General features: G+C 37.9%; 2 pseudogenes across 2 annotated transcripts; both read left to right on the forward strand.

The window, feature by feature from the left end:
- The first annotated feature begins 15,564 nt into the window (after nt 1–15,564).
- Nucleotides 15,565–42,653, forward strand: LOC308438718 (E2F-associated phosphoprotein-like; annotated as a pseudogene). The gene is made up of 2 exons: nt 15,565–15,694; nt 41,813–42,653. The product of its transcript is annotated as an E2F-associated phosphoprotein-like (transcript).
- A 19,929-nt stretch (nt 42,654–62,582) lies between these two features.
- LOC308438719 (large ribosomal subunit protein uL30-like) lies at nt 62,583–63,318 on the forward strand (annotated as a pseudogene). Its single transcript has one exon. The product of its transcript is annotated as a large ribosomal subunit protein uL30-like (transcript).
- Nucleotides 63,319–72,089: the final 8,771 nt, after the last annotated feature.

Genomic DNA, 72,089 nt, shown 5'->3' on the forward strand with positions numbered 1-72,089 from the left:
ATTGTTATGGTAATTCTGGAAGTGCTGAGTGAGTAGAGATCAACATGGGATGAAGACCAAGGCTCACAGGTAAAGTTGCCATGGTGGAGAAACCTACAGCACTATTACTTTGCAGCCTTGCCTTCTAGATCCTCATCAGCATCACCCAGGAGCATGCTTTTAGCACCTCATCCCACCACAGAGTTGGAATCAGCCTTTTAATAAGATCCTCAGAAAGTCTGAAGGATCATTAAAGTTTAATATCTGACCTAGGGTGGATCTGAAAAAAGCAGATTAAAAATCTCTAGAATTTTACATTCACAATTCTTTTTAAGTACAAAGTTAACACAAAGGTAGTGTTTTAGAATGTGGGTGTAATGCAGGGGAGGGAAAGCCAGATCATTTTGACTATAAATAAATGAATACAGTCATTTGATCTCACAAAGGACAGTGGCAAAAGGTCGGAGGCTGTGGACAGTGAGGAGCTAAGCAAAGTCTTTATGTGGTTATAAATTTCTGGAGCACTAATTCTAGTTATGGAGTGTGGGACCAGAAGCGGCTCTCCTCTCACAACCGTCCTGCTCCCCCTTGGGCTGAGCTGGAAGGAAGTGCACAACATTTCTAATTGAGTTGCTAAGTCCCAGGAATAAAAGTGATAACTCAAAATAAACATTAAATGCTAATTCAAATATTTGTAGGTAACGGGGATTGAAATTGAAAGCACACTTAGTTAATTAGCTAAGGTCTTAAATCCCAAGTTTTATCACACTTAGTAAATGAGACTTGAATGTCTTGTAAGCCTGACATAACAGCTCTGAAATCTTGCCTTGAGAACAAGCCCATGCTGAATATTGGGAATGTGATTCCAGGAGTGAAGACTCATCTTATGGAAGCTTTGCATAGCCTGACAGCTTCCTTTCAGTCAAATGGCCATGATCAAAATTCATTTGCTCATAATTATGGCTTGCTGATTTCCGTTTGTTTTTTCATGAAACATTTATTAAATACTTTGTGTGTGTGTGTGTGTGTCAGAAAATAAGCTGGGTTCTGGGCATACAAAACAAAATATGGCAAGTTTCTAACCTTTGAGGAAGCAAGAAAGTCATGAGTGGGAAACAGGGCTCAGGGGAAATTTATACAGAGAGGTATGGAGAAATAGAGCCGGATGGTTGGAGAGAGGATTTCATTACTACACAGAAAGTGTTAGAATACATCAGTTGTTTGGTTACATTTCAGCAACCAAGTGGATTTTATTCCTCCTCTGAAGAAAAAAAAAGATCTGACCCTAAAAGGAGATTATAGACTTATGCATGCTTTACCAGGCAAATCATGGGATATGGTAGAAAGCCAGATTCTCTGAGCATATCACTGGACACACCAAGCACATATACCATCATACATGTTACAAGGAGCAGCCAATAGGAGAAACAGTTTGGAATGTGTTAGAATCCTCATGCACCTCCTGTGAGTGTGTCGCAGAGATCTGTCACCCGAGTGTGGCTGTTCTGCAGTTGTAATCATTCTGACATACTCACTTCTCAGAGTTTGGTTTTTTGTTCCATCCTTTTGATATACATGTGACCAACTGTAAATCAAAAGTAAGTGACCACCTTCCAGTATCCAGTTAAACACTGCTAAGTGTTTAGATGTCATTGCTAGATTTTGAAACACACCTATTTTGTTGTAAATAAGTGTCTGGGGCATGCATCAACTATGTGCACAGTATGCTGGACTATATGGAAGAAGAAAAATTGTGCTAAACTAATACAGTTGCTAAGAGCTGAAGCTTTAAACTTGGTGGCTTAGTTCACATATATAGAGCCTGACCTAGGCTCCACCCCTAGCACCACAAAAAATAATTTTAAATCAAAAACTAGTTGACGAGAACTATGATCAACTAAATTATAATCCACAGTAGTTATGGTTAAGTATTAGTAATTGTTCAGCCTTCCCAGATGATTTCAATGCATGCCCAGAATGGACATTTTCAGTATAAAATTAGAAGGCCACAGAAGTCGCTAGACTATACTGCTTTCCCTTCAAAAGAACTGAAGGCCCAGTGTATAATCTCCATATGGTTTGCTTTTTGATATTTCTAATATTATTTCATTAAGTGAAACATTTAGCAAGATTAGCAAGAATAAAATTCTATTAACATCACTTCAAAGTTTTCTCTGAAAAAAATTAGAGAATAGAAAATGTATGTGATGATAGATGCTGTAGACATAACATGGCACCTTAAGAGGGTGGTGTTCGGTGACTAGTGGTGCAGCTGCCGCAGTGATAGGGCTGTGTCACAACTGAGAAAATCACTTTATGTACCGAGCTTTGCTTTTTGTTATTTAAATAACAAATAATACTAATACCAAAAATGTAGGGCTCTTAGAGCAGCATTTGGTGTACAGTCAAAATGTTTTTGTATAAAAGAAGTTTAGAGACATGAATAAGCTTGTTTCAAGGGAAGATTTCATTGATTCTTGAAGAGTTGAGGTAACTTTTCACTGTAGAAGGGAGCCTGTACATTATTGCTTATAGCAAACCCCATATACTCCAGTGTACAGTTTGTCAGGGAAGGTGTTTCTGAATGGTTCTCATTTCATTTTCCAGATGTAAGCCTGAGTGGCCTCAAAGTTACTGGAAATAAGAGGAGTCTTTATGATAAAAGTTCAGAATTTTACAACTAATATGGAACAATTAAAAATAGTTACAAACTATTTACTGTCATTATCAAGAGAAGAATGCTTACCCTTCCATTAATCATTACCTATGTACTGATGCCCTCCTAGGATAAAAATATATGACATTCTTGCATGTTAAGGTATGTGGAGCAAAGACAGATTGATTACAAAGACTCAACTATGGATCCTTGTTCTGCGCTTCGGAACCCAATGTAGACGAGTGACACTAAATTACAAAGAACCAAAGCCTCCCTTAGGTGGCACCGTTCCCTACTTTTGATTGCTTCTTTTAACAATAGGGTGAGAAGAAGATAGGTGATCAGCTAAAGGTGTAAGCCACCTGAATTCAGAGAACACTCTTTATACATTCATATGTTCCCATTACTAATTTTAACAAGTTGTATATAGTCCATGGTTTGAAAGGATGAACATTCATTTGTGTTCAGCATTAGAAACATGGGGTTGAGGATATGGGTCTGGGTTCAGCTCTTAGGTAGCAACTGAATAAGCTAGGCTTTAACTTGTGCTCAACTAGAATCAGTCAAGGGAGACTTCTACATAAACAGCAAACCAAGAGTTTTGTACTGAAGTGTAATTTGCCTTATATTGGTAAGTTGTCTGAGGTCACAGAGATGCTGACTCAGGAAGCAGGGTTATTCTCCTCACTTCAAAGACAAGCATCTTAATATCAAATAATCATCAAAAGCCCCTGTCCTGGGTAAGGCTTCTTATCTGGCTCTGTAAGGGAAAGAAACAAAGAGATAACAGTTAAGGGTGTTATAAACTGTGTATTCTTAAGACTAGCTGGGCCCCAGTGGAACAGGGTATGTCTGGTCCTGCTGGGTCTACATGTCTCAGGGTGGAGTGGTACTTAAGGGAGCTCACCCTTCTCTGAGAAAAAAGAGGAAGGGGTAATGGGGGAGAGATTTCTAAGGCTGGGACTGAGAAGAAAGGGGAGAAGTGGGTGCTATGATCAGGATATAAAGTAAATAAAAAGTTATTGGGAAAAAAGAATAACTGGATGATAAAATACTTCTAATTGAGGTTAGAGTTCTTCATCCCATGGTACAAAAATGCCTATGGTGGCAAGAGGGAGCTGACCTTCCAGACATGGGAAGTCACCCATAAAAGGAAAGCTCAATGGAGAATTTCATCTGGGCACCTCTGCTTCTACAGTAGATACTGCTGGATGTTGTGAACCTTTGCGCCTTCAAGCAAGTGGCTTCAGTCATGTCTGATAGGTGTTTCAAACCTCTTTTTATGATGTTTTGTTGTCTGCTGCTTGTATCTGTCCACTATATACCATTTATTATTTGGCTTTTGCTTACTCTGTGTATAATAATCTCACTCACAGGACAGCGTTGCTACTGGGGATAATTTTCTATATCACTAACAACTCAGAGCAAAGCTAATTTGACCTAAAAAATAAGAAGATTTTATTATGGAGTTAAAAATAAGAAAATCATTAAGATAAAGCTATCAAGGTTATTTACAAAGAAAAGTCAAAATCCAAATGTTAATATAAGTCTATATATAAGCAATTAGATTTAACTTTATAGAACTGCTTGCACAATGAAGCCTTTAGCTAGTTCTTGTATTTATGTGTAATTCAATATTCCAGATGTGCAGAAAAATCTTTTGTTGCACTAATTATTGATGAAAATACAAGAGATCTCTAAGCCAATAATGAAAAGAAATATATCACACATAATTTTATCTTTCAAAAACCCATTTCATGTCTGGGTAGCATCTTCATTTATATTACTCCTGCGGTTACAATACGCATATGCTCCCAATTCTTTAACTTCTTGCCTTGTTCAGAAAGAAGTTCTCAGTTGGGAATTTACATTGAAGTTCACACAGTCACAGATACAATTTCACCCATATTTTTTATAACTAAAGTATGTCAAGGTAATAAAAAAAAAACTTCAACCCTCCTGATTTTGATTTTCATGGGGCTTCTAGTGTAGCAGAGACCAATTAGGATGGCAGATAATCCCTGTGGGCCTTTCTTAAAATTCCTCTTGACAGTGTCCCAAAAGCCTCTGAAATGGAAGAGTGTGGGAATTAGTGATGATCAACCTATGGGGACGGCAGGCATAAGGATAATTATCCTTGTTTCCATTTCTTTTTCTCCTACGTATTCATTCACCAGACAAATTAATAAAGATGTGGCAGGTAACAGCAGAGACCAAAAAAAAAAAAAAAAAAAAAATAAGGCCAACAGTCTAATTGCTCCCATTTAGCATGATGCTCTGAGGTTTTAAAAAAATATTAATCCTGTATATTATTGTAGACAACATTTATTTTTAACTGCTAAAAATGTAGCAGAAACAAAATATCACCACGCTTTTTGTAGATGCATTAAAACCCCAGATCACATCTGGCAGCAGCTCCAGACTTGTCATTCTTATATCACTGAGTCCCCAGAACTCACATTAGCATCCTAGTCAAGTTTAGGCTTCTTCTGCATCAACAGTGCCCTGGCCCAATCCCTTCGAACCAGCAGAGCCTCTCCAGCCCAGCCGAGGGGTGACTTACAACTAGAATTCTTAGGCTCAGTGGAATAGTGATCGCCTTCAGTCCCTCTGAGTTCCAGACTGGGTCTACATAGTGAGTCCCTGTCTCAGGATAACTAAAGTAAAATGTCAAACATCCACCAATAGCAACAGGATTCTTCTTTATGTTTTCTTAAAGTTATAAAAGAATTCTGAGATCATCACAGGTCCCACCCATAATTGTCATGCAAAATACCCAGAGAAGAAATGACATCAAAGCCCCTAATACCTTAACAGGGTGTGATGTTTTAGAAAAGCATTTTCCAGGAAAAACAAATCAAGAGCTACTAAATGACCAAGCCGTGTGCTATTATAATGGTGCAGTTGGTGTGTGTAGACACACAAAGGAAACACTGTCCTTTTATGTAGGTTTTTCAGGATGTCTGCCAGAGTCCTAAGTTGGTGTCTTGTGAATTTCATCTCCACAGGATCCAAATCCTTTCCCCTGAGGTGACACAGCTATTTATATTCCAAGGGTTTGTAAAGCACCCTGCCTATATAAAGTAAGCAAATGTACTACACTAGCTTACAGAAGGTAACTTTCAAACTTCCCTCACTGCTGCCAGCTTTTCCTTGCCATTATATTGAGTTGTTCTTAATCCAGAATTTAGACTAGACTTATTAGGTTCAGAGGGTTTTATTTCCTTTTTTTAAGGGTGTGTGTGTGTTTGTGTGTGTGTGTATGTGTAAACAGGTTTGCTTATGTGAAAATCAGAGAACAACATTAGGTGTCAACTGGTCTTCACCTTCTACAGTATTAGGATGAGCCTCTTGTTCACCAGTGTGTACCTTTGGGGGATAGGCCCCTTGTTCCCAGCTGAATCTGGCTGGCTAGCAGAACTGAAATCCTAGTAACTTTCCTGTCTTCTCCTCCCATTGCCTAAAGGGAGAGGATCACAGGGACATCACATCACACATACCTCCTCTCTCTCTCTCTCTCTCTCTCTCTCTCTCTCTCTCTCTCTCTCATTATGTCATCCAAATCCTTTGTTTCCTGCCTGTTCTTATGAGAGTTGGGTCTAATCTATCTCTGACTTTTTCTGTCAAGTCTTCTTCTGATTGGTCACTTTGTCTGCCCCTCAATTAGACATCACTTCAAACATGGATTGATCCTTTGACAAAATAACTTAACTTCATTGTTTGGGATTAAAGATGTGTACTAATTGTTTTTGCATATTCCAGCCAGAGGGACTAAAGGTGTGTGGTCTATCTATATTCTAGCTGAATCACATTGACTTAGGTCTTTGGATGTGATGTCTTGCCAGAGCAGCCATGTTGCTGAATTAAAATTCCTCTCTAGCTGTACTACTGTGTATGACTTTACGTGGATTCTGAGGACCTAATGTAAGGTCCCCAGGCATTTTACCACTGAACCATCTCTCAAACATCCTGATCAAGTTTTTTTTTATGCATAGTCTCAATTTCTCTCTTCCAGGAACTCAGAATCCCACTTATGGGAACCAATTAAACTTGCAGCCTCACATTTCCTCTTCTTCCAAATTATTTCATTCTTTCAAGCTTGTCATTCTCAGGAGAACTACCACAATCCTTAGCCATTTGCAGAAGCTATATCACAATGACTACATCGCTAGCCACTCAGCCCCTCAGTTTTGCAGAGTTTGTATTCTCTCTCTGAGAGGTGTACTATTTTGCAAAGTTCTTGGAGATTAACTTTCTTTTTTTTTTTTTTTTAACCTACGCCCTTGGGTCAAAAGTTAGACTTTGAACATATTCTTTCTTCAAACATCACTGTCCTGGAATTCCTTAACTTTCAAAATTTTTTCTCACTCCAATTGCAAGAGAAATACTCTTTGCATTTGTAAGTTGTTACCTATATGAGAGAAATCTGGTTGCTCCAACTCTGGTATTCTACCTTGTTGTTCCCTTGGGTGTCTCTTAATGCCGTTTTGAAAAGGCCAGGTAGGATTTGAACATTTGAACCTGCTTCTTGGTTTGATCTATCTCTCCTTAACTGAGCATAAAATTAATAATGGCTGAGTTTGAGTCTCTTCCCATATTTCTTTTATTATTTCCCATCGCTCAATATTTCACCTACCATATCAAAATGTTGTATAAGAGAAGTTCTGTATTCCTTACATTTCTGACAGTTTTCTTATAAAGAATAAACAACGATTTCTCAACTGCTGACTGTGGTTACTCTCTTTCTGAAATTCTGAGAATTAAAGTCACTGTTGACAGTGACCACATTTTTTTTTTAATGAGTGCACGCCATTCTTCATCGCCCTGCAAAAGGAGAGAACAACTTCCATATGGAACTGATTCTTTTTCCTCTGAATTTTTGAACTTCAGAAAAGAGCTCTACTGGAGTGCACATTCTAAGATCCGAGGTCCCTCAAGACTATGTTGTTATCAAGACTTAGCAACAAATTGGTCCCTCTGAACTTGGCTGCAGACAGAGAGAAAGAAGACAAAAAGTTTCTGGTAAAAAATGCATTAATCTGAAAGTAAGAAACCTTTGTACAGGGACTTTAACAATTCTGAAGCGAATCTCCCATGATCTTGGGAATGAATATGAATACTGAAGCTCACTAAGAAGAGTGGCAGAGAATATATGTTTATAAAAGCATATTTTCTCCCCTCCTGGTATCACAATTAGATTAACATTCCTTTCCAGAACCTGAGGTATGCCAGCTGCAATATGAATGCGTTAATGTGTATCATCTCCCAGGCTGGCTCACTGAAAACTCGCAGAGTGATTATTTTTGTAGTCTTGGTTCTATCTCTCTACCTGCCAGTCAAAGACAGAAGACACAGGTAACAGTTGCATGGCCCTGTGAGCCAGTGAGGTCACATGACAGGAAGCTTGTGAGTTCCCAAGAGACTTGATAAAACCGAATTCCCACATTCCCTCCATTCAGTTTGACTTTGCATGAATAAAAATTCGATTTTTTTTGCTAAGACACTGAGATAGATATAGAAGCTATTTGTTTGAGCAAATAGCCTTTCCTGAATAATATAATAGAATAAACATTGACGTGAGAACTCTTTTCTCTGTGTTGAAAATAGACTTTTTGAGCACTGTGAATTATATATTCTGGCTCAAAACTCAAGTACTGGTTTCCTGAAACCAAAGCCATTTCAAGACAAAAGAATATATATATTCTTACCAAATGCTAAAATGGAAATATTAAAAAATCTACCCAGTGTTAGCCCCAAATTATTTTTACTTGGAACATTTTGTTTTGTCTTTTCTCTAGTTACTGCATGTAGTTTAACACCTTTTTGTTGCGGTACTAATACCACACACATGGAAGTGATCCACTTAACATACAGATATGAAATTGAATATTATAACATTGAGAGAGCACAAGTAGAAACACAAAGAAAATTTTCCAAGAAGATATCTTTAATTAGCTAGTGGCTAAATGAAAATTCACGCTGTCTCATCTTTCATCTTGTAATTATGTTCAAAGCTTACATTGTCAAGTAACTGGCTATACTGTAATGATAACGAATAAACTGAATTGAAAGATTATTATGAAATGCTACTGCAGAAGGAAGTTATTTGTTCATTTTTCTCTTGTGTGTGTATTTCATGTAAAAGAACAGCAAAAGATAATAATAGCTTAGCATTCTTGGTTTAAGGTTGGACAAAAATCAATGAAAAAAAATGTCACTTTTTGAATCTCAGCGTGTTGTTCCTTGTTGAATATTCTCATGTCTGTCACCTAAGAGTGTCAGATATACACACTTAAAGGGTGTTTAGAGACACAGACATCACCTGAAACTTAGAACTTGCTTATTAATGAAATGTGCAAAAAAACAAATAAGAACAGGTAAGACTATGGGAGCCACTCTTCTTTCCTGTGGAGTGTCCTCAGGCTCCAGTGAGGAACATTGGTCACATTGGCTTTGGTTTTTATTAAACATGAAGTGTGCAGAGTAAAGAATCATCTATTACTTAATTTCAAAAACACAGAAGCAGCGCTGAACTCCTACAATCAAACACCCATAGTAAAGACCAAAATTTATCCTAGATGGCCTTTCTGGTTAGAGATCACCCTTTATCTTTACATTTTATCATAAAAAGAGTTGTGGTCTGTAGACAGTTATACGTTTATCTGTTCCATTAAATGATTCTAAGTGTGTGGTAACTAAAGGTAGAGAATGGTCTAAATTAATTTTAAAATCAAGGGTTTTGTATACTTTTACAGAGTTAAATTAAAGAAAAGCAGAACTTAGATATATTGATTTTTTTTTCCTGTTTCTTCTTCATCATTTAAACTCTATGAGGTTAATTATGTCTTTAACTGTCATCTAACTCTTAAATGTCTTCCATGGCTATTCTGGCTTTTTATTTGTTTCTTGTCATCTTAATCCTACAATCTCAGCTCAATAATATCAAAGCCATTCATAAAATTCAGATAACTAAAATGTTGAATTTCTGTATTATTAACTCCTAGTAACTCACCCTCATCCTCCCGATATATTATTATATGGTAGTAGGGATTATTGCAGGCTAGGCAAGCTGCAAACCCAGACTACTTACACTTAGAATTTAAATTCAAGAGACCTAAGGAGTAGAAAAACAAGTGTGACTAGACAGCCAAGTAAGATAGATTCACACGCCTATTATGTAATCTATAATTATTACTTAGTTTAGACATCCAGCTAAAGAGTGAGCTTCCTAGGATTCCTTCCCTCTAGGCAGTGTAATATGAATGCATTGACATAGACCGTGCACAACATATAAGTATCTCACTGCCAAGATGGACCATGAAGATAGGATTTATGAATTCTTTCTTCTGTCTTTCTCTATCCACTGGCTGAATTCTAACCTTCAAGTCAGTGTTGGAAATCTCATACTGAACTCATGTGGTGGGTATCTGGATATCCATTGTAATATTGTAAAAACTTTATTTCATTGAAAGCATAGACTTTGGTGCCATGTCCTCTGCCAAGGCTGATGTTATGGGTTGATATTTTTAGTAAAAAAAAAAATGTAGTTATACTCACCTGTTCCTCTATTTCTATAGTTTATATGCAAAATCATGCTATAAATAATCACGTTTCTCAATATGTCTAAGTTCATATGCAGAGGAAGAAGGAACATTTAGGGAGATGTAATAAGCATCACATGCTTTTCTTGGGTGACTATTGTTGATAGTTGGCAAATTCTTTATAATGACAGAAGAGACAGAACCAATATTTCTTTTTGGAAACATTGTGTGCTCTATAGATATCTCAGTAGTAGTACAACCTAGGGTCTACTTAGATAACTTTCTTTCACAGGGAGTCCCGTCTCTCCTGCAGATGGATGCTTGGGGCTACTTTGAAGACACATTTATGGTCTTGCACTCACTAACAATCTGTATGTGCACCACTGAATACTGCTCCTTAGACCTTAATGTCAGCAGGGGGAAAATGAGCTTTCTAACCGAGTCCCCCTACGCTGATGTCATGGACCAAATTTGACAGCCTCTTCTTTTTCAGACTTCTCAAATGGGAGTCAGGCACATGTTCCTGGGGTCATACATAAATCTCAGTAATTGCTTAAGCTGCTATCAACAGGCTTCAGGTGTAGTGAGAACCTGTCACTCCTCCTCTCTAGGAACAAAACCTCACAGTTTATAAAAGAAATTATCTCTACTGGAACTCGTCCTGTCTATACAACTTTGCTTTGCTTCTTGAACCCATTCCTCCTTTTGAATGCTCTAGCATAGATATAAATTAGACACATCCAAACTATCTATATGGGCAAAATTTCCCTTGGTAAAACTGTAAACAATGCTATAAACTTTAGGAATAAAAATAACCATGTTTGTCTAGAGTTCTGAGATTCCAATAAAGTAAGATTCCAAACAATGCTATAGACCAATTTCAGATACTTTCTAAACCTATAGAATCCACAACTTTAAGGGTAGAAGCAAGCACTGTAACAGAAATAAAAATGAGCCTATAAATGCACATTAGAAACACAAGATTATGCAGCTAACCATCAGACTGAACATGAGGACACCAATGAAGAAGCTAGAGAAAGGACTGAAGGAGCTGAAAGGGTCTGCAACCCCATGGGAAGAACAAAACTATCAACTAACCAAACCCACCACAGCTCCCATTAACTAAAACACCAACCAATGAGTTTGTGTGGAGATCCATGGCCCAAGGTAGGCATTCAGCAGAGGATAGCATTTTCTGACATCAGTGGAGCAGAGGCCTTTTGTCTAACAAAGGCTCATTTTGCCCAGTATAGGGTAGCACCAAGGCACTGAGGTAAGAGGGGGTGGTTGGGAGAGGGAGCACCTTCATGGAGGCAATGGTTGTAGGTGCCCCATAGAATTTCAAAAAAGTCCTTGAACTTCCTGGAACTTGAGTTATAGGTAACTCAGTGTGTGTGCTGGGAACCAAACAGTACTCCTCCAAAAGCATCTAGAACTTGTGACAGCTGAACCATCACTTCAGCTCCATCTGATAATATTTTAAAACATATTCATGTGAAGAATAATGTCATTTATTGAGAAAGCACACATGCTTTTTTAAAAAATAACAATCTTCTGCTCTATTATTTTCTAATATTTTCCACTGTAGCCCTCATTATAACTGAGCCTTTGTCAATTTTGGTTTTATTTTTAAAATGTCTGTAAGTCCTCACATACAGAAGTATGTATTCATCCATGTACTAATGAAATTCATGAAATCCTTCTATTATTCAGCTCAAGAGCTATTTTGTAACCTGAATAAATGACTCCCAAATTTCAGTGACGTATAGTGATATAAAGTTATTTATTGGTCGTGATACCTATTAGCAGGCAGATAGTTTCTCTATCCAAAATTTAATAATATGTTAGTTATAATAGTTCAGTGCAATTGACAACTCCAACTTTTGTGGCCATTTTATGGGCTAAAGGAAGTAACAGAAAAATGGTCAGTGAAGATAAATTTTAATTTTCCTGCAGGGAAGAAGCATAAAGAATTTATTTCATAAATAAAGATTTTTTTTAGCCCATTATGTTTTAGGTTGATTATTATCAGCTTCTCAGGTAAAAGTATCTCTTACCATTTGTATAATTTGCTATTTACTAACATCATATTTACCCAAGATTCTAAAGTTTTGATAATGTGATAGAATTCCTTGTCTGTTTTTCCTCTTAATCACCAGGGTAGTTTAAATGAGAAATGTCCCTCCATAATTTCAGATATTGAATACTTGTTCAATTTTGGTAGCATTGTTTGGAAGGCTTAAGAGGTATGGTTTTGCTGAAGGAAGTATGTTTGTCCCTAGAGTCAGATTTCAGATTAAAAGCCTTGTGTTATTCCAGTTTACTTTCTCAGTTTTGTGCTTGCAGATATAAGTTCTCGACATCCTGATCTAGTTACCATGTCTAACTGCTGCCATGACTCCTTGTCATAAAGGACTCTTATCCCTGTGGAACCATAAAGCAAAATAAACTGTTCTGAGTTTGAAGGATCTCTGAGAGCTAGCAGAACTGCCAACCACTGGTAAAATCCACCATGTTCCTTAAACAAATGAAGGATGTGTGTTGAGGGCTGGATCAATTCAAAGCTTTCTCAGGAACCCTGATAAAAGTGCTATATGAACATAGCTACTTCAGTGTTCCTGTTTAGACTGAATTTGACCTGGACTGGCAGGTCATTCTTGAGTGGCAGGATACTGAGAGAGAAGACCAGGAGATCAGAAAATAAAGAACATAAAAAAAAGAACAAATTTTGAGGGCTGTAAGTCTTGTACAAGCTATGTCTTATACCAAGCAAATATATTAAGAAGTACCGCACCTTACATACTAATTTCAAGAGGGAAATTAGACAGAGTATGCAGATTGTCATACAATGAGACAAGGTCAACAGCAAGCCCATCAAGCAATACTTCATAAAGAGAACAGAGAACTCTCAAGAGCATTAGAGAAAGACCACCTAGTGGCCTTGGGACTGATTAACTGCAGTATCTTTTGGGGAAAAAGCCAAGTTCTCTGGAACCAAATCCTTAACTTCTCTTAAGCTCTGGCCTCAACCCTAACCTTACCTTGTTAATTCAGCCAGCTCCTGAGCAAGGACAGGGAACTAGGTTCCTTTCTCAATTCATGGGGCCTCTGATAAAGTATTGAAAAAATCCAACCCTCAACAGATGTGCAAAAATCTGAAATTATGATTTGAAAGAAATTTTTGTAAGAATATAATCGAAGCATCTTAATCACAGCCATACATTAGCGTCATCCTGACAGATCTTTAAATTATAAATGATGTAGTCAAAGCTATAGAAGTGCTGATATTTTGATGTGGAGTAGAGCACAGAGGACTTAGTCATTGAATCCAAGGCTGTTTGTACTTCACTTGTGAGCTCCTCATAGCCCCCAGTTCAAGAAGCCATAGAGAGCAGGTACATAAAAATCATGATCAAATGACATGTACTATAAATTCACAATCCATTTTTTACTGACAGCATATACCATGACTGTCTTGTAAAAGCACAGAAAAATAGAAATTTCTTTCAGCATGTAATATTTAGGTTGACTTCTTTAATATTTTTGGGTATGTATAACACCAATGTTTTGTTTCCCACATGAACACCAATTCCTAAGGTCCCTCCCAAAAGAAACCCGAAACAATAACACAACAATAACAAAAACATCAATGAAACAAAATAAAGTGAATAAATAAATGAATAAATAAATAAATAAATATCCCCAAGAATTGTTTACATTTAATTTAGTTTCATGAGAAAGGATGCTCACAGTCATCCCAATGTGTTTCTCAACTTCCTAGTCTAATAAAAAAATCAATTTTCTAATTAGATGTAATACATAATTTTGAGCGTTGTTATAATGAGATCTTCAACTAAGGTGATGTACTTTTGACCTTAATTACACAGATAAAAAGCATGTAAGAATACAGCAAAAGTCTGCATTAATTATCATCCTCTTGCCTTTCTCACCCTCACAAGTTAATTTCATACTATTATCATGACCAGGGATGCAATTTCAATGTCTGCCTACACTCTATTTCTAGGTCTGTTTCTGAATTTCTCTGAAGGCAGAATGATGTTTTTTTCATTCTTCTGATTAACTTGCCTCCACCTTCACTAATGTCCAGATACATTCCTCCTCCCTCTATAAGTATGTGTGCAATTTAAAACACTTCATCTTGTGTCTGGATTTTTGCTTTTTGTAGGTAAACAGATTTAATTTTTACTTGGTTTATTTTTAGAAGAAAATGCCACCATTCTTTTATTGAGAACTTCATACATACATACAATGTGTTTTGACCAGATTCACTCTCAGTATTTCCCCTCTCTTGTTCAACATCATATTTCTCTAAACGCATGCTTTGTCCCCATCCCCCCCCAAGTCTACTTATTGCTCTCTGTGTGTGCATGGAAATTAAGGCCATCTACTGAAGCATGAATCTCATATTCCAAAACTAAACTAGCTCTTGCAGCACCAAGAACTGTGGTTGGCCTTCAAGAGTCCTCCTCATCTATGGGTTATTTAGGCTAATTTAATCTAATGTATTTGTTTAGGTCTTGTGCATTTAGTCACAGCTGATGTAAGTTCTCGTGTTCAATGGCCCTGACATGACCAGCTAATATGTTGCAGATGACTTTTTTTTTTTTTTGGCATGAGATTTTTTAATGTTTTCAAAGTAATTCTTCTGCTACAGTATTGTTTTAAAATATATTCATGTTTAAAAAGAGAAAATTTCTAAGGCATCAACATACACCCTCCAAATTTGGGGTCTTAATTTTTTGATAGTCTGTACATAATTAGTTAATTACTATATAAAGTAGAAGTCAAAGTTACCATTTTAATGAGAAATAACTCGGGATTCTCTAGAGCGCTTGAGAATTTCTTATAAACCAGGGTCCAGCAAACCATTTCTGAAGATTACAGGAGACAGACACGTGAGGTGCTATGGGTCAGAGTCTGTGCCATGGCCACTCCAAGCAGCCACAGAGAACACACTGCTACATGGCAGGAAGGTTCCATAAAACACTGGTGTTTGAACTCCAGCTACCATATCATGAAAAGTTATAAACACTGGTGCTTAAACTTTGGGCAACCACTGTCTTTTCATTTCTTTCCCAATCATTTAAAAATGAGAAAACCATGTCCAACTTGCAGGCTGCACAAAGATGGGCAAGATGCCAGGCCCGGTCTTTGTGCTGTGGTGTGCTGACTCTACTCCACAGTGAACCTCAGAATTTCAAATCCCTGCTTCCCAGAGATTTAAAATACCTATTCAAATCTTCATCAGTAACATCTCTTAGATCAGCTGATTTCCATTTTGGTGTCCGGTCTTTGTCAATAAGAACAGCTCTAACACCTTCATGAAAGTCATGGCCCTCCATACATGCTTGAGTTAACCGATATTCCATGGTCAGTACCTCTTGCAAAGTCTTTGAAGCACCCTCCATAAGCTGCCTTAGTGTGATCTTTAGTGATGTTGGAGACATTTTATTGATTACCTTCATCTGTTCTATGGCAAAAGGTGAACCATCTTGCCGTAAGTTTTCAATAATCTGTTCCACAGTATTGGCTGAAAAACAACTGGGTCCAGCTGGTCCTTGGGAAGCTCCATGTTGCCTTGACCTCTAACCTCTGTCCTCTCGCAGATGACTTTTTTTAATGATTCTGTGGTATGTGTGCAGAAAGGAGTCTGCAATAGCTGTCCTCTGACAGGTTTCACCCAGCAGCTGACTCACAGGGATGCAGAGACCCACAGTCAAACAATGGATGGAGCTTGGGGACTCATATGGAGGAGTTGGGGTCTGGGGAAGAATTGAGGGCATGACATAGATAAGAACTCCACAGAAAGACCAAGAGTATCAACTAACCTGGAACCTAGGGGCTTTCAGAGACTGAACCACCCAGAAAAAAGCATACACAGGCTGGATATATTTCAACCCCCATTTGTAGTAGACATACAGCTTGGTCTTCATGTAGATTCTGAAGAACTGGTGTCCGAGACCAGCTCAGGCAAACAACAGTTCCCCCAGGGCTGGAGGGAGGATTGAAAGAAAAGGACGTGGTTAGTTGAAGTTGCAACATGACTTCAGTTGAGACCTTGAGACTGAACCAAAGCCTTGTTTATTTTTCTTGTTTTAAGTTACTTTAATTACACGCAGAAAGATTACAACAGTTCTAAAACAGGGAACAAGCAAGTTAACAATCAAAGATCCTGTAAACATCTTTTTGGAGGCCAGGTGTGAAAATCAGGGACAAAAAGGGGGTCTTCAAAAAACAGACTGCTGAGCCTACATCCACTGAATCTGCCCTGTCTGGAGCTACATTCCTAAGCATACTGCCTGGAGCTTCAAATGCAAATGTACTTCCCTGGGCTGCAGTCCTAAGTGTTCTGCCCTGAACTTCAGATGCAATTGTTCTTAATTCTAGCCCTTAGGTGAAGCACAGAAACCAGATTCCTGCCTATGGTCAGCTTCAAGATGTCCTGGAAAATTAATATTACCCGGCCACAACTGTCCAGAGGTGCCAAAAATACTCTCCACAAACAGAAGCAGGAGTTATTTCAAAACAGTTGCCTGTCTGTAGAATATGCTCTTCTAACTGAGCTGCTTTGTCTGGCCTGGGAGAGGATTAGTGTAGCCTTGCAGGAGGACCACCACCCTCTCAGAGGAGAAGAGGGTAGGGATAGGACTGTGGGAGGGAGTGACTAGGAAGAGGGGCCATGAGTGGGATGTAAAGAGAATAAATTTTTAAAAAGAAAGAAAAACTACTGAAAACTAGTGGTTTATATCTCTATTATGCTGAGCCTAGATCCATCTGCCTGTCTGTGTGCTTGTCCCTAATTTATATTTTTGTAGGTGCAACCTTTTCGGCTGGCCTAGATATGTCACTCCTCAAGTATACACTCATTCCTCAATTTAAAACCTTAAATTGAAAGACCCCCGCTTAGCAACAATAAATGCCATTTCTATAAGGCTGCGCACACACAGGGCGGGCCAGGTCAGGGACCCAGGTGGCCAAACAAGTCGGTGGTCAGCTAACTTGCAACAGACAGAAAACAGAAAGCTCCTAAACAAGCCCTATAAGGCAGCTGCTCTCAGAAGAGCCCAAAGCAGCTATCCTTGAAAGCTGCAGCCCCGGCTGCTACCAGGAGTCCTTGGAGCCATATTTCTGCCACAGTTCCCACACTTAGATAAGCCCAAGGCAACAATTCTCGGGAGCCACAGCCCCGGCTGGTACCAGGAGCTGTTTCCTTGGAGCCATGTCCTTGGGCTCACTCCCTGGCCACATTTAAACTAACCGATTAGAACCCTGTTGCTATGCTTCTGCATCTGTACCTTGCTTCTGCCCCCCAAGCCCTATAAAAAGGGGACTGCCCCTTTGTCCGACTCGCAAGTCCTCTGAGAGACTGTGTGCCCGCAGGTACCTGTGTACTTTGATCAAATAAACCCTCATGCTGATTGCAGCCAGTGGTCTCGGCTGATTTCTACCCAGATAAAGGTCCTCTGGACGAGGGTCTTTCAAAATGAACTTGAATAAAAACAGCAAAATCATTGACTTGATGTGAAATAATCGGAAAATCCCTGTTCTCAAAATATTCAAATTTTGGAAATGAAATCATTTTCACCATGTTGGTTAGGAACTGCATAGTCAGACATTAATGAAATGATCCCCATAACTGATTACAAGTCAGGTTTGGCAAGGGATATAGTTAATGTCTCTGGTGTTTTGAGTGTCACAAATAGAAGTTTATTTCTGCTCTGAGTTCTATATTAGCTCATTAGTCAAAGTGTTTTTTTTTTATTTAATTGTAAATTAGTGGACCCTATAGAGACAAACATAAAACAAACAGAATGTTAACGACTTACTTCATGCATATATATACTAATAACTAATCCTTTATTATCTCAATTTTCAAATCAATGATTGCTGTAGGATTTTCAGCCCTCCCCCAAAGCACAGTTTGTGGGTGCTCACATATTACTACAACACAGAATTTACTTCTACCTAAAACCATTCTTTTTTTAAAAATTGTATTACAACCCTACACTTGTGGTCACCCTCTGCTCAAGTGCAGGTCCCCTTAGTCAGAATAGGTAAGCTCCCCTCCTGCCATCTAAACCTTTCCACTTCTCTATTTAGAACCCAAAGAAAGTCTCAGGCTACTGACTCCAGCCCCTTTTGCCTACTGCCTACCACTACTGCCATGTCCACAACCCTATAGCTGCAAACATCCTCTGCCCAGGTGCAGGCCACCACAGCCAGAACAGGCAAGAGCCCCACCTCCCATGTGATCCCTCTCAATCCTCCTAATTCAAGCCAAGGACCCAAGATGATGACATCCCCTACCACCCAGTCCTGCTGTCACGCCCAATCCCTACATGAATGGATACCTACTGATGGTGTACAGGCCATACCAGTCCAAAGAACAGAGATTTCCCGCTGCACCAAAAGCCACACTAACTACAAGAGGTGTCGCTTTCAATTCTGATGAACACTCAAGTGATCATACATGCTAGTGAGGATCTGCAGCAAGGACACTTCTCTACTGCTGGTAAAAGCAAAAACTTGTAAACCACTTTGGAAATATGTTTGACAGTTTCTCAAAAAACGGAGAATTCAAGACCCAGTGGTACCAAAAGATGTTCCACTATACCACAAGAAATTAGCATTATTTCCCCTCTAAGGGCAGAAAATGTAATAGAATACTGCATCTTAAGCATGAGAACATTTCCTAGTAACAGAAGAAACAACATATAAGAAAGTTTCCTTATAGTATTAGCAATAGCACCAAATGCCAAGCTAGCCAGGTAACACTTACCTAGGCCTTAACACTAGCAACATGTTACTATAGTGGCACATTGAACATTATTTAGGTGATGTTTTCACATTTTATTTTAGTTTTTCCAGTGAACTTATTTTATTTATTTATTTTGGGTTATGTTGTTGTTGAGTCAGTAGATACCATAGTTAATAGAGGAACTTAATGGAGATATCTGGGAGTTTTGATTTATAAGCTCTGACAGTTCTCAAAGCAGAGACAATGTTTTCAGTACGTTTTACTTTTTTTTTTTTCAGCATTTAAATACACAGTGCACAAAAACATCCCCTAACGGTACACACACAGGAACTACAGACACAAGCATAATCAACAAATTATAAGAGATGGAAGACAGACTTTTAAGCATAGAAGATACAATAGAATAAAATGATACATTAGTTTAAAAAATGTTAAATGTAAAGAGAACCTGACAAAATATCAAGAAAATTTGGGACACTGTCCAAACCCAAGGATAATAGAAATAGAAAAATAAGATTCCCAACTCAAAGTCTCAGTAAATTTTTCAATAAAATCATGAAAGAAAAATTTTCTAACCTAAAGGAGATGCCTATAAAGGTAAAGAAACTTATAGAACATCTAACAGATTGGGCCAAGAAAGAATGTCTCCTCACCACATAACAATCAAAACACCAAACATACCAAACAAAGAAAGAATACTAAAAGATGCAAGGAAAAAAAAGAACAAATAACATATAAAGGCAGACCTATTAAAATTATACCTAACTTCTCAGTGGAGACTGTAAAAGCCAGAAGGGCCTGGCAGATGTCCTATAGCCTCTAATAAACCACAATAGCAGCCTAGACTATAATACGAAGCAAAACTTTTGATCACAACAGAAGGAGTAAACAAGATATGCCTTGACAAAGTCAAATTTAAACAATATCTATCCACAAATCTAGCCTTATATAAGGTGTTAGAAAGAAAATTCCAACACAAGTAGGTATACTATACTCATGAAAAAAAAAAACATAAAATAAGTAATCTCATACCAGCAAAACCAAAAGAAAAGAAATAAAGAAAAATTCTTTCTTTGTCTCTCTGTCTGTCTGTCTGTCTCCATCGCTGTCTCTGTCTCCCTCTCTCTCCTCCCATTACCATCACCACCAAAATAACAGGAATTAACAATCATTGGTCAATATTCTTCAATATTAATTTATTTAATTCCTTATTAAAATGATTCAGACTAATAGAGTTGATGTGAAAACAGGATCCACCGTTCCACTGCATATAAGAAACATACCTAAACATCTTAGGTATTACCTAAGAGTAAATAAAGGGTTAGAAAAATACTTTCTAAGCAAACAGACACAAAAATCAAGTGGGTGTAACCATTCTAGTATCTAACAAAATAGACTTTGGGCCAAGATTAATCAAAAGCAATGGAGAAGAATATTTTATAATCATCAATAGAAGATCCATCAAATGACTTTGATATTCTTAAAATCTATGCCCCAAATGCAAGGACACCCACATTCATAAATGAAACATAATTATAGTTTAAATCAGACACTAAACCTCATACAATATGTATTAGATAGGATTCTCTAGAGTGACAGAATTTTAGAATGTCTCTATAGTAAGGGAACGTATTGTAATGACTTGGAGTCTGTAATCCAACTAACCCAACAATGAGAAGCTGTAAATGGGACGTCGAAAAATCTAGTAGTTGCTCAGTCCCACAAGGGTAGTTGTGGTCTTCTGTATTAGCTGGAATCCTGAAGTAGGTTCCAACACATGTGGTGGCAAGTGTAAGCAGGTGAAGAAGAGTGGGTCTTCCTTCTTCTAATGTCTTCATGTACACATCCAGCAGTATGTATATCCCAGGTTAAAGGTGTGTACCACCATACCTGGATCTGGAACCTGCTTTGTTTCAGATGGGCCTTAAACTCAGATCTACTTGCCTCAGTCTCCTGGAATAAAAACCATGTATTACTTTGCCTGGGTTTAAGCTTTTCATGACCACTGTGCCTCAAAATCTCCATGTCAAAATCTGGGATAGAAGAAACCTGTGACTTCCAGCTACAAGATCTGGATTACAGGTGTACCCTCTATTTCTGGATTGTAGTTCATTCCAGATGTAGTCAAGTTGAAAACCACGAATAGCTAGCACATAATAATACTGAAAGACTTCAATTCCAAACTCTCCTGAAAGGTCAGGTCATCCAGACAAAAATTAAACACAGAAAAGATTTCATGAATCAAACTAATTTAACAGATAGCTATAGACCATATCACCCAAACATAAAAGAATATACCTTCTTCTCAGAACTTCATAGAACATTCTCCAAAATTGAACGAATCCTTAGTCACAAAGCAAGTCTCCACAGATATAATAAAATTAAAATAGCACATGAGTCCTATCACATCATCACAGATTACCTACAAACTCATGGAAACTGTACAACTCTCTACTGAATGACAACTAGGTCAAGGCAGAAAAAAAAAAAAAGAAGAAATTAAAAATTTCTTTGAATTCAATGAAAATGAATGTACAGCATAACCAAAGTTATGTGACACAATGTTTTCACATTAATGCTAAGAAAATAGTTTGTAGCACTAAGTGCCTACAAAATGAAATACTTATACTGACAACTTAACAGCACACCTAAAAGCTATAGAAGAAAGAAACAAGTTCATCCACGAGGAGTAAAAGGCAAGAAATAATTACACTAAGGGCTGAAATCAGTAAAATAAAAACAAAGAGAATAATATAAAGAATCAAGAGTTAGTTCTTTGACAAAATAAACAAGATAGACAAACTCTTATCTAAACTAACAAAAGGTAGAGAGAACATCTAAATTTACAAAATCAAAATTGAAAATGGATACATAACAATAGACACTTTTATTAGCGCATACATCAAAAACTTGTGCTTTACAAAAATTAGAAAATCTAAAAAAATGGTCAATTTTCTTGATAGATACTACTTGCAAAAGTTAAATCAGGATCTGATAAGCAATGTAAATAGATTTATAACCTCTAGGAAAATAAAAACAACCATTAGAAGTCTCCTAACCAAAAAAAAAAAAAAACCCAATGCCAAGTGTTTTTAGCTCAGAATTCTACCAGATTTTCAAAGATGAACTAATGCAACATTCCTCAAATTATTTCAGAAAATAGAAACAGAATGAAAATTGCCAAATTCATTTTATGAGGTCATAGTCACCCTGATACACAAAATACATAATGATTCAATAATAAAAGAAAATTAAGACCATTTTTCCTTGCGAATATGAATACAAAAATACTCAAGAAAATACTTGAAAACTGAATCCAAGCACACACCAAAAAGATTATCCACCATGATCAAGTAAGCTTTCATGTCAGAAGTTCAGGGGTCATTCAAAATATGAAAGTCTGTCAATGTAATTTATCATACAAACAAACTAAAAGAAAAAAAAACTACATTATTGTTTCATTACATGCTGAGAAAACCTTTGACAAAATCCAACACTCTTTCAAAATTAAAGTTTTGGAGTGACCAGGAATATAAGGGACATACTTAAAGGTAATGAAGGGAATTTGCAACAAACCCTGTCTAGGAGAGGGGGGCCTGAGGACCAGGAAATGAACAGGAATTTGCAGCTGTCAGGGGTGAGTGAAGGCATGTCTAGGACATAACAGAGACCTGGGATTGAGGAGGCTCCCAGGAGTCTCATGTGGGTCTCCTTAGATGAAATGCATAAAAGTGGGGATCTGGAACATGAAGAGGTCACCTTTTACATCCAAGAAAGGCTCCCAATAGAAGGATAAGGACATCAAACCACTCACAAAACATTTGATTCAAAATATATCTTTTCTCCAAAAACAATGCAGGAACAAAGATGGAGCTAGGACTAGGGAAATAACCAACCAATAACCAACCCAACTTGAGACCTATCCTATGGGCAAGCAACAATCCCTGACACTCTGTTATGTTTGTAGACAGGAACCTAGCATAACTGTTCTCTAGAGGCTTCACACAGCAGCTGAGTAAAACAAATGCACAGACCCACAGCCAAACATTTCACAGAACTTGGGGACTGTGATGGAAGAATTGAGGGAAGGATTGAAGGCACTGAAGATGATAGGAACTCCACGGGAAAACCAACATAGCCAACTAACTTGGACCCTTGAGGGCTCTCAGAGACTAAACCATCAACCAAAGGGCACACACAGATTGGACTGAGGCCCTCAGCACATATGCATCACATGTGCAACTCAGTTTTCATGTGGGTCCTCCAACAACCAGAAAGAGGTGTAAATAAATATAACCATGTGACAATCCATAGACCTAGAGAAGCTAAGTAACAAAATTGGGCTCAGTGGGGGACTCAAGGCCTCACTGCCCATTTCCAAATAAGTTAACATTCACAGATATTGAAGTATAGCACTTCCATGATATAAAAGTTAAATGTTGAGGAAACAATTCAGTCCATAACTGTCCAATATAAACCTATAAGAGCCAATAAAGATCAATAAATATTTAACTGTGAATCTTTAGAAATACTCTCATTTCTTCCACTACAAACCCAGAGAATTTGGGACTACAACTATTGTAGTCATCTTCTAGTTACTGGGTGGGGATGGGGATCTTTAGAAAATACACCAACACCCTGGCAGTAGGCTGAGAAGTAGAGGTGAAGATGTCTGGTTGCATTTTATTGAACATAAAGTAACACTCTATTGTGTATCAAATGCCCTTTTAGTTGTTTGGTTATTTGACCTAACATGTCTTCTTTATCCTGAAGCCTAAGTAGAAAAACCCACAAAGGAAATGGAGTTGTATTAAATGATGGGCTTAAAGATGAGGTGTTCATATAAACTAAAAATATATGAAGAGGGTGTTCAATGAATACTTTCGTTTAACTTTGTACTATTTTAGATAAGAGTCACCTCTATGAGTTCTTTCATGAAAATTTAGCAATTAATAACTAAAAACACAACAAAGCTAATATTTCTAAGTAATATTAAAATACTTAAAACAAGTACATGTTTTATAACAACACATTTCTTGATGCATCACTTGAGCTATGCCTTTTTCAGATGCTGATCCCAGGTTATGTTGGGAGCCATCAAAATTCACAAAATTGCAAGTATAGATGGTCAATAAATAAAGAAATGCTATCATCAATCAGAGATGATGTCCAAACCATGGAATTAGAAGCAAAGGTCAGTTCTTAAAAGAAAGCTGGTCTTGGAAATAGAATGGAAACTTGGATTTCAAAGAACATTGTGATGACAACAGTTTGTCAGGAAAAGGAAGATCATCCTGGAGAAATTTGACAGCACCAAGGAGCAAGGCTTATTCTGCTGAAACATAGTTGACAATCACAGCGTCAGGTGGGTGTATTATGACAGTTACTTCCACTAGCGCCACTGGCTATAAATCTTTAGAGTAGTGTGAGTATTCAGAATTGCATATTCTGCTCTGGTTGGATGCTTCCATAAAACCCATTATAAAAGTAACTGACAGCCTTCTTTCTTTCTCTGGTGGTGACCATATGGAAGTGGCATTAGTAATTACATCTCCATCTCAGTGACATCATAAAGAAATTAAGACCCCATCATAATTTTCAAATATCAGTTGCTTGCTAAATACATACCATTTATTTAGGGGTTGGCTGTTTCTCACTGGTTACAGATGAGATGCCAAGCAATTTTCAGTAGGAACAGAAAAGGAAAGAGTCGGATGAGAATAAGTATATGGTGAGGCCATTGACATTGTTTACTCTGTCAGTGTAACCAGTGTGAGAAGCACAGCTGTAGTTGCTGTAACACCTCTGAGAATTCTAGAAATACCCCAATCCAAAAGTAACAGTCTCTGTGCTTTGCAGCTTTGTACCTCTAAGCTATAGACAGTAGTCCCTTATTGTACAGGTCACCTTCTGTGCTATTTGATCTTCTGGCCCATCTTTCATATTGTATCTGCAAGCTTCATATAAGTACATTATATAAGAGAAGCTCATGTCTGCTTATATGCATACTTTCCCCCTTTTGTTCCAGGTCTTTTTTTATAGCAGTGTGCAGTGTTTATAGAAACAGTTGGCACTCCACATGTACAAATTGGAGTGGAAAAAATAGACAGCAAATAGTGCAGTGCTAGGTGCAAGATTGGTGCCTGTTCATCTTCTCTCTTTTCTTGAACACATTTTACATTTAAGCCCGTGTCCATGGACATATCAGACAGTGGTCTTTCCCTTCTTCCTTCCTTTCTTCCTACCTTCTTCCCTCCCTTCCTCCCTCCCTTCCTCCCTTCTTCCTTCCTTCCTTCCTCCCTCTCTTCCTTCCTCTTTTCTCTTCTCTTATCTTGATTTTAATTTTCATTCTCAAGAATTATTTCTCGAATACCTGCACTTTAACCCTACTTCAGGCTAACTTCTGGATAAAATCTGCTCTAGGTTCTTGGTTTTACAGGTAGAATCTCACTGTGGTTTGAAGGATTTATCACTAAGAAACGTCTTAAGTCTTTTCATAATGAAGTCCATTGAAAATACTTCCTAGAGATGGAGAATGCTTACAAATCAAAGCTAGCATTTGATAGGGATAAAAAGCAGACAACTGTTCTCCATATTTAAAACCTCATCACATGTTTGCTCTGTATGCATATACCATTGGAAGCAATATGGTTCTGGTGATGTTCAACAACTTTGGATGTCAAAAGATTGTGTTTCAGAACTGTCCAATAGAGATGTTTTTAGTTGTTTGTGAACTATAGGCAATGTTAGAGGAAACTGGGCTCTCTAATCTTGTCTTTCATTTTTATGTATGTTGAAATTTTTATCGGTCTATATGGAAGAAAGATAGTGAAAATAATGAGTATTATAGCCAGTGTATATGCATCTGGAATATTTTATATATATTTACTTATTTATCAGAATAACCTAGAGAGGGACTGTGAAGTTGGCTCAGTGGATAAAGTTCTCACCGTTTCAAGTGCTAGAACCCAATTTTGGATTTCCAATAACTCATATCAAGATTGGTTGGACCTGATCTTCCTTCTGCAATTCTAGTGGCTGAGGTGGAGGCAGAATTCTTGGAACAAGCTCAGAGTTCAATTGAGAAACCCTACCTCAATGAATCAGGTGATGTGTGATTACTACAGTTATCAGGCTTATCCTTCCACATGTACATATATAAACATGTACATTCACCTGTAAACACATATATACATACATGTGCAAGCATACATAAACATGAAAAATAAACAAAATAATCAAAATAAAGAAAAAATGTAAATCAAGACTTTACTCTCAGAAGATCTGTCTGTATTGATCTAAACACAAATCCTGAGATTTTATGGGTAAAGATTTTTAGGTGATCTAAGACAGTCAAATTTTGGAACTGAATAACTCATGCAAGATAATTTAAGGAAATTCATTACCTAACTATATAACATTTTTTTTCAGTATAGATTTTAAAACATGAGTGTTTTCTAAAGTATTTTTCATTATTTTCAAGTGAGAAACATCTTGGCATTTTTATTTAGGAGAAATTTAAGGCTCGTACAGGCTGAGCAACTGGTGAGTGGGAGACCTAGGCTGCAGGGAAGCAGAGAGATCTCTGCGGAGTGCACACGGAAAGGGCACCCCCTGCCCTGACCTGCCCTGTCCTCCCTGATCCAGTGACCGTGAACAGATCTTAGGAACCTCTGTTCCCACCCGGAGACGACTTCAGGACACAGAGCAGAGCCTGGCCCAACAGCCAGCCGGAAAGGCGGCTCATACAGGCTGAGCAACTGGTGAGTGGGAGACCTAGGCTGCGGGGGAGCAGAGGGATTTCTGCGGAGTGCACACGGAAAGGGCACCCCCTGCCCAGACCTGCCCTGTCCTCCCCGATCCAGTGACCGGGAACAGATCTTAGGAACTTCTGTTCACACCCGGAGACGACTTCAGGATGCAGAGCGGAGCCCGGCCCAACTGCCAGCCGGAAAGGCGGCTCGTACAGACTGAGCAACTGTGACCGGGAACAGATCTTAGGAACTTCTGTTCCCACCCGGAGACGACTTCAGGACACAGAGCAGAGCCTGGCCCAACAGCGAGCCGGAAAGGCAGCTCGAACAGGCTGAGCAACTGTGACCGGGAACAGATCTTAGAAACTTCTGTTCCCACCCGGAGACGACTTCAGGACACAGAGCAGAGCCTGGCCCAACAGCGAGCTGGAAAGGCGGCTCGAACAGGCTGAGCAACTGTGACCGGGAACAGATCTTAGAAACTTCTGTTCCCACCCGGAGACAACTTCAGGACACAGAGCAGAGCCTGGCCCAACTGCCAGCCGGAAAGGCGGCTCATACAGGCTGAGCAACTGGTGAGTGGGAGACCTAGGCTGCGGGGGAGCAGAGGGATCTCTGCGGAGTGCACACGGAAAGGGCACCCCCTGCCCTGACCTGCCCTGTCCTCCCCGATCCAGTGACCGGGAACAGATCTTAGGAACTTCTGTTCCCACCCGGAGACGACTTCAGGACACAGAGCAGAGCCTGGCCCAACAGCCAGCCGAAAAGGCGGATTGAACAGGCTGAGCAACTGTGACAGGAAACAGATCTTAGGAACTTCTGTTCCCACCCGGAGACGACTTCAGGACACAGAGCAGAGCCTGGCCCACCTGCCAGCCGGAAAGGTGGCTCGGAGAGGCTAAGCATCTGTGATCAGGAACAGATCTTAGGAACGTCTGTTCCCACCCGGAGGCGACTTCAGTATGCAGAGCAGAGCCTGGCCCAGCTGCCACCCGGAACCTGGGCTGCCAGGGAGTAGAGAGATCTCTGCGGAGTGCACACGGAGAGTGTACCTGGGACACAGACCAGATACAAGGGAAAGGCAAGAATATATTACTGACAACAAAATGGCAAGAGGAAAGAGAAAGAGTATATCCCAAGGAAACCAAGACAATCTAGCAACACCAGAACCCAGCTCTCCGATAGTAGCAAACATCGGAATTCCAAACACTCCAGAGAAAGAAGACACAGACCTGAAATCATGCCTCAAGACGCTGATAGAGTTACTTAAACAACAAAGGGAGGAAAAGCAAAAAGATTCAGAAGCTTTTAAAGAAGAAACAAGAAAAACACTCAAAGAACTCAAAGAACGAGACGAAAACAGAACCAAAGAAATAAAGGAATGGAAGAGGGAAATTAAAACAAAAATTGACACAATAAAGAAAGCGCTAAAAGAGATAACCCTAGAGTCAGAACACCAAAAAAAGAAATCAGAAGTCACAGAAGCAAGCATTTCCAACAGATTACAAGAGATCGAGGAGAGAATCTCGGGGGCAGAAGACAACATTGCAAACATAGACAAAACATCCAGAGAAGATGCAAAAAACAAAAAGCTCCTAACCCAAAATGTCCAGGAAATACAAGACACAATGAGAAGACCGAACCTAAGGATAATAGGAAAAGAAGAGGGAGAAGAGTATCAACTAAGAGGCACAGTAAATATCTTCAACAAAATCATAGAAGAAAACTTCCCTACCCTCAAGAATGAGATGACCACGAGCATAAAAGAAGCCTTCAGAACTCCAAATAGGTTGGACCAGAAAAGAAATACCTCTCGACACATAATAGTAAAAACATCAAGTGCCCAAAGTAAAGAAAGAATACTAAAAGCAGTAAGGGAAAAAGGTCAGGTAACATATAAAGGCAGACCAATCAGACTCACACCCGATTTCTCAACAGAGACTATGAAAGCTAGAAGAGCCTGGACAGACATCATGCACTCCTTAAGAGAGCACAAGTGCCAGCCCAAGCTGCTATACCCAGCAAAACTATCAATCACCATCGATGGAGAGACAAAGATATTTCAAGACAAATCAAAATTCACACAATATCTGACCACAAACCCAGCACTACAACGAATTATAGGTGAAAAACCCAATACAAGGAGGGAAAATACAGCCTAGTAAAAACAAGAAAACTCCTAAACAAGAAAACTAAAAGAAGAAAAAAACACAGACACAACTCAACCCAAAAAAGCAAAAATGGCAGGAAACAGAAACAATTATTCCTTGATATCTATTAACATAAATGGTCTCAACTCCCCAATAAAGAGACATAGACTATCAGACTGGATACATAAACAAAATCCAGCCTTTTGCTGCATACAGGAAACTCATCTCAGAGACAGAGACAGACACTATCTCAGAGTAAAAGGGTGGGAAAAAAACTTCCAAGCAAACAGCTCCAAGAAGCAAGCTGGAGTGGCTATTCTAATATCGAATAAAGTAAACTTCCAACCAAAAGTTATCAAAAAAGATAAGGAAGGACACTTTTTACTCATTACCGGGGAAATCTGTCAGGAGGAACTCTCAATCCTTAACATATATGCTCCAAATAAAAAATCACCAACATTCATAAAAGAAACTCTACTAAAGCTGAAAAAACACATTTCACCCCACACAATAATAGTGGGAGACTTTAACAACCCACTCTCACCAATGGACAGATCAGGGAAACAGAAACTGAACAAGGACACTGCAAAACTAGCAGAGACTTTGAACCAACTAGAATTAATAGATATATACAGAACATACTATCCTAAAGTAAAAGAATACACCTTCTTCTCACCACCCCATGGCACCTTCTCGAAAATTGACCACATAATTGGACACAGAATGAGCCTTCATCGATATAAGAAGATTGAAATACTCCCATGCATCCTCTCAGATCACCATGGTCTACGGCTGGTCTTTAACAACAACAAAGACAACAAAATGCCCACATACACATGGAAACTAAACAACGCTCTGTTAAAGGATAGCAGGGTAAAAGAAGAAATAAAGAAAGAAATTAAGGACTTTCTAGAATTCAACGAAAATGATAACACAACATACCCAAACCTATGGGATGCAATGAAAGCAGTATTGAGAGGAAAACTCATTGCCCTAAGTGCTTCCGAGAAGAAACTGGAGAGAGCTCGCATCAGCAACCTGACAGCACAGCTAAAAGCCCTAGAACAAAAGGAAGCAGATACATCCAAGAGGATTAGACTGCAAGAAATAATCAAAATTAGGGCAGAAATAGACCAAATAGAAACAAAAAAAAACCATTGAAAAAATCAACAAAACAAAGAGTTGGTTCTTTGAGAAAATCAACAAGATTGATAAACCCCTAGCCAGACTAACTAAAGGGGAAAGAGAGAGTATCCAAATTAACAAAATCAGAAAGGAAAGTGGTGACATAACAACTGAAACTAAGGAAATTCAAGAAATCATCAGATCCTACTACAAAAACTTATACTCCACAAAATTGGAAAATCTGGAGGAAATGGATGAATTCCTAGACAGATACAAGGTCCCAAAGTTTAACTAGGACCAAGTAAACCATCTAAATAACCCTATAACACCTAAAGAAATAGAAGAAGTCATCAAAAGCCTCCCAACCAAAAAAAGCCCAGGTCCAGACGGGTTCAGTGCAGAATTTTATCAGACATTTATTGGGGATATAACACCAATATTCGCCAAAATATTCTAAAAGATAGAATCAGATGGAATATTACCCAACTCATTTTTTGAGGCTACAATAACTCTCGTACCTAAGCCACACAAAGACCCTACAAGGAAAGAGAACTTCAGACCAATCTCACTTATGAACATTGATGCCAAAATACTCAACAAAATCCTTGCAAACCGAATCCAAGAACACATCAAAACCATCATTCATCATGACCAAGTAGGCTTCATCCCTGGTTTGCAGGGATGGTTTAACATAAGGAAATCCATCAATGTAATCCACCATATAAACAAACTTAAAGACCAAAATCACATGGTCATCTCACTAGACGCTGAGAAAGCATTCCACAAAATCCAACACCCCTTCATGTTAAAAGTCCTGGAAAGAACAGGAATCCAAGGCCCATATTTAAACATAATAAAAGCAATATACAGCAAACCAACAGCCAACATCAAACTTAATGGCGAAAAACTTGAAGCAATCCCACTAAAATCAGGGACTCGACAAGGCTGCCCACTCTCTCCCTACCTATTCAACATAGTACTGGAAGTCTTGGCTGGAGCAATTAGACAGCAAAAGGAGATCAAGGGGATACATATCGGAAAGGAAGAGATAAAAACATCACTCTTTGCCGATGACATGATAGTGTACTTGAGTGACCCCAAAAATTCCACCAGAGAACTCCTACAGCTGATAAACAAGTTCAGCAAAGTGGCCGAATACAAAATTAACTCAAACAAATCAGTAGCCTTCCTATACTCAAAGGACAAACATGTGGAGAAAGAAATTAGGGAAAAGGTACCCTTCCCAATAGTTACAAAAACTATGAAATACCTTGGTGTGACTCTAACTAAGGAAGTGAAGGACCTGTATGACAAGAACTTCAAACCTCTAAAGAAAGAAATTGAGGAGGATCTCAGAAAATAGAAAGATCTCCCATGCTCATGGATTGGAAAGATCAACATCTTAAAAATGGCCATCCTACCAAAAGCAATCTACAGATTCAATGCAATCCCCATCAAAATTCCAACCCAGTTCTTCATGGAATTGGAAAGATCAATGTGCAATTTCATATGGAACAACAAAAGACCTAGAATAGCGAAATCCATCCTGAACAACAAAAAAACATCTGCGGGAATCACTATCCCTGACCTCAAGCTATATTACAAGGCAATTGTGCTGAAAACTGCATGGTACTGGTACAGAAATAGGCAAGTGGATCAATGGAATAGAATAGAAGATCCAGAAATGAGCCCTCATGTATATGGTCACCTGATTTTTGACAAAGGAGCAGTAAACATTCAATGGAAAAAGGACAGCCTATTCAACAAATGGTGCTGGTCTAACTGGCACTCAACATGAAAAAGAATGAAAATAGACCCGTTCTTATCTCCTTGTACAAAGCTCAAGTGTAAGTGGATTAAAGATTTCCACATTAAACCAGATACACTGAAACTATTAGATGAGAAAGTAGGGAAAACCTTAGAACACATAGGCACAGGAGAAAATTTCCTGAACAAAACACCAATGGCTCAAGCTCTAAGGTCAAAGATTAACAAATGGGACTTAATGAGATTGCAAAGTTTCTGTAAGGCTAAGGACATCGTCAAGAAAACAAAACGGCAACCAACAGAATGGGAAAAGATCTTTACCAACACCACATCAGATAGAGGCCTAATATCCAAGGTGTACAAGGAACTCAAAAAGCTAGACACCAGAGAATCAAATAACCCTATTAAAAAATGGGGTACAGAGCTAAACAAATCATTTTCAGTTGAGGAACACCGAATGGCCGAAAAACATCTGAGGAAGTGCTCGACATCCTTAGCCATCAGGGAAATGCAAATCAAAACAACCCTAAGATTCCACCTCACACCAGTCAGATTGGCCAAGATCCAAAACTCAGATGACAGCAGATGCTGGCGAGGCTGCGGAGAAAGAGGAACACTTCTCCACGGTTGGTGGGGTTGCAAGCTAATACAACCACTCTGGAAATCTGTCTGGCGATACCTCAGAAAATTGGATATAGTACTACCTGAAGACCCAGCTATTCCACTTCTGGGCATATACCCCAGAGACACTTTAATACACAACAAAGATATATGCACCACAATGTTCATAGCGGCTCTATTTATAATACCCAGAAGCTGGAAGGAACCCAGATGTCCTTCAGAAGACGAATGGATACAAAAATTGTGGTACATATACACAATGGAATACTACTCAGCCACCGGAAACAATGACTTAACCAAATTCTTAAGAAAATGGCTGCATCTAGAGAATATCATCCTGAGTGAGATAACCCAGTCACAAAAGAACAGACATAATATGCAGTCACTGATAGTGGGATGCTAACCCCAGAGGCTTGCACTCACCCAGAAACAACTCACAGACTGTATGAAGTTTAAGAAGTAAAGAAAACAAAAAATATACATATATTCACAAAACAAGAAGACTTTGACTATTTCCATGTTGCGTTTTGTTTTGCATGTACATTACGCTTATTGCAACTAGTAGGTTTTCAATGCATACTGTTAAGCCCTTGAAAAAAAATCAAGTACTGACTAAAAAACATATTCACATGGTTTTATGTAAAATTTATTTTAATGTCTGAAAAAACAGTACTGACAAAAATGTATAATTTTAAGCAAAAAATGTTTAAAATCTTTACATTTATCTTTGTTTTGCAAAATAAAGTCGTTTAAAAAAAAAAAACAAGTTCAAAAAAAAAAAAAAAGAAGAAATTTAAAATTAAGTTTTCCAAAAGGAAAGACCAAAAACCTTAGATTTTTACATTTCTGAAAACTAACCTTAAAAATAAATTTTAAGAAACTTGCATTTAAATGCATCTCAAAATAATATGAGATTAATAGAATTTACTTGTATAAGTAATATAATAGAATCTATAGTACTTAATTAGCATTAATTAACTGTACAATTAATTCTGACAAGAATAGCTTAGCTGATGCTCCACAAGAATGCCTATTCTTAAAATATTCATTAACTAATTTTAATGACAAAAAGACTTCCTTAGTAGATAAGTATCATTTTTCTCTTTAGAAATGGCTGCTCTAACGTGTCTGGGTTCATTTATAGCAGTTTACAAAGCCTGGGAAAATATAAAATGAATTTGGCTCTTTAGATAGCAAAAGAATATAGGCCATTTGAAACTGGAAAAATTGTTAGGGTCTGGTCACATTTCAAATACCACAGCTTCATGTGGCACGTGCTGCCATTCTGAGAAGTGCAAGTTTCATCATGCTCTGTGAAGTAGCTATAATCACTGATGCAGGTCTAAAGCTCCAGCAGAGATGTTGCAGGCTGAGGTGGGAACCTGCAGAAATTTCAAGCTGTCTACATGCTCCATGTCAGTTAATTAGATTTTTCTTTTAAAGATCTGGGGTACTTAATCTAAATAATATCAGTTGTCTCCTTTACCATCAAATACCTAAGAGCCCACATCAAAGTTTTGTTTTCGTCAAGTTTGGTGGTATGTATTTGCAATCAGGTCTTAAGAATTAGAGCCAGGTAGGAGAGGACCTAGACTCTGTGAAGGCTTGAACCCCAGTGTAGGAGAATACCAAGATGGGGAGGCAGGAGAAAGAAGGTGGGTGAGTGGATGGGAGAGCACCTTCATAGATGCAGGGGAAAGGTGAATGGGATGAGGGGGTTTGGAGGGGCAACCAGGAAAGGGAGTAACACTTGAAATGTAAAAGTCCAATAAAAGAAAACAACAACAACAAAAAATGAATTAAGCCTAGAATGACATGGTTCCAAAGCCAACACTTTATGCATAGAGAGTTCAAGGATACCTGAGCTGTATGAAATCCTATCTCAATTCAAAACCAAAACCCAAACCCAGTTGTTGACTGCCCCTAGGTACAGAAGCTGTATTGAACTGTGTTGTAGATGTATCACTTGGGGCTGGGTACAAAGCGAGCACTGGTTCTTTGCCAGTGACTGGTTGTTGCTTTCTATAAAGGTCTTCTGAATAAACCAGTTTTTAGGGCTGAAATTTACATGAATGTGTGGGTATAAGGGAAAGTGTCTATAATGAAGTTACAACTTGTACTCCTTTAAGAAAGTAATATAGGATCTCCTCTAAAGACCATGACTTCATTAGCCTCATGTAATCGCCTAGGTTATAGTATCAGGCATGATTTCCCTCCTGATATGTGGGTCTCAAGTTCCCACCAAAATATAAGTGCCACCATTGCAAGAGGCCTTTGGTCCTGGGAGGGCTTGTTTTCCCAATGTAGGGGAATGCCAAGGCAATGGGGTAGAGATGGTGATTAGAAGTGAGTGCACCTTTGTGAAGATGAGTGAAGGGGGAGGGGGCGGAAGCAGGGTGAGAGAAGGAGATAACATTTCAAATGTAAATACAGAGTATCTAATGTGAAAAGTATAAAAATTAATATTATTAAGTGAATACATTATTGCATATGCTTTATGATACAGTGTAGCTAAAGCAGTAAATATATTTATTAATATTGTTGAGTTAAGCATTACAAAATAAAATAACTTTAAAATTAAATAGAAAAGGAAGATCTTGCTGTGTTGGTCATTATGGTTCATTGGCATTACAGTTAGATAAGAACACTGATAGTTTTCTGTATTAGAAAATTTGCTGTAGTCTTATCAACAATAATTAAGAGTCATTTATTGCTTTTTGTCTCAATTTACTGTCAAATCACATTCTACCTGAAGGCTGGTGTAAATCTCACCTTCATTGTCCCTAAGTTCTGGCTCTGGAGGACACTGGCAGAGACACCGGCTGGCTGACAGATGTCATGCCATGTTTGAGACCACAAGATGTGTGCTGCAGTGCTGAAGTAACTGACAAAAAGGGATGTTTGATAACTCACTTGGTAATATTTCTAGTATTCAGAATGTTTTAATGGGGCTTTTCTAAGCAAAGTGTTCTTGCATTGCAAGTAAACTGAGATAAGCTAGACTTAAGGTCTTTGAGAAGTTCAGTCAAGTCAAGCTATTTAATAAGGAATTTACTGGCCTGAAAGGCAATTTCTTAATGACTCTGATCTAAACCCTTTCTTCTTTCTAAAAAAGCAATTACTGATCTTCAGTCTTTTGCTCTAGCCTAATCTTGTCTGCAGCTAGTTCTTCTGCATCAGAGGAGGCCTCCCTGGTCCCTTGAGCCATAGAAATAGGATGCTTTATTATGACTCATTAATTAAGTTTAGAGCCCTTGCAGGCATGGACAGTCTTGGAGCTTGAGGCACAGATAAAGCATGGTCCAGAATAGCCCTGTACTATTAAAAAGGCCTGTTAGGGAGAATCTAATACTGGTGTAAAGGAGAATAAATGGGGAAATAAAATCTACAGTAAAACTGCCTGTGAAGCAAAGCATGAGTAATAGTCATGCATTTTGTCACTGGAAAGAGCAGCATTTTTGATAATTCCTCTTTCTTGTTCTTTTTATTTTTGCTCTTCTTTTATCTCCCACCCCGTCTTCCATTTTCTCCATCGCTACATTGTCTTTCATCTTCGTCTTTCTTATGTTTGAATTAAAAGTGGAGGAAGATAACTTCTGAGCTCTGCTTTGGGTCACTGTGAACTTCCTATGTGAGCAGTTTGATTTGCTTTCTTCTTTGGGAGTGGCTCAGCTGTGCTTCCTAGTCTCTACATCAGTCTGCCCAGGGACCAAGTAAGGATACCTGCTCCATAATCATGGCTATCACCTGCTTGATTATCAGGCTTTGCCCACCCTTTAGCCATGCATGTAGTTCTACAGTTATGGGCAGGCCAGCTCAGTCATCTGGGTACTGAGGGTCTGATTTGTGGTGCTGTTGACTTAACATTCACAGCACTCATACTGTAGGATGATTTCAAGATACCAACATGATATAACAACTTGGAGTTAGGAAGGGAGTTACATATCATGATATTTGCAAAGTGGCCAATATATAAATCAGAACCCGTTATTGAATAAGAAAGAGAAATTCTACTATAAAAATTACATGGGGGTTATTATGTTTTCCCTTTTTCACTTTGTGAGGAGTTGAGCTGAAATTAGGGGAGCCACTGTCTTCCCTCCTGAAAAGGCAGATAAACTAGACAGACTTCTACTAGTACTTGTGGTCTTCAGGATTCTGCACTATTAGAAAACTTTACTATACAGTTTACTATATAAAAGTTTACTATACAGTTTTTTGTATGTATCCCCAATAGTTAGCTTGGATGTCACTTACCTCAAAGTATGTGCCTTGCTCCTTTTCAAAATTTAAGATTGATCTAATTCTGGTTGCTCTGTGATTCACTGAGGAAGAAAATGGGGAAGTCCCTTAGTGATGCATCAATACCTAGATGTCAGATGCCCAGACCCAAACCATCTAGAAATATTTCAACAGTCATGTCTGTCAAAATGCCCTGTGCACAAGTCTGATGGACACCAGGTTTCTCAATTTCATGAATAACCTGGAGGGATGACAGTTTCTCAAAGGAGACAGGGAGTGAGAAATACTTTAACAAATTGATCCTTTAACATTTGATCATATTTGTCCACTATTACTGATTAGGTTCAATACCTACATTGGTATTGATTCTTTATTCTTAAACTCTTATGAATCACAGTCTACAGAGAATATTTTTACGAGAATTAGGTTCTCACCTAGACTCATGCTGCCCTCTATGTCTGCTTCCCGAGCTCTGACTATTATAAGAAAAGATTGAGGGAAGGGAAATGAGGAAAGAGCACAAAGGACTCATTGAGTATTTAATGTATGTGCTGAAGTCATACACACGCTGATGGGTTAAACTGGATTATTTAACATGAACAAGCAGTTCTGTGACAATTTCAGTTTTAGATATCTTTGAGTTTGCTGATGTTTCTAGATTTTACATAGTTATTTTGAAGAATATGTACACTATATTACTAAGACAACACAAGGAACATGAACACTGTAACTCTATAGCTTTATAAAGATTCCAAAGTATATATAAAATGACATTACAGTAATATACATAGGCTATGAAAATGCACCCTAGTGTTAATACGTGTGTAATGGATGGGTGAATAAATAGATGGATAGATAGATAGATAGATAGATAGATAGATAGATAGATAGATACATAGATAATGATGGTGAGACTATAGATGATCAATATATCACTTATAGCTTTTACATAAGATATGATAATTATATAAATTTAAATTACATAGATTTAAGTAGATTTAAAATAACAAGTTGCTTCATAATTGAAACGTTCATTGAGAAACAGCCAAACATCTTTTAAAATCCTGCCTGTATCTCTGTTTGGAAAGATTCTCTTTATCCTTAACTTTAAAATCCTGGACTAAGAATTTAAAGACTGCTTTTAAATTTTCTTACCATAAGATTTACAGAGCTTAAAAATGAACAGACATTGTCCCCTCGTGATTTCCCTTCATGCCCAAACTGAACATTTCTAAGCCCTTGGTGGCCCTGAGTCAGAGTTTCTGATGACTTAATACTTTTCTGAAAAACTAGGGCAAAAGGTTGATGATCAAAGGACATGTTCAGATCTGAAACAGAGCACAGGTGCTGAATATGTCTAACATGCACAGGAAGCACAAGCCAACAAAGACACCTTGACTGTTCTTCAGGTCACTGAGAGTTTTAGGTGATTATTTTAGTTGTATTCGATACTAAATGAAAGGTCTGGGTTATTTTTATCATGAAATGCGTACTTATTTCTGAGGGCACAGATCATGGGAAAAGAGAAAAATCAGGGGGAAAACTCATCTTGAGAAAAAACAACAGCTGACTTTTAAATATATTTCCTTTGAATATTTTTATGAATATTTTTGTTCACAGATGAGATGAAAGTATTGCAGGACACTGTTGCATAGTTTAATAAGAGTCTTCCATGTTATGTTTTTGAAACACTAAGTTGTTTAAAAAGGTTAAACACTAATAAATTGGATGTGAGGTGAGAATCAGACTGGGAAATAAATGCTTCAGTTCCTGGTGGGTCCTTGTCAAATGGAGCAACTATCTACGGTACTCTTTACATGGCAAGAAAAAATGTAACAGGAACAGAATGTAATAGAATGGGGTTCATAAAACAGAATCTTCTAGAATAGGTCTACAATTAGTGATCTCTTCACTGTAGCCTCAGATGTTATGATGAATCATCAGGAGGTAAGACCCAAAATTCTGCATTTTTAAAAATAAAAACCATGAGTGACTGTGTTTCAGGAGATTTTAGTGCCATCCACTTAAGGTCAATGAATTAGATTACTGTTTTCCTTTAAAGTAAATGTGTTGAAGAAGAGTTAGAAAGTACATCAGTTGTGGGAGATATACAAGAAGGATATCAAAGCTATCAACACTGCCTTTCTGGAGCCTAAAAACGTCCAAGATAAGTGGTACTCAAGATGTATGCATCTAGTTAAGAAGGCCACAGCCATACTCCCAGAGGCCCCCAGTCTTTAGAACTAACCTGTGTCAAACACTTTTTTATTGCACAGCATCAACTCTTTGTGTCTTTTCTCTTACTATCCATTAGGGGCAGAGTTAGTAATGGAAGCTTAATGCCTTTTCAAAACACATTCTCCTAGTCCATCCTCCAGACCCTGACTTGCTGAGTATCCATTCCATTCTGTTTAATTGTCAATAAAAATGATATACCTCTAAAAAACAATGTCTTAATTTTCTGCTCTTTTACATTCTTACAATAACTCTGTCCATCCCCAGGGCTCATTTTTTTTTTAAATCATACTTATTGTATAGTTAATTCACTCTTCATGATTCCTTACAAAACTGAGCTATTCCTGTGCTTAACATAGCTCTTACAAATAATGTTGCATACGTAATGAATATCTAACAAAACACTACAAATTAAAAAAAATTAATACACAGTCCTCTTCAGGCATGTATAATTTGAAATATATTGTATCTCTCTCTATTGTGGTGGCCGCTTCTACTTGGTTAAACTTTCTGTATTTTTTATGCCAGTAGTTTGAAGTTCCTTACCTTGTTTAGGCAGTATGCATAGCAACTTATTTCCTCCTGAAACAGCAGAAGTATATCATTTTGATCTATTACATGTGCATCTTGAAGTAGGATTTCATTTTAAATTATTTCAATTGGTTGGCCTGATTTCCATCAGAGATTTCACTTTAAGCTGTTATTTTAACCCTCTGATCAGAATAGCTGTTCGGTAAAGGAAAGGAATAAAACGTTTCAGGGAAGATAGCTCTGTCTATCAACACCACATTAAAATGCAAATGCAGCACGAACCGGAGAAGTTGCCAAATAATCTGGATCAGTTTTGAGTCCAGGAGAAAAACTCAAATCACTCATTTTTCTCTGTAGCAAGCCACAGTAGGTCTTTATACTTAGCATTCAAAAGGAAGCAGACTGCAGAAATGACCCATAGCATATTCAATCTTCATGCTTGGTAACTCGGTGAGAACACACAGAGTCATTTCTAACATATTAAAAAAAAGAAGAGTAAAGTATCATCTTTAAAATGTGTGTTTTTATGAAAATTTCTGCAAAACAATTTTGAGTTTTTAGGAAGTCCTAATCCCACTTTTTAAGCCTTACTGTCTCCAAAGACCATTCATAACAGTCAAGAGAACTTACTTATTTTTTGCTTTAGGATTGTAGATGAGTTGTGAGTTTCATAGTTTGTCCAGCTCTGTGTTTTCTTGCAGCATCTGGTTATAAAGCCTCATACTTTCAACATTTTTTCCCTACCCTTGCTACGACACTATTCTCTATGGCTTTATCTCATTTCCTTTACCTCAGCACACTTCAGCATTTTTGATCTGCTATTGTTCTGACCCCTCCAAGCACACACTCAGGATCCTAGCACTCTGTTCTGCTTCCAAGGCTTCCTTTCCCTTTCAAATCAGTAGTGGATGCTTCTTTGTTTCCTTATGGTCTTGTGAGTCTTGTGGTAAATAAGAATAGACCCCTTGGCTCACTCCTTTCAATGCTCAATCCCAATTAGTAAAACAGTTGGGAGGATAAAGAGGTGTGGCTTTGTGGGAGTAGGTGTGGCCTTGTTGAAGGATGTGTGTTATGAGGAATGGGCTTTGAAAATTTTCAAGTCCATCCTGCCCTCCCACCCCCACCTCCAGTCATTCCCAGTTTGCTTTCTCTCTCTGGCTGCTTTTGGATTGGCTGTAAACTCTCAGCTACTGCTCCAGCACCATGCCTGCCTGCTGCTTCGTCACTGTCAGGATGCATATGATCTTTACCTCTGGAACTGTAAGCAAACACTCTTTTAATGACTTTCTTCTGTTATAAGTTGCCTTGGTCATACTGCCTCTTAGCAGCAATAGAAAAGCATCTAAGACAAGTAGGTTTTGTTTATTTCTGTTTTGAAACTGTACAGTTCACACCCAGGGCTTTGCCTATGTTTAGGTAAGCACTCTATCATTTTCACTCTGTCCTAGGCCTTTAATTCTAACAGCACCCAAAAACTGTAATCTCTTTTTCTTTGTTGTCTTTCATTCTTTTTTTCCATGTCTTTATGGCATGCAATGACATACTTTACACACAAGCACACAACACACACACAAACACACAGCTACAAAATTTCCATTTATCCTGTCTATTTTAATACATTTTGAATGAAAGCAATTATTTTGTTTACATTACTTTTTCTATTTGGTACCAAAGAGTGTGTAAAACATAGTAAATAAAACAATCTTTGTTAGACAAATGATGAGGAAACAATAAAACAATTTTAAATATTTATTTTATTGTTTTTAATTGTGTGAATGTGTGTATTTGGGTAGGGGGTTTGTGTGCATGAATACAAGAGTTCTCATAAGCCAGGGGCACTGGATCTCTTGGACCTAGAATTACAGGCAGTTGTGAGCCGCTAAACCTTGGTGTTGGGAACTGCCCTCTGGTCCTTGGCAAGAACAGTAACCTCCAACAGTTAACTACCAAGTCATTTATGGAGCCAGAGCCAAATAATCTGGAAATGAGCACTCAAAAAACACTCTGGGATATTAAATGATACTTCAAATACAATGTAAAGGCAGTGCTTGAGTTATATTTCCCAACATTCTGTAAACAGCTAACAGAGGGGTGTGTATAGACTGGGCCTTCTTGTCTCAGAGAAATCGTATACTTATTCTTTACTCTTTCACATCCTTGTAAACCACTATTCAAAGAGTACACATGGACAGAGCCATGGATCCAGGTGCACATGTAGCATAGGATGGCTTTGTGGGCATCATGGGGGGAAGAAGAAGCCCTTGGTCCTGCCAAGGCTTGATGCTTCAGTATAGGGGAATGTCAAGGTAGGGAGGCTGGAAGGGGTGGGTGAGCACCCTCATAAAAGCAGGGGGAGGGGTGATGGGATAAGGGATATGGAAGGAAATTGGAAAAGGGTGGCAAAATGTAAAGAAAATATATCCAATAAAAAGAAAATTCTGGGGATGACTATGAACCTTATGCGGTAGAAAAGCCAAGCAACGAGGAACCGGCTCTGAGCAGTTTTGAAGATGAAGTGGATGTGCTTTTACATGGAACCCCAGACCAAAAACGAAAACTCATCCGGGAATGTCTTACTGGAGAAGGTGAATCATCAAGTGAAGATGAGTTTGAAAAAGAAATGGAAGCTGAACTAAACTCCACCATGAAGACAATGGAGGACAAGTTATCCTCGATGGAAACAGGGTCTTCCTCAGGACTTGCCAAAGCGGGAGAAGTTACAACCAAGTACTATGATGAGATTTATTTTGATTCTGATTCTGAGGATGAAGACAAAGCAGTTACCAAGAAAAAGAAGATGAAGCAACACAGGACTCCAACAAACGATGAGCTGGTGTATGATCCTGAGAAAGATAACAGAGACCAGGCCTGGGTTGACGCCAAGAGGAGGGGTCACCACCTTTTGGATTGCAAAGAGCACATCAGAAACAACAGCCTGTTCCAAACAGTGATGCTGTTTTGAATTGTCCAGCCTGTATGACTACCTTGTGCCTTGATTGCCAGAGGCATGAATCCTACAAGACTCAGTACAGGACAATGTTTGTGATGAATTGTTCTATCAACAGAGAAGAGGTTCTAAGATACAAGAATCCAGAAAACGGGAAGAAAAGGAGGGATGCTAAGAAGATGAGGTCTAATTCTGAAGATTCCACAGAGCAAGAAGTGGAGGAAATCTATCACCCTGTCATGTGCACAGAGTGTTCAACTGAAGTGGCAGTCTATGACAAGGATAAAGTCTTTCATTTTTTTAATGTTTTAGCAAGCCATTCTTGAACAGTGTGACAGGTAACTGCCCTGCTCAGTGTATAAGGCAAATATAGACTTGTATTTCCCTTTTCCTAGTCATATCATTCAGTGACATTGTTATTAAAGCAGTATTTAATTTATCTGAAAAGGAATGGTTATCAACCACTATCTCTTCTCCCTCTTTTCATTTTAGTTTTCACATGAGTAATGAGAGGACTGATTATTCATTCCATTTCTGGTGCATATTTGGAGACTTTGGGGCTTCTTATTTATTAAATGAGATTCCTAGAATCAAACAGTTTTGGAATAAGTATTTGTTTCTTAGCGTTTGGTTCATTTTCTGTTGCTATAACAAAATACTTAAGGTTGGGTGTTTTACGAAGAAATGAGTTTTAGTGGTTGGCAAGATGACTCTGCACTTGACATGCAAGCCCGATAACCTGAGTTCAATCTCTGAAATCTGCAGTGGAAGGAGAGAATCAACTCTTGAAAGTTTTTTATTTCATAAACATAGGCCCATGCATGTACACCTGCGAGCTGTTTCTGTACTCCTCCTTTCCCCAATCCCCTGAAGGGGCCTTGAGTATGCCCTGAGAGGAACTATTTTCTATCTCTAATTACCTTCTGGGCTTTCTTCAAGCTACAAGTCAGGAGAGTTGGGCCAGGGAATGTTTGAATGGAACTGAGACAGCAGGTAATGATTCTTTTTGTCTTCTGTGGCTGGGGTGTGGCAGTGGTGGAATACATGCTTGACTTGTATAACCAGCACCACATACAAGCACTGTGATAGTTTGCATATGCTCTTCTCAGGGAGTGGCACTATTAGAAGGTGTGGTCTTGTTAGAGAAAGTGTGTCACTGTGTGGGTGGGCTTGGAGATCTTCCTCCTAGCTGCCTGAGCATACTCAGTCTGTTTCTGACTTTCTTTGGATGAAGATGTAGAACTCTCAGATCCACCTGCACCATGCCTGCCTGAACGCTGCCATGCTTCCACCTTGATGATATGGACTGAACCCCTAAACCTGTAAGCCAGCCCCAATTAAATGTCATTTATAAGAAAAAAAAAGAAAATTCTGAAAAAAAAGCAGTGATGACAACATATTCATAAACATGGCCTTCTGTGTATATTTGGTCTTATAACCTCATATTACATACAGAAGAAGCCATATCCTTTTCTTCCTCAAAAACTTCTTCATAGTGTAACTTTGAAGGATGAAGGAATCTTCTTAATAAGTTTCTAATAGTAAGACATTAAATTGTCTAACATTAGATTCTTCTAAGATATGATGAGCTGTCCACTTGAGTAAAGAAAGCAGTGAATATGTCTATAAATACTTATATTGGATAACAGTCTCGATGTTGGACTGTCATCTCAAATCATAGTTTATCACTAAAACTTTTGAGGAATAATGTCACATTATCTTTTCTAGAAAGATTAGAGCAATTTTGGGTCAGAAGTATCAATATTGTCCATGAAAAAAACTAGTCATTGCTTATTCTTGCCTGGTCTTACTGTACCTTGTTATGTATTTTTTGGTTAATGTCCCTGGGGAGGCCCGAGGAGTAAGTATATCAGGAGGAGAGAGAGGGAAAACTGTGGTGGGGGTATAATATATGAAAAAATAAAAAGTTTGTCAGTTTGGTAGGTAAAAATATGTTCTTTCCCAATTTTTTTTTATTGCTGCTACTAAGGTTGAAAGTTATGTTTCTTGACCATATTAATTTTTGTAATGTATTTATTCTTCAAAATATTTTTAAAATATTTTAATCACGTGTGTGTGTGTGTGTGCTTGTGTATGTAAGCACATATGAGGGTAGATGCACCCAGAGCTAGAGCCAGCCTGTTGCCATTAGAACTCATAGCCTACCCATAGAGAGATGAACACCCAGGACAGAACTTCCTCTGGAGCCAACAGCCCACAGATGTACAGAAAAGACAAGCTCCATTCAGAGACAACAGATCAACTAACATCAAAGATAAGATGATGGGAAGAGGCAAGCACAAGAAACTAGGCAACCAAAATCAAGACAACCTAGTAACATCAAAGCCAGCTCTCCCACCATAGAAAGTAGTATATATCCCAACACACCAGAAAAAAAGAGAGCTGGACTTAAAATTGTACCCCACGCTGATGATTGAGGGCCTCATGAAGCACCCTTAAAGAAATACAGGAGAACAAAGAAAATTAAGTACAACCCCTTAGAGAAACACAGGAAAACAAAAGCAAACAGATGAAAGAATTGAACAAAACCATCCAGGATCTAAAAACAAAAATAGAAAAAATAAAGACAACACAAAGGAAAACAACCCTGGAGTTAGAAAACTTAAGAAAGATGTCAGGAGTCATAAACCCAAGCATCATCAGCAGAATACAAGAAATGGAAGAGAGAATCTCAGGGGCAGAAGATAACATAGAAAGCATTGACAAAACAGAGAAAATGTGAAAATTAAATAGCTCCTAACCCAAAACATCCTGAAAATCCAGGACACAATAAGAAGACCAAATGTAAGGATAATAGGGGTAGAAGAGAGTGAAAACTTTCAACTAAATATATTCAACAAAATTATAAAAGAAAACTTTCTTAACTTTAAGAAAGAGGTACCTTTTACTGTAAAAGAAGCCTACAGAACTCTAAATAAATTGGACCAGAAAAGAAATTCTTCCTGACATGTAATAGTCAAAACACTAAGTGTTCAAAAAAAAAAAAAAAAAAAAAAAAAAAAAGCAGTATGGGAAAAAGGACAAGTAACATAAAGGCAGACCAATCAGAATTACACCATCTTTTCTTTGTCAACAGAAACTATGAATGCTAGAAGATCTTGGGCAGATATCATACAGACTCGATGAGAGCACAAATGCCATTCAAGGTTATTATATCCAGCTAAACACTGCTACTATAGATAAAGAAACCAATATATTCTAGAACAAAAGCAAATTTACACAATATCTGTCAACAAATCTAGCCCAACAAAGGATAATAGATGAGAAACTCCAACACAAGGAGGAAAACTACACTCTAGGAAAAGCAAAAAAAAAAAAAAAAAAAAAAATCTTGCAACAAAACCATAAGAAGAAAGGCACACAAACATAATTCTACCTCTAACAACAAAAATAACAGATAACAACACTTATCCCTTAATATCTCTTAACATCAATGGACTCAATTCTCAATAAAAAGACATACTCTATCAGACTGGATACATAAACAGAATTGAGCATCTTGCTGCACACAGGAAACTCATTTCAGCAACAAAGACAGGCACTACCTTGGAGTAAAAGGTTGGGAAAAAAAATCTTCCAAGCAAATGGTTCCAAGAAAGAAATTTGAGTTGCCGTCCTAATATAGAATAAAATAGATTTTTCAACCAAAAGTTATCAAAAAGATAAGAAAAGACACTTTTTACTCATCAAAGGTAAAATCTATCAAGATGAACTTTCAATCTTGAATACCTATGCTCTAAATACCACAGCAACCACACTCACAAAAGAAACTTTACTAAAGCGCAAAGCATATATTGTACCACACACAATAATAGTTTGAGACTTCAACACTCCACTCTCATCAATGGATAGATCATGGAAGCAGAAAATAAACAGAGACACAGGGAAACTAACATAAGTTATGAACTAAATGCCTTTAGCACACATTTATAGAATATTTCATCCTAAAACAAAAGAATATACCTTCTTCTCAGTACCTCACGGCAGCTTGTCCAATATTGATCATATAGTTGGTCACAAAACAGGCTTCACCAGATACAACTGAAATAATCCCATGCATCTGATTAGATCACCATGGACTATGGTTTGTCTTCAATTACAACAAAAATAATAAAAAGTCCACATACAAATAGAAGCTGAATAATTCTCTACTCAGTGATAGCTTGGTCAAAAAAGAAATAAACAAATTAATTAATTAAAGACTTTTTACAATTTAAAAAAAATGAAGGCACAACATACCCATACTGATGGGATGCAATGAAAACAGTGCTAAAAGAAAAACTCATAGCTCTGGGTTCCTCCAAAAAGAAATTGGAGAGAGCATACACTAAGGGCTTGACAGCACAGCTGAAGCTCTAGAACAAAAAGAAGCAAATACATCCAAGAGGAGTAGATATCAGGAAATAATTAAACAAAGAGCAAAAATCAACCAAATAGAAATAAAAAGAACTATACAGAAAATCAACAAAACCAGGAGCTGGTTCCTTGTGAAAATCAACAAGATTGATAAACTCTTAACCACATTAACTAGAGAGCGCAGAAAGAGTATCCAAATTAACAAAATAAAAAATGAGAGGGGAGATATACCAGTAACTGAGGAAAACCTATACTCAACAGAACTGGAAAATCTAGAGGAAATGGACACTTTTCTAGACAGATACCAGGTACCAAAATTAAATCAGGATCAGATAAGCCATCAGATCAGCCCTATATCCCCTAAAGAAATAGAAGCAGTCATCAAAAGCCTCCCATGCAAAATAAGCCCAGGACCAGATGGGTTTAGTGCTAAATTCTATCAGAATTTCATAAAAGACTTAATACCAACACTCTCCAAAAATTACACAAAATAGAAGATTTGTTCTTAAATATAAAATATATATATATAAATTTTATTATATATATAATAATTCTATATGAAATGAAATTGCTGGTTCATGTAAACTATTTTATCACCTCATAGGGAAAATGTTTTTTTTTCAATATTTTCTTAATTCATTTCAAACAATGCTTTCTGTTACATTTTATGTTCATTCTGACAAAATTCATAGCAATCTCATCAGAATTGCCTTGAACCAGTAATTTTAATGTCAAAATATGTGTTTATAATATTCCATTTTCTAGCATAGTAAGTGGCTAAATCAACAATGATAAGATAGACCTAGATGATCTCTGATAGGCCGGCTGGTGCTCCATGGACTCACACTTCCTGCCTTGGCATCTGGTGAACCTGTCTGATTTTGGCTTTCTCTGAGCCTCTGAGGAGTTGGCAAGCCCACATCTATGTATGATGTTATGAATTCCTTACTTTCTATTTTTTATAGCAATAGTAAGTCCAGCTGACTTCAGTTCTGCCCATGTTTTTCTCATGGAATAAAAACTAGGCTAAACGTCTATAACATTTATTTATTAAAAGGAAAACAAGAAAAATATATTTATGGATTTATGAATTAAAGTTTCAGTGTGTGTGTGTGTTGTATACATGAGTGTAGAAGCATGTGGCATGTGTATACATGTATAACACGTATATGTAAAAGTCATATATTAATATTGGGTGTCTTTTTCAGTTGTTACATATTTAGTGAGGCAGGGTCTCACACTGAATCCAGAGCTTGCAGATTCTGGTCTAGATAGTCAGTTTTCTCTGGCCATCCTGGCTTTGTCTCCTGAGTTCTGGAATTAGAGTCTTCCAAGCCCTCCAGGCCTGTGTGTTAGTCCTGAGGAGCTCTCATCCCTATGCTCACATGGTCAAGTATTTTGCCTGTTGAATCATCTTCCCAGCTCCAGGAGCTGCAAGAAGATTTTATTTCAACTTTTAATATTAGTTGGTAGAAAATAATCTAAACTATCTTCTCAGTAAGATGGTAGTATGAGATAGTAAGCAGAAGTGTGTACATGTATGTGTACACACAGTTCTTGAAGTAGAATTTGATCGTAGTAAGAGAATTGTGAACATTTAGTCTTTATTACAGAAATTGTAGGCCCAAGCATCTTCTTTGAGTCATGAGTCTTTGAAGCCTCCTATAACCCCAGAGAGCATTTGTGTCTTTAGTCCTAATAGGAACAAACCCCTTTAGGTATTTTCTTTAATAAAAAAAAAGTTACATGAAGAATGTGGAGTTGACTAGCACCAATGTCCTCATCAGACCTACCTTTACAAAGAATTTTATATGTAAATTTTTGTATTTGTATCTAATGATTTTATTTGTAAGAATATTTTGCCTGCATGGATGAATGTGTACCATGAGTGTGTCTGGCACCTGTGTCAGAAAGGTGAGGGGATTTCCTGGAAATGAGATTACAAATGGTTGTGAGCTCCCATCAGAATTCTGGGAATCCAATCTTCTGTGTTTTTTACCCACTAAGTCACCTCTCTAGCCCAATACTCTTTTTAAAGAAAAAATTTAAAATTAACTTGCACTGTTATAACCTGAAGACTTTAATTGGAATTATTTTTCTTTTTGTTCTAGTACTAAATAAACCAATCCCCTCAATAATCACAGACATGTTACCTGCTCTATCTGCAACGGTAAATGCACAAAGACTTCTTCCCTTACCAAACTGCATACTTTCTACGTCTGATCAAAATTTTGCTGTGTGTACTTACCTGACTAAAAGCAACAAGTGATAACCACACTACAGTCTGAATGAAATGTCTTGGAATCTTCTCTGCAACAAAAAATAGCTTGTTACTTTAGAAATCAACCTCACCTCAAAATTTTAGCATGTGAGCATATACTATATGCCAATAGGTCAATTCTTTGGCAGAATTCGGCACAAATGAAGTCTACCCAAGGCCCAATGTCCTTCTCCTCATCCCAGAAACACAACCTTTGTTAATTGCATTTCTATTGACGTTTTTGGCTTTCTTGTCTCTCAGAAGAATGCCCCACTAAGCTCTGCTTATAATATTTAACAGTTTCTCTATCTTTCATCACCATATTCTTCTGTATTTTCCCCATAATCTAATTTTTAAAGTCCCAAGACTACCACAGTCAACTTTATCACAGTATTGGCTTCATTTCTTGGCATATGTTTTCATTGCTCATTAATTTCCTGACTGTCTTAGTCAGGGTTTCTTTTTTGTTTGTTTTATTTTTATTTTTTTATTAGATACTCTGTATTTATATTTGAGATGTTATCCCTTTACCCCACCCTGCTCCCATCCCCCCACCCCCTCCAGTTGGAAAACGTGCCCTTTCTGGAACAAAAACCTTTTCTCACATTGATGCCAGATATCTTCAGTTACATATCCAACTGGATCAATAGGTCTCTCAAAATACACACAGAGGTTGGTGATTTACTTTATGGGAGTTTTGGAGGGTTTGGTCGGTTGATAATGTTGTTATCTTCCCATGAGGTTTTAACCCCTTTCAGCTCCTTAGGTTCTTTTTTAGCAACCTCATTGGGACCCCGAGTTCAGACCAATGGTTAGCTGCAAACATGTTCAGCTATATTTATATGACTCTGGCATAGTCCTTGAGAGGGGCATCTCTATCTAGTTCTTGCCAATAAGCACTTTTTGGGATCAGCTTGGATTTGCTAACTGCATATGTGGTGGATCCCCAGGTAAGGTGGCTTCTGAGTGATCTTTTCTTCAATCCCTGTTCCTCTGTTTGACCTTGCATTTCCTCCCATGAGCGTTTTGCTCTCTTTTCTAAGCAGGACTGAGGCATCCCCATTTTGGCATTCCTTCTTTTTGAGCTTCATAATGTCTGTGAACTGTTTCTTGGGTATTGGGTATTCCAAGATTTCTGGGTGCTGTTTTCTGCTTATCAGTGAGTACATATCATGTGTGTTCCTTTTTGTTAGTCAGGGTTTCTATTTCTGAACAATCATCATGACCAAGAAGCAAGTTGTGGAGAAAAGGGTTTATTCATCTTATACTTCCACATTGCTGTTCATCACCAAAGGAAGTCAGGACTGGAACTCAAGCAGGTCAGGAAGCAGGAGCTGATGCAGAGGCCATGGAGGGGTGTTACTTATGGCTTGCTTCCCCTGGCTTGCTCAACCTGCTTTCTTATAGAACCCAGGTCTACCAGCCCAGGATGGCACCACCCACAATGGGCTGGGCCCTCCCCCTTGATTAAGGAAATGCCTTACAGCTGGATCTAATAGAGGCATTTCCTCAGCTGAGGCTCCTTTCTCTGTGATAACCCCGGCTTATGTCAAGTTAACACAAAACCAGCCAGCACACCTACTTTCTTGACAAAATATCTGAGAGAAATCACTAATGGAGAAAGGACATAATTTTTCTTTCACATCCTCAAGCTATGCTACTTTATCTTGATGGGGAAGGCCTGTAACATGGCAGTGGAAGTCTGAAGTTGTAGGTGCTCACAACTTTGCAGAAAGAACACAGAAAACAGGTCCCTTATAAATGCTAACCAGCTTTCTTCTAGTCAGCAAGTCAGCATGACTTGTCTCTGTTTTATTTATCTTAACTTTTCAGCAATGAAGAAGTTGTTTCTGTGACTGTATCTGCAAGAAAGGTCCTTAAAAGAACAATTGCAGCTTCATGAGTGCAATTAGCCCACGAGCTATGAAAATGTCTAGCAGCAAATATTTACCATATTTTCTTCCATGATCCTGCCAGAGCACACCATTTTGCTGTTGAAACCTTTAAAACGGAATACATAGCATTAGCTACTTTCCTCTTGAACCATTTCAGTTACAAATGGAGTTTTCCCAAGTTTCAGCTTCCCCCAAGCTTTCCCTGTGCCTTTGGAACAGAACCAAAGACTGTCATTGTGATTTGTATAGATGGCAGTTACTACCCTTCAGCCCCAAGGCGGAGCGTTTCCACGTTGTCTGTGTACAGTTTATATACATAAGTCAATGGTGTATCTGAGTATCTGTAGCTACCTGCCCTAGAAGAGCTGAGCACAACATTGTGAGTCACAGGCTTTGGAGATTGCCCCTGGTGACCCTTGATCCCAAATCCATAAGAGGTTTTAGCTTTCGTAAGAAAAGGCTTCTCACTTTTAGTCTTTAAAGGAAAGTATAATTAGCAAGGTCAAAGCAAATGGCTTTGAACACAGTCACTTTGCTAATTTTAAGCCCACTGTGAACTTTGCCTTTTGCAGCTCCACTGAATTCTTTCTACTTAAAATTTTAAGAGCCCATAAAATTTAATGAACTGGACTGAGACAAATAGATGACCAAATCTAAATTTGTTTTGGCCACAGATTTCATTATTTTTATTGTACCTATGATGAAGAAATTGTTCCTATATCCAGATTCAGGTAGACTATAAACATCAAAAGCTTGTCTTTGAAAAAAATGACACAATGGTGTAAACATGATATGGCCATTTCCTCTCATATGACATCAGCAGTATGGTCTTTAACATAGCCTTAGCATACTGGCTTTTTGCTGTTTCTTCAGCAGAGTTACTAGATTTGTTGTGAACACTAGATTCCCCAAAGATCAGAGGTATTTGTGGAAGCATGTGGTGAGCATCTAGAACCATGGGGATCAATACGTATTTTGAGTGAAGAAAGCCTACTTTTATTCAGGGTGAAAATGAAGTTTCCCACTTACATGTTGGAAACAGGGTAATGCTTTAAACTTTACAAAGCAGTCATGACTTTTATTTAGCATGTAACAAATGGAACCTTCAACATCTTCAGAAAAGTGGTTATGGGAGGAGACCTCAGGAAATTTCTACTGGAGTGAGCCAGGGTGCCTTAGTGGTCCGTTTCTATTCAGCCTTTCTCAGAATATTTCCTTTATAAGAACACCTATGTGCTTTATTTACTTTTGCTTTTTTCTGAGACAAAATATCTGTCTTTCATGAAGAGAAGGTTTCTCTTGCTTCATAATTTGAGTGTACTCTCTCTTTGTAAAGAAATCATAACAGCACAGTTGTTTTCTTGAAATGTGTCTGCAGTGCGAAAACAGTGGGGGATGATGCTGCTGTTCTGCTCCTATTTACTGAGTCTAGGACCCATGGATGCTGCTACCCACTGTCAGGGTGAGTCTTTCAACTCAGCTAAATGTTTCCAGAAAAACCTCCATGACATACCCAAATACGTTTTTTCATTGTGATACTAAATCTATGCAAGTTGGCATTATACTACATATTAATATTTTAGCAGTAAAATGTATTTAACACATCTCTGAAATACTTGGCAGGGATAGAGGCTTGTGTGCTCTGTATTACTAAGTACTATTTGAAGTATATTTTTAATTTAAGTGAATCTGAAGAGCTGGGAAGTTTCAGTTTTCCTAGTTATTTATAACATCAACTACTTTTTAAAAGAATATATTACAGTAACCAAAGTCTTTCAATTTTAATCTATTAATATTTAAATATGAGGTTCTAGAAAGTAAAACTACATAATGCAAAGATGCTATTGTGCTGAAGAACTCTGCTATTAAAGTTGCAGTCTACTATGTCCAAATACCTCTGTGAGCTCAGCACAAAATTGAGGACTGGGCTTCCCTTTCTCTGCCTAAATTACTTGAAACATGTCTCTGAGTGCAGATGCCTGGCCTTATCAGGAGGATCACCCTGAGCAGAGCTCTCAGCAAATGCTGCATGACTTAGCACACAAGTCCTGCTATACCTTCCTGATTATATGATAATTAGGTGCTGTGTCATAACCAATAAGCTCTTTCTACCTGTACCCTAAAAACCTTAACATCTCCTACTCTATGAAAAATAAAATGAGCTATCCCAATGAGGCTGATTCCTGGAAGTCCTTACATCTGAACTCTGCTCACAAAGGTCTGGTGGTCAGTGACCTATGAGAAAAAGAAAGACCCACATTATTGTTTTGGTAAATAAATTTAAAATACACTAAAATAAATACCCTAAGGAATTCATTGAGTTGGTGATGTTTTATTTGTGAATTTGTTATAATGTTGGAAATCAGACCCAAGATCGCATGCATGCTTGGTCAGTGTGCTACCAGTGTGGTACACCTCCAGGCCTTTGTGCATTTTCAGACAAGATAGTAATGAGTTACTCCAGCTATGTTTCAAATCATTGTGCAAACCAGGCAGGATTTTTATTCATCATTCTCCTGTCTCAACCTCCTAAGTAACTGGAATTATAGGACTACTTCAGCATCCCTACAGGATTTTCAAGAGTTTTTTTAACTTATAAGGTTGAGTTAAAATTAAAAAATAATGAAATAAAAAGTAACTTATCTTAAGTATTTCTAGTATTGGTACAGAAAGAAAAAGGCTCATCAATAGAACTAATGACAGTTTTCCAGGAAAGGCACATTTTAAGCGTTGGTGAAAGGTATACTGATACATTTTTAAATGTTTTGTATTCAAAGATGCTTTTTAAGAGAGAAGCCAGTGAGATTAGGTAGAATTTAGTTTGAATTTAAGGTAGGGTATCTTGTAATGAAATCACAGGCCTGGCTTAAGCCAATTAAGTCTAATTAACCTAAGATGTCCTTTGACAAAATAATAGAGTTCAATTTTGTATTACTTTGCCGTTGTTGCAATAAAACACTCTGACTATGACAACAGAAGGAAAAACGTGTTTATTTGGGCTACAGTCCCAGAGGGTTCATGTTGGCAGGGCAAAGGCATGCTTATAAGAGCAGAAAACAGACAGCAAACTTCAAATCACATGTGGCTTTAGAAACATCAAAATGTACTTTTTGGGACATACATCCTCCGGCATGTCCATATCTTGTAAACCTACCCAAACAGCACCACCAACTGGCTCTAAGTGTTCCAGTGTCTGAATCTATAGAGATGTTGTCATTCACAGCACCATGAATGTCTGAGAAGAGAGATCTGAATTTTAAAAATGCATAGATAAGGCTTACAAATTGACTTCTTTGAGGTGGTAAAATCACATGACTTCATTTTCCATGCTCTAGGGAGGTCCAGCATGTGTAATGAGTTCTCACTCCATCCCTACCTCCCTCTTCACTTTAGGTCTATGATCATTTTCAAAACCTTTCATTAAAAACCTCTAAATGAAGACAATGAAACTTGATGGGAAAGAAATGTTTAAGCTATCCAAACAAAAAAAAAGGTTTTATAAAATAATTCAAAATAAGTTCCTGTTGTAAATATTGCTGGTATATAACAAAATTCACAAGATAATTAAAAACAAAAAATTAAAGAGTTAGACAATTTATGGGGAAAGTTGCTTATGATCAGAGAGTTACAATAATTAGGTCATATATAGGACGAAATGTCAAAATAACTTCAGAAACATTCAGGCAGCAGTAGTAGGAAAATACACACGATATAATTTAAATGTACGGAAGCTTTGATAAATACATAATATATATGTACATATGCAAACATATAGGCATCTGAAAGACTTCTGAGGTAATTGTTTCTGGGTCTAAATATTGGATTTTTAAAAATGTTCCTCAGAATATAGTTGTCTATGTTTTATTGTTGGCATATGATATACTCAGCAAAAATAAAGGCATTAAACAGTATTCAATATTGAAAGTCTTTGAGGAAAACATGTAAAAAACACTACTCATACATTTTTTTACTTCCAAAGCATAGCAAATGGCTTTTAGGTTTAATTCCAGTCTTGTGCCTTACATTTTCCTTTGTGGATGAGAAGTCTCAGGTTTAGAAAGTGACAACTGAGTATTTTTTATTTGGTCGGCATTGCTATCTAGTTAAGACTGAGGGGTCCATTGCTGAAGAGTACACACTGATTTTTCTCAGGAACAGAAACATTTGTACACATTGATAGAGCAGTTCCATTCATACGATGTATACTTTTCCTTTGCAGAGATTTATGCTAAAATCCAAACCAACAAAACAGTCTTTCCCAGATTAATCTTTTCACTTCTTTTTTTGCTCTGGGCTAAGAAGCAAGCAAATCTTTTAAATGTCATTGTCTATAATATAGGCAAGGATGTATGAAGTATACATACAATATAAAACAACTAGAAAATGCCTAGATAACCTGAAAATAGCCTTGATTACCTACAGATTCCCAAGGTGGTTTTAGTCAAACTCTGCTTGGAATTTTGCATGAATATTAAGATAGATTTTTGCGTTCATTATCCCTGTGATGTTTGAGTTTTGAGTCCTAAACAAGCTTCATCTCCTCAGTCTTTTCAGCATATTTTAGAATAACTCAATCCTCCACCCACAGTTGCACCATAGTTTTCCAGTTGCTTCTTGCTTGCAGGACAGCCCTGAACACCTTACCATGGTTTTGCATGATCAGGTCCCCGGTAAACTTCTGTCCTTTCTCTCACTAACCTGCCCTATTGTGGCTAAAATAATCTACCAAAGTTTTCCTGAAATTCTGGGTTCCTTCCAGACTCTGCTTTTGCTGGCTCTTCCTTTTATGTTAAATGTTTACTGTCCATGGCCCAGTCAATTCTCTAAATGAAACAATTTGTTCTTGGATTCTCATAGATTAATTACACTGACTTGGTGAACCCTTGCCTACCTGTCCAAGGGTGATGCTGTTCTTCATTTGTTTTTACTCCCATACTACTTTGAAGTTCATTTCCATATACAGTTTGTCAGAGTGCAATTTAAGCATAGTGTTTCTTTATTCCTGTGCTTCCCCTTAGACTATCTCTCCAGGAGGATGGAGATGGTGTGAACTTACCATTGTTGATTGTGTTCTGGTAAATTTTCTTGAACTAAACCAAGAGGAAGACTATGTATTAGGCTTGAGAGTAGTTTGGGAAGATGGCCATGGATATACTTCTCATAAATTTTCCCCCCAATATTACATTTTTATTGGTAGAAGGGGTCAAAGAGGTCAGAATGGAGCCGGCATGGGTTAACTCTCCAGTGGAATATGTTTTTACGGTTAAAAAACATGTTACTTTCTCCTTAGGGTCTCCTGAATTCCTGCAGCTAGAACCCACTGCAAACAGCTCTTCTCATTATGGAGTATTTGTGGACACGACTCAGGAAGTAAACAATATTATTAAGCTTTACTATGTGCTAAGCTTTCTCTTTGCATTTTATATGTATTAATGCATTTACTCAATCCAATAACAGATAACATTACTAACCCTATTGAATGGTGGAGAAAGAACAGGCATGGTTAATATAAATAGTTTCTGTCTATGTTACAAATAAGTGGAAAAATACAGAGTTAGGATCTAAATCCAGATGACTTGAGCAAGATCTCACAGCTTTCTGCTAGCCATGATCAAGGGTATATTTTATTGCTGCCTTCTCAAAGTGTTAGCTGCTAAGCCCTCACTCTTGAGGCTCAAGGTCACCACTAACTGAATATAGCTGCTTGTTGATGTGGTTCCATTAAAGCTCAAAAGACAGCCATCAGGAGTTCATGTGGCCTTGCCCCTTTTGTTTTCTTATTCACATTACTTGTTTCCTTTGCTTCTTGACTCTTCTATCCTTCACTCCAGTTTGCACACTGCAGCCACTGATCCTAAAGAACACACATATGTTTAATTCACCACCCAGGGAAAGCCTTTGCTACTACCCCTGCTGCTTTTGAGACAGTGCTCAAACACCTGAACATAAACTGGAAGGCTTACATATGGCAGGGCAGTTGTGCTGGTGTCAGATTTTGGCTTAGGAGGAGAAAGAAACAACATGGGAATTATCTCATAAAGAGGCCCTCAGTGACACTTCAAGAAGAAAGGTCCACTATACAGCACATTCACTCCAAATGACCCCCAACTTCTTCAGATGGATTAGATTCTTGACATTTGCACAAGCCATCTCCTGCCTTTCCTGTACCCCATGTCCAAGGCTTTCCCAGAGACACAGCACCAATAGGACATAAGAGATATAGAAGAGATTTGTTATGAAGGGCTGACTCTTAAGATTATGAAGGCTGAGAAGTTCCAAGATTTGATATCTGTGAGACAGAGAACAAGGAGAGCCCACCCTGTTTTACTGGTCTGAAACCATAGGCCTTATGAGTAGGAGTGCTCACATCTGAGGGAAGAAGGATATAATATCTTAGCTTAAACAGAGAGAGGAAGTCTGCCTCTCATCCACCTTTTGTTTTCACTGGATTGGTGAGAGCAAGCTCCTTTCACAGCATACTAATTTGATTACAAGTTTCTTGAAGAAAGCCATTCAAAGAAATATCCAGAAATAATATCTACCAACTCTCTAGTCATCTGTTAGCCTAGTCAACATGATATACAAAGTTAACTATCACACTCAATTACTATGAAATTCTTATTTTCTTGCTTTGCTGAAGTTGACCACAAAACAAGCTCCAGACGGTTGAACCTTAGAAAAACATTACTTGAACTTAATTTCTGTCACAGAATTGGCAGAGGAAGCAACTGGACTAATATAAAGTTGGTTTCCTGGGCTACTTAAAAAATTACAAAAAACTGTGACTTCAATCAAAATTTTCAGAGGCTGGATTCTGAATGATCTGGATTCTGAACTCAATAACATTCAGCCAAAATCAAAGTTTATAAAGAGTCATGCTGGCGTAAGCCCTGCTCTTTGTTCAGCTCCACGCTGGTCCACTCCCAGGAGCAGAGGCAGCCACCCCTGGATTTGTCCCTCCTCTCCCTGAATTCGTCCTTCCAATAAATATCTTTCGTGAGATATGCTGTCCGGTGGGACTCTCTCATCAGAAGAAACCAAGAAGCAATGAAGAGAGTACAGAAAGAAAGGGAAAGGTGAAGCAACTCAGCTCAGCTGGGGGCACTCTCTCCTGGGAGCTGCAATGCCTCTGCTGAGGTGGCTTCCTGAGAGCTGCGTGGTTCCTGGGCCGGGTGTCTCAGGATGCCCTTTCATTGGGATATCTAATCCTCTCGAAGAGGTGTGGCTCCTGGGCTTTCGCGTCCCAGGATATCGTTTATCGGAGCAGGAACACACACTGGTCAAGGTGAGGTCCTTCTCATCATTAAAGAAGGTGGACGATGGAGTGGTTTGTTGTCAGAACTGAATGAAATCTCTTTCCTGGACGTTAAGTTTCCCCGCTGGCTGGCACAAGGTTCCTTTAGAATATGCTCTTTCCTGTCGGGAAAGTTAAAGAACCAAAATTAACATTTTGTAGATAGGGATCGCCAGTTTTCCGATCAAGAAATTCAAAGTCAAGCAAAGGCTTGGGCTTTCACCAACTCTGCTGGCTTCTGGGACTTTAATAAGTTACAGGTGGCCTTGCTGCTCTCTGGATTGTCTTTCTTTAGCACCACAGAAGTGACCTTAGGAAAAGGTCTTGCCAAAGCTTCCTAGTGCTAAGAGTAGCTTGGCTGTGGCCTCTAGGCGCAGATTTTTGAATGTGATTTGGTCGCGCAGAAGGTTGATCAGTGAATGTTCTCAATCGCGTAGAATGTTGAAGAGCAGAGCTCCGGAGCTGCAGTGTCACCAAGAAGACCTGAGCCCTACCGGGCGGAGCAGCACACCCGCGTCCCAGAGGAGGATGGATAATCCTCACCCAAGATGGCTTAGCCTGAGAGCTGCGCTGCATTCCTTCACCGGGCTGGCTAATTTTAAGACATTTCAAATGATCCCTTTTAAGCCATTTGTCATCCCCTGGCACGATCGTGTTATAGAATAATGTGTATTGGTTGGGACATGCTGGACTGGTCCCAGGTGCTCTAAATTCTCAGCCAGAGCTTGTGCCCTTCCTTGGTTGTTTTTAAATACGTTGGTATAGGAACCACAAGTGAGGTTTCTCCTTATGGCTGTTGACAAATGTGCAGTAGATGGAAGAAAGACTTGTAATTTCTAGAAGGATTTATCTAGTATTCATAGGGTAAGTGTTAAATCAAACTCAGGCAAAGAAAGAGTGCAGACCTGCAACATTCCAGTTATCCAGAATCACTAAAGTTTATTATTAGTCGATCCACCTTGTTTGTACAATCTTTCACACAGGTGTGCCTTATTTTTTTCCTTTCTGGTAATTTCAGCTCACAAACAGGCTGGACACCGTGTCTAGCTGTGTGGCTTGTGTCTTGGTTAAAAGGAAAATGAGATGCTACAGGGTGATTAGCCCTGGCCACTTGTTTTTGCTCTTGGAGTCAGCTTTAGAGAACTTCTAAAACTTGTGTGTACTGGAACAACAGTGCCCATCAGATTAATGTACAGATTAAAGTAAAGATTAAATGAGAGTGTATTTTTAAATTGCTTATGCAATGTCAGACTTACCAGCTGTGACTACATTTAATAATCCTATGAACCCTAGATCCCCAGGGGGGAAAATCAAGTTGGATCTCACTGATGTTGCAGGACTCATTCCAGTGTTCTCTCACAGAGGCCCTACTGTGTTACATGGGAGTCCTGTTTCAGGCTTGGTGAGTCTGAAGTTCCTAAGGTGGGACTGGTTTTCACAGTTTACTTCTCTTCCCTACAAACCTCTTGGCAGAACAGCTACCCTTCCAGAAAGCAGATCACAGAAACAGAGATGGCTGCTGTGATGTTTGTGATTGGACCCCTGGTGAGTCTGGGTCTGCTAGTTGTGGCCCTCTGTGTTGATTGCAGAGCATGTCTACTATGTGGAATCTTGAAGCTTCTCTGCCTCACCTGCACTCCTTCAACTCAGACCAGAACCAAATTTTTGACCCATAAAAAAACTGGGTCATCACAACAAAAGTGATAATCTATAAAGGAATCTACTAGATGTTGTGGGTACAAAGGCCCTTGCACCCACACAGCACTAGAGAACCAGGAATGTTAAACACACTGGGGCCTCTTCTCAAAGGGAGAGATAAAGACCTGCTTTCCTGACCAGAATTCTTGCAGTGGATATTGTTCACATCTGTTGACCTTTCTGCTATCTATGTTGACCTGATTTTTCCATGTTCTCATAATAGAAAAGTATGGTATTTTCAACAACAACAAAAAAAAAGAGTCTTGCTCTTTATGAACACTTTAGATAAATTCTCCAACTTACCTCTTCATGGGGATGTGAACATTTCTTGACATGTAGCTGCAACGTTCAAGTCTCTAGGCCCTCAGGTTATCTTTAATGGTTGCATCACAAAATCTAGGATCATCCCAACAGTCTCAAAACCCTTAATTTTTTCATATTTGTAAACATTTGAATTTCATACAAAACACTTATACATTTCAGAGATTAAGATGTAATCTTTGGGCAACATTTTTTAGCCTCCCACATATGAGAACTTATGTAACCCTGTCTTACTCACCTCTTCACTGAGGCAAGGCAGTCAAGATTTTGTAACCCTCAGATGGCAAATCATGAGCCAGGTTGTGCCTCAGCATAAACATATATCCTTGTCAAGAGGCCTGTTGCCTTAAGGCAACTTCTGGGGAAATAGCTACTTTGTGTGTACAGCACAAAATACTACTGGCAGTTGGCATTAGTGCTCTTACTAAGGAGTGATCTGAGTGGCATGCCACATCTACCTTTTAGTATCTGTAACTGTACCAGTTACTGGTTTCTGGGTTTTATATTTTACTCTGTCATGAATCCTTGTGGTAGACCAATGCCTACCCTAAAGGAATAAATATCACTTCATGAAAGTGAAGTTGTACCATGCCTCTCTCCACATTCTTTTCAGGTATAGAATTATGGTTTTAACTGATCCACAATACTTTTGTCATTTTTTACCATTTTTATTGCACCACGAGTAGCATGCCTGTCTGTCTCTGTCCTACTTTACTAAAACCGTTAGGTTCTTAAGGCTAGGTTACCTTCTCTGTTCCTATTTGCAGCTGCCACGTTATCTGGCAGACCGTAGGTCCTCATAAATTGTTAATGAATGAACTAATAAATGTGGCTTAGAGCAGCCACTGTCTGCCTCTTCATCAATTGATGGAGCAGACGGAACAGCCAACCGTGTGAACAGAAGCCATCAAGCATGTCCAACGAAAGTGACTGAGTGTGTATCAGGAGGCAGTAAAGTAAACAATATCTCAAGGGTCACAGCTGTTTCACTCTGCCTTTCAGCCAAGAAATACCATGATTTACTTTCTGTTCTTGCTAAGGATGAAGAAATAAAGTCATAAACAAAGAGTGAACAAGTGAAGAATTACTTGGCTTGGATGGACAGGTCAATCAGCTTGCCTACCTGTGGCTAAGCAAGAGTGATCAAAGAATAAAACCTTTTTCTCTATACCCATATCTCACTATACGCTTTAATGAGAGTAAAGAGATCTTGACATTGTTGCAAAGTTAGTAAATGAATAAGTAATATTCTAAGCTGTGTAACAAATATACCCTTTCTTTCCCCAGAACATTAATTTTTAAAGGGGCTCTTGTATAATATTGACTTAATAGAGACATTAGCATGATTTAATGGAAAACCAATTAATGTAGAAACTCCTAAGAAATTAATACTTGAACTACACCTAAATATGTCTATATTTTTTGTAGATTTAAATGCACAAGGTATTTATTCATATTCAATATGACAACTCATGTATGCTTATTTTTGGAATCTTAGATACGTTAAAGTAACATATGCATAGAGCAAAAGCTGAATCAATATTAACTGAATAGATTTTTTTAGTATTTTTTAACAATATGCTAAAATCTATCTTTTGGACTAATCTTTTTTAGATAACTAAAGTTTATGCCTAAGAAAAGTATGAATATAATATATTCAACATCTCCCTACTTTTGTTATTTATAGTCACTTAATTCTTATCTTGGCTTATTTATAACTCCAAGTAATATGTACAAGTGTCTGCTTTTACTATGGTGTAATGTGAGCTACTTACTTTGAAACTCTCCCATCTAAACAGCAACACAGCCTGTTTTCAGAGCCTCATATCTGTAGCTTGATGATAAATTAATTGACAGGCTTTGCTTACTTCTATAGGTGACTTTAAGCTAACAACTTGACTTTGAATTGTCCCCTACAATTATAACAATCTTCAATACTTATTCTCTGGCCTGAGTTTGTAAGAAAATCGATAAGCCATACTGACAAAATTTTGATTATGCAAATGTTAGTCAATACAGAACTGAGTATTGTAAATGCTAACAAGAAAGCAGTGCAGTCCTGGTGGGAAGTGAACTAGATAGTGGAGCTCTAATTGTGTTTTAGAAATGAACAAATCTATCACTCTGAGGAAAGACAAACCCTGAAGGGAAAGACAGGGTCATAGGAGCAACACATAACAGAAAATAAAGAGTACCTTTCACACAGTTTCACAAAGAAGCACTCTGTGTTGCAAAACACACAGAACAACACCACACAGTTTTACCATGACTGAGAGTTACCACCAAAAGGAAAAACACAGAAAATTATTTTGTAGCCATTTCATAATGAGCCCAAAAACATCAAAAATAAATTTATGTAGGTGTTTGTAAGCGTAAAATAAAAGGAAAAATCCTGTGGTTTGGTATAAATATGCCTTACACTGTAAGAAATCGTGGTTATGTGCCAGAAACCCTTAAGAAAAAGGTTCCTGCTATGCCAGAAACCCTTAAAAAGTGAAGGAATTTCACAGCGTTGAAGGTGAAGTGCCCGAGGATGAAGTTTGCCCTGAAGACACTGCAGAAAACAAGGAGGAAGCTCATCTATGAGAAGGCAAAGCACTATCACCAGGGCAATGGGCAGATGTCCTGACTGAGATTCGGATGGCTAGGATGGTAAGGGAGGCTGGAAACATCTATGTGCTGGATCTGAAATATCAGTGGAGGAAGCCTGAAGGTGCCCAAGATATTGCAGCTTCTTCATCTTTGACAGATCTTCAATAGCACCTTTATTAAGATCAACAAGGCTTCAATTAATATGCTGAGAATTGTGGAGCAGTATATTGCAGGGGTACCCCAACCAAAACTCAATAAATGATCTCATCTACAAGCTAGGCTATGGAAAAATTAACAAAAAGGGGATTTCCTTGACAGATAATTCCTTTATTGCTCAATCTCTTGGTCAATTTAGCATCATCTGCATGGAAGATCAAATTCATGAGATCTATACAGTTGGGAAACACTTCTTTGAAGCAAATAACTTCCTGTGGCCCTTCAAATTATCTTCCCCATGAGGTGGAATGAAGACAAAGACAACCCACTTTGTAGAAGGTGGAGATGCTGGCAACAGGGAAGACCAGATAAACAGGCTTATTAGACAGATAAACTGAGGTGGTGCCCATAGTATTTTTATAATCTGGTCAGTTAATAAACAGTTACTTGACAAATTCAAAAAAAAAAAAAAAAAAAAAAAAGAAAAAGAAAAAAAAATCGTGGTTAAATTCATAGTGATTATTTGTCCAAGAACAAAAGGCTTTTTTTTTTAGACTTTCTGGTTCCTTATCATTTTTAGGACAAATGAGAAGGTTGTATTTTCTCCTTGCTGGAATGTATCCATCCATCTTTGTATCCTTAATCACATATTATTGTTCCATCTGTTCACCCATCCAGTAGAACTTATCAGCCATCCTTAGCACTTAGGTTATGGTTTGTGAGACTAACTCAGGAATATAAACTTCCTCACATGGATGGTGAATACATAGAGTAGGGTAGTTTCTCAAGAAGGAATGGACTGAAATAAAGGTTCTTCTGCTAACTCTTTGATTTATTGGCCTGGAAACTAATCATCTTTTCAGCTACTCTTTAAGTCCTTTCCCCATACTTCTATTTTGTTCTCCTGTCTTGTCTTAGTATATTATGAAATATTATCTCTAATATTTTGTGTCTAATTTATAAATTGATGTGACACTTGTGTGTACATTGGGAGAAATTCTATAAACAACATGAATAAGAATGGAATATTACAGTATGGCTTATGTTCAATTTAAATTGTATATGTATATGTGTATATATCACAACATACATTTTACTGTGTGACCTTTAACTTCTTCTAGTGTGTATGAGGACTCTGTGTTCAAAATGTCCAGTTGCCTTTGCAAGGTTCTGTGTCTGGTGGTGATTCATTCCTGAAGGGTCTCTTCTGAAGGTATTGTGACTTTCTACACTGTCAGACCTCTTATTTTATGCACATGACAAATAGCTAGCATCTTGTTTTCTTGTCACATGCCTGAGCCAGCTCATTCATATATTCAGTAAGTATGTACTGATAGTACCATAAATGGCATCATACTATCGCAAATAAACCCAGTATCTGAACTATGAGTTTAGATTTTTGTTATGAAAAGATGCTGGTTGAAAATAAACAAACAAACTAATACAAATAAAGTCAGGGTCTGGGGAGATGACTCAGATGATGAAGGTCTTGTAGGACAAGTGTGGTGACCTGAGTTCATGAACTCAAACTATACATAAAAGCCAGGGGTGGTGTCCACAGAGACCAGCTGACCCTTGAAAATGACTGAATAAGCAGTTTGGCTGAGTCTGTGAACTTTATGTTCAGTGAATGACATCCAAGATAAAAGACACTGATACCTTTGGCTCCAAACACATGTATATTCACATTACTCTCTCCCAGTGTGCACATTTCCAAGAACAAGTACACACCACATACACATAAATACAAAATAGCAGGTCAGATCATAGGAATAAAGCATAGTAAAGGAGATGGAGACTCCTGTGAATTAAGAATTATGGCTGAATTATGTTTGTTGGTATAGAAAACTTCACTGACAAACTTACAGAGACCCAGAAGAAGAAAGACTAATGCTTTGAGAAATGGATGAAATTCATGCTACGAAGAGGGGAAAGCAGCTGAAAATTTCCCAGGTAAGACTAACTGAGATGTTGAAGTGGTCATTTTATCCATGGCCAGATTTTGACAGCTTGTGGGAGCATAGACAAGCTATTGTACAGACTTCCTCAACTCTGGGGTGGAAACACCCAGGATGTACCCTAGCTTTGTCTTACCTGAATAGCATTGTTTTAAAAGAAAGATTTTGATAGCCACCCCTCTCAAAATATACATTTTTGAAAGATGTAAATCCCTATGCTTCCTTGCACTTCTAGCATCCCCGTATGACTGGGGTGTGAGACATAGTACTGTATGAAGAACATATATTATATATCATTGCTGCATCTGTTCACGCATTCAGTAAACTGCATACTATATATATAGACACAGTATTGTATATAGAGCATATATTACATATCATTTCTCCATCTGCTCACCCATCCAGTGTACATATAGATACAGTACTGTATATTGAGATGATCCTGAGTGAACCATCCAGTCAGAAATTATTCTAGTTAGACTCTTCAGCTCTGAGATACTTCCTTCCTGTATGTTTCTGAGATAGGGATATTAGGATTTTGTTGTATCGCTGTGATTAGAACTATTGTAATAATACAAAGTCAGAGTCTGCTGTAATACAAAGTCAGAGTCTGCTGGAGTGACTGACGGATAATATTTCAAAGGATAATGAGATGACAGCCAGGGTTTAAGATATAGAAACCAATAATTATGACCAAACCATCTCAAGATGATCATGAACTGAATATTTCCTTCAAAACATAAAGAGATTTCAAGAGGCAGACATTCTAAAGGAGTATTGAGAGCATAGTTTAAAAGATTATGTTTTAAAGCCTGTTCTTATTTCTTTTCCTAAAAGGAACAGAGATCTGAAGAAGTGCTAGCCTAGAGTTAAAAGAGAAGACACGAATCAGATTTCCCAGGGTTTGAGATCCATCTGTTTAAACTCAGCAGCTTGTTAAGTAAGGGGCTGCCTGCAGGCCTGGAAGCAGAGGAGCAGGAAATGATCCCCTGAGATTGCTGCTCAATTAAATGAATTCGAGCTGATTATCATGAGGTTGCAGCCCAGAATGGGTCCCCAAGGCCAGAGAGCTCGGAATGTATTTTCCAGAGTATAGGAAACTAACAGCTGCATGGGGAAATGTTCACTAAGGAAATGATTATTTGTAGCATGCGGATCAGCAGCTGGATAAGACACAGCAGTGCAGAGTGGGAAGAGCCTCTGCTCCCTGCTCAAGATTCAAGATCAATTGACTCTTTGAGGTGGGACCTAAGAAGCAAGGGATTCATGAAATCTCCTCCTGTGTGTGTGTGTTGGGAGGGGGTGATTTACATACACCCGTGGGTATAAGGAGGCCAAGAAAGATTTTGTGTCTGCTCTATCCCTCTCCACCTCATTCTCTTCATCAAACCTGAAACAAGGCTAGATGCTAGCAAGCCTCAGCTACCCTTTTGTTTCTGTCCCCCACAATAGTGGAGTACAACCAAACGTGTTGCCAACCCCAACTTTTAATGGGGTTACTGGGGATGAGAACACAGGTCCTCATGCTTGTGCAGTAACTGCTTTTACCCACTGAGCCATCTTCCTAGCCCAAGATCTGTGGTTTTGGCTTTGGGAAATGAAACTTATTCTTGGCAATACCCTCTGCTTTTTTTTTTTTTTTTTTTTTTTTTTGCTGGTTAGAAACATCTCCTGACTCCTACCACATCCCAGGATGGAAAGTGGCATGATTTACTTAAATACATACGTCATTGCTATTTACATTTATTTAATTTTCTCCTGTTTCCGATGAATGGGTACTAATGGAAATAAAGCTAATTAAGCCCTGCTAAAGTGTGCTGTGAAGTGTTCTTATGATTTCTCTATTAACACTTAAACGCTTCCATATTTGCTTGTTTCCAGAGAGAAATGGGAACAGAAAATATGGCATTGGTTGTAAATGTACTTAAAACTGGAAAATATTTCTGTTGCAATGTACTTAGGTCTTCTCAAACTGAGAACAATAAAAAAATTATAAAGAAAAATGACATTGTTATTCCATCTCCCCAGGTTAATTTACATATAACATTGTTGAATATTTCTGACAGCCATTTTCCTTCATGTAAGACATATTTTGAAGGTATTGTTCTACTATTTGGTAGAATGTGATTTGGATATTCTGAATCTTTTTATAATATCTATTGCATATGAATGATTTATCTGTCTTTTCTCTTTTGGGAGTTTTCCAAGAGAATAAACAGAAACTACTCTATCTTCATTTTCAATTCTTTTATTATTTTATTTTTGGAACAAGATCTTGTCTAGTTTAGACCAGTCTTCACACACCATGTAGCCAAGAACAAACAAGTTTCTGGTCCTTCTGCATTTGGTTCCCAGGTGCTGGGATAACAGATTTGCTCCACCATCCTTGGTTTTACATGGTTCTAGGTACTAAAGCTTAGGCTTTTCCATTGCCAGGCAGGCAGCCTACCCACTGAGCCACAGCCTCATCTGTAGATTCAGTGAAGTGTATTTTCCAAATACACTTTGTTGTTTCTTTTTCTTCTGAGCCTAAGTTTTACATACTGATATTTTTTTCTATATTATTCAAACTTCTGTCTTTCGTTCCCATGTTTTTTTTAAATGAAAATTCTGTCTTGGTGGAAGATCTTTTCATTTTTCAATAAATATTGCTAACAACAGTTAAATGGTTGATACTTAAACGTGACCCAATTGGTTTCTTTTGGGATAGGAAAAACATATCATGAGTTTTTATCCTCTTATAGAACTCTATACTCATAGGAAAATGTCTCACTCATCATTTAAGACTCTGAAATATCTTTCTACCTTTATTTCAAAGGATAGAGTTATAATCACATTTCTCTCAGTGTAATATTTGTTGCCTTCTGAAGAAATCACAGGGGAAAAGGAAACATTCCATGGACATATAAATTCACATATTCACAAAATAGGAGAAATCCATAAAGGTTTAAAATAAGAATCTTCAGTGAGTTACTGATAAAAGCATAATTCATACCCCTGTGGTTAGAAGAATGTTATGTGTAGTTCTCTTCTGAGAACGTATCCTTAAGAACTGTCATGATGAGTTGCAACTAGAAACCATTAGTCTTCATTTCTGAGATTGTATTGCAGTAACCACACATCTGATTTCCATAAGGCAATAGTTCTCAACCTGGACAACCCTTAAGAGTTAAGCTAGAGAGTTTTCAATAGAATTGGCTTGGGCTCTTCCCAGATATTTTGATTCATTACTTTAACCTGGCATAAAACTTCTATTTGGAGATTTTGAAAGGTTCTAGAGGCAGTGTGTCTGTCCCTTGAGTTATAATGCATAAGTCAGATGTACATGAAGGAGATAGATAAAGCCATTTTAATCAAAGCTATAAAACAGGAATATAAAGCACATTCTAAAAATTCCCAGTATATAAAGGCATAGCAAGAAATGGTACAGGATTTTTTTTTAGTGTTTGCTTTGTGATTATCAAGACTTAGGGGTTGAGACAAAATACATAAAGCAGTCACAGCCTGTGTTTTCACTATGTTTGTGTGGTAAAGTTGACACTGGAGCTCCTCCATGGCAGGTGGGAAACAGAAAAAGTAGATTTGAGTTCAGTCTTTCCTACTTCCCATTAGTGGATCATAAAATCAAGTCACTAGGTGAACAGAAGGTGCTTATTTATTTATTTATTTATTTATTATTTACCTAAAGTAAAATAGAATAGGAGAAAATGGAGGCCATGGAAGCACAGGTCAATTAACCAAAATGTGTATGTTTTCATCACTGTTTCAGTATATTCATAAATGTCTACAGATATATACAAACAAGTATGTGATAGTTGATCACAAAATAAAGGGCATGTTCCTCATGCATCTTGGTAAAGGGTTTGCACATCACTGTTTTAGTGAAGAGGAGCATTCAAGCCGAGCAAGCAGGCCTGAGGAGAAGCCAGCTGTAAATGATGACCACCTCCTGTGCAGCTTCTAGTTCCATCACCAAATGTGTCACCCTCCTTGATTATCTTAAGGAACCATTGAGTCAGTAAATCACTAAATAAGAGCCCAAAGGCTTGCCAAATGGTTGTGCCTGTGTTTAGTCGGACTCTAGTGGATGTCCAAGTATTTCAGGGTATTGAGCACATAAGCTGGATTAAAAACATGAAGTAACCTTCTCCCTTTAGCTGCTCCAGATGCATAGTGGACCGTTGGTTATGCTGACTCCATGCTTGGTCTCTATGACCTCACTTTACTCTGTTTTGCTAAGAGAAGGAATGATATAATTCCAGGCAGAGAAACAAGGTTATGTAGATTTAATGGTTGAATGTTTTGTAGTTTCTTTGATTTTTAATTTGAGAAAAAAACTACTAACGAACAGTTAATTGATACTAATTAGGTAAATCGGTTCTGTTATACTTATTGCATGTAGAGGTAAATTTCATAGCCTGTTCTCTTACTTTTAAAAATGAGATCACACTCTCTTTTGAGTTGTGTTTTTAAAGGTTGGCTTTGATTAAGAATTAAAAACAAATTAACTGGCTTAGTACAGCACTGCTTGAAATGAAGACTTGAGTTTCTGTCAGGGGATAGAGCAACAAGAAAGAAAAAAAAATCAAGAAGTGGCAGTTGAAAACAATGTAATTAGTTGCTGAGATACTTTCTTGGATAATCTCATATTCTGCTCACTTACTCATATGTTCCTGGTGGGGCCTTGGAGACAGAAATGGGGTGTATATGGTCATAGTAATACATATATATATAATCCTTATATATTCATACATATATTATACTCATATATTATTAAATATATTAAATATATATAATTTTATTCTTTAAAATGTTCATATATGATATATAATTTTATTCCTTGGAAACTTTATATATAAAAACTTAAAATTTGAAATTAATAATGAAGGGGAATTAGCAATGCCAGAAAAGAGTTCCACATGTAACACATTTTTCAGTGGCTCAGTCACAGGGAAGCATATTTTAGTGCATGTATATGAGGGCAGTTTCATAGAATGCTGAGTGTATGGGATAGCAATTGAGCAAACGTCTTAAGTATTTTCTGCTCTTCACAGAAACTATCTGAACTCTGACTTTGAGGTATGAGACCAATTCTTCCTTCAGTTAGAAATAACTGTGAGAAGCAGAATTTTCACAAATATCCTTAGGACTAAGATGATGGTATAACTTAGTTGAAATTTTCTATCCCCATCTATCTTCCAAATGAAGACATCCAGACTTAGACTTCTTTATTTAGCTTTAGGGTGATCACTGGGTAAATTACCCTTAGTCTAATTTTATAATGGCTAAACTGACTACTCCCCCAACCGTGTGCACCAAATACTTGCTGTTTGTGCCTTCCCAGGTTATTTTTGCTCCAGCAGTCTGTTCTCGGGTTGGGGTGGAGGTGGGGGTTACTCTGGGACATGTTCCTGGCCCATCTCATCTAATGGAGACCTTCTTTCTTATTTTTCCTCCTCCACATTCCTTCTCTCTCCCTTCCTCTCCTTTCTCCTCTTCCTCATGGTCTTTCTCATGACAACCCTCCAACTCAAACCTTGCCTTTTTCTTTCCCCCCCCCAGTAATTGTCTGTCACTATTTTATTTAACCAAATGTTCTAAATTGGAGAGCAGGGGATATATAACAGAGATCAGTGTACATGGGAATTTGCTTGTCCTGAATCAGCCAGATTTGGCTATACAGAATTTAGCATTTGAAAACATAACAGCACAAGACCAACCACCCAACATGAGGGTACACTGACATTTATATGAGGGCACATGGCATTTACTACAGAAAATACACCCATTCACAATGGATACAAAGATATTCCAGAATAATTTTGCAGGTACCAGTAATGTGAGAATGTGTCGGGGAGCACATAGCTGTAGAAGAAACTTAGTGTATACTGTTAAAGACAAGGAATGACCACTAACTATTTTCTTTACCCTCATGCATTTAGTTGGGGAGAGGAAGGTCCTAGAAAAGAATATAAAATAGAACTGAATTTAATTCCTAAATTGACTGAATAAAAATTCCCCAGAAAAGTAAAAAAAAAAAATCCTGTGATGAAACTGTGAGTGCTTAAAGTCACAATCAGGGACTGAAATAGAGGCTAAGAGATAGAAAGAAACACACTGGCAACAAAGTGTATTTGCGTTGCTTCTGAAAAGTGGTGAATTTGGCATACTTCATTGGCCTTGGATAACTCATGGTATGTTAAGATAAAACATACAAATTATTAAATAAAATGTCAAATGTTGCTCACATTCAAAGTTAGCATCTCAAGTCATCTCATGAGGATAGAGGGTGAAAAAAATCAATAATTGGTATTATTTTACATACTTCTCCACCATGGAGGTTATACCAGAGAGTCAAGCTTGTGAAAGAAGTTGAAATTTTTGCTCTGTGAAAGAAGTAGAAATTCTTGCTCTGTCAGTATGTGCATACACTGAAATGAAAAATAAGCAGGTCTACATAAGCTTTCAACTGCTTGAGACTATCAAATCAGACCCACAAATCTGAGTTTATGGAGAATCAAACATTACTAACAATGTTACCTAGATGGGCATATCAGGGGCCCAGGTAAAGCTAGGCGATGTCTAAGGTTCTGAGGCTGCACTCTAGGTCTTCCCTTCTGCAGAGGACACATTCTCACTGCCCCAGAGTAGAGACGTTCTGCAGGATTAGTGGCTTAAGAAGCCAAGGATTGAAACTGTTGATTAATAAAGCTTTTCATTTTTGTTTTTTTGCATGCCATGTACTAGAGTCCATACTGACAAATCCATGGTTCAGTTTCATCAAGAGGAAGGAAAATGGAGACATACTGTTAAGCATGCTCACTGGGACCTTTCTCCTTAGTAAAATCGTTCAACTACCTGCCAGGAGGTCCAGTGGTTGTCAAGGTAGGTAGGATGGCCCATCTCACTTGCTTGGTAAGGGGGACAAATAGATGTTAGAGTGTCTTTTTCAATCATTTTCTCCCCAGTTTCACATAAAAATAGGTGCAATCTGCTATATACATACGTACATACATACATTAGAATACATAATCAAGTATGTTAAACAGAGACCAATGTAGAGGCTGCTATTCCTTCTGTCTGGTTTATTCAATTTTCTGAAGTCATTTCAGTTAATTTAGTTTTATTTTGAAAACCAAACAAAAGAATTCAAAGTATAAAATTAATATCTGAGCCTTTAAAAAGATTCTCACAATAAGAAAACATCCATA

This window comes from Micromys minutus, assembly GCF_963924665.1.
Source record: "Micromys minutus genome assembly, chromosome: 28".
NCBI classification, from domain to species: Eukaryota; Metazoa; Chordata; class Mammalia; order Rodentia; family Muridae; genus Micromys; species Micromys minutus.